The sequence below is a fragment of the Rutidosis leptorrhynchoides genome, chromosome 8, assembly GCF_046630445.1.
Source record: "Rutidosis leptorrhynchoides isolate AG116_Rl617_1_P2 chromosome 8, CSIRO_AGI_Rlap_v1, whole genome shotgun sequence".
Classification (NCBI taxonomy): Eukaryota; Viridiplantae; Streptophyta; class Magnoliopsida; order Asterales; family Asteraceae; genus Rutidosis; species Rutidosis leptorrhynchoides.
In genome coordinates, this window is record NC_092340.1 from 255,595,619 (window position 1) to 255,665,000 (window position 69,382).

At 34.4% G+C, this 69,382-nt stretch overlaps 2 protein-coding genes across 2 annotated transcripts; one reads left to right on the forward strand and one right to left on the reverse strand.

The window, feature by feature from the left end:
* The first annotated feature begins 35,885 nt into the window (after window positions 1–35,885).
* Window positions 35,886–40,887, forward strand: LOC139861361 (probable serine/threonine-protein kinase WNK11). The gene is made up of 8 exons (XM_071849737.1): window positions 35,886–36,159; window positions 38,118–38,155; window positions 38,236–38,463; window positions 38,543–38,763; window positions 39,323–39,480; window positions 39,747–40,032; window positions 40,115–40,326; window positions 40,551–40,887. The coding sequence occupies exons 1-8, from the start codon at window positions 36,058–36,060 to the stop codon at window positions 40,797–40,799; spliced, it is 1,494 nt and encodes a 497-aa protein (XP_071705838.1). The 5' UTR covers window positions 35,886–36,057; the 3' UTR covers window positions 40,800–40,887.
* A 2,904-nt stretch (window positions 40,888–43,791) lies between these two features.
* On the reverse strand, window positions 43,792–44,419 carry LOC139864128 (uncharacterized). The gene is made up of 2 exons (XM_071852714.1): window positions 44,363–44,419; window positions 43,792–44,130 (listed from the first exon to the last, which is right to left on the reverse strand). The coding sequence occupies exons 1-2, from the start codon at window positions 44,417–44,419 to the stop codon at window positions 43,792–43,794; spliced, it is 396 nt and encodes a 131-aa protein (XP_071708815.1).
* Between the last annotated feature and the right edge of the window lie 24,963 nt (window positions 44,420–69,382).

Here is a 69,382-nt window from a genome sequence, read left to right on the forward strand (position 1 = left end):
TATTAGTACTTGTATCATTCTATAATTATTAGTATTATCATTAGATATTACTACTATTATTATAATTTTTATTAAAACTACTATTATTACTATTTTTTTTACCAAGTAATAATACAACTATTAACTTTTGTAAACAGAAGATATATATATATATATATATATATATATATATATATATATATATATATATATATATATATATATATATAGGTATACTAATATTACATAATCTTATGTTTTAACTAATATAATACTACGTTTATCGATATAAAGCTAATTAAATTATATATCGAATAAATATTATACTATATTAGATAATAATAAAATTATATATAAATATTAATATTAATACATAACTAAATATATATAAAATTGTTCAATTACAAGTATAGGTTTTAATATATATATATATGAATGATATAGGTTCGTGAATCCAAGGCCAACCCTGCATTGTTCAATATAGTCATATGTATTTTTACTACAAAGTACATTAGGTGAGTTTCATTTGCCTTTTTACCCTTTATATTTTTGGACTGAGAATACATGCACAATTTTTATAAATGTTTTATGAAATAGACACAAGTAATTGAAACTACATTATATGGTTGAATTATCGAAATCGAATATGCCCCTTTTTATTAAGTCTGGTAATCTAAGAATTAGGGAACAGACACCCTAATTGACACGAATCCTAAAGATAGATCTATCGGGCCCAACAAGCCCCATCCAAAGTACCGGATGCTTTAGTACTTTGAAATTTATATCATGTCCGAAGGAGGATCCCGGAATGATGGGGATATTCTTATATGCATATTGTGAATGTCGGTTACCAGGTGTTCAATCCATATGAATGATTTTTGTCTCTATGCATGGGACGTATGTTTATGAGAAATGGAAATATGAAATCTTGTGGTCTATTAAAATGATGGAAATGATTATTTATGTTAAACTAATGAACTCACCAACCTTTTGGTTGACACTTTAAAGTATGTTTATTCTCAGGTACGAAAGAAATCTTTCGTTGTGCATTTGAGCTTTGAGCATTTTAAAGATATTACTTGGAGTCATTCATGACATATTTCAAAAGATGTTGCATTCGAGTCGTTGAGTTCATCAAGTTTATTATTAAGTCAATTATATTTGGATATATTATGAAATGGTATACATGCCTATCAACTGTCGATGAAATGAAAGTCTGTCTTTTAAAAACGAATGCAATGTTTGTAAAATGTATCATATAGAGGTCAATTACCTCGCGATGTAACCACCTATTGTGAATCATTTATAATCGATATAGACTTCGTCCGGATGAATTAGGATGGGTCGCTTCATGTGTTGTCACAGTAAATTGGAGTTTTTGTAACATGAACACCACAGTTCTTCAGCTGGCTTTGCATCCATAGTACTTGAGCAGTACAACTACCAGCAGAAACATATTCTGCCTCAGCAGTAGATGTGGACATAGTATTTTGCTTTTTGTTCGTCCAGCTGGCTAGCCTACCACCCAGTAACTGGCAACCACCAGTAGTACTTTTCCTGTCTATTTTACACCCTGCAAAGTCAGCATCTGAATACCCAATTAGCTCAAAATCTTGGTCTTTGGGATACCAAAGACCACGTTTAGCAGTACCTTTCAGATATCTAAATATCCTTTTTACTGCTAGCAAGTGTGACTCTTTAGGATCATCTTGATATCTGGCATAGAGACATGTGGCAAACATAATATCTGGTCTGCTGGCTGTAAGATAAAGTAAGGATCCAGTCATACCTCTATATTCAGTGATATTGACTGGTTCACCATTGGGATCAGCATCTATTTTAATAGATGCTGCCATTGGGGTCCCTATATCTTTTAAACAAGTCAGACCAAATTTCTTTAACATATCTTTGATATATTTATCTTGACTTATAAAAATTCCATCATCAAGTTGTTTAATTTTCAATCCTAAAAAGTATTGCAAATCTCTTTGTAAGCTCATTTCATATGTCTTTGACATAAGTTTTGAAAAATCTTGACAATATTTCTCATTTTTAGATCCATAAATAATATCATCCACATATATCTGTTCTAGTAAGAGATCACCATATATCTCTTTTGAGAATAGAGTGGTATCAATTGTTCCAACTTTAAAACCTATACTAGTGAGATACACATGAAGTGTCTCATACCATGCTCTTGGTGCCTGTTTTAGGCCATATAGAGCTTCGTCTAACTTATAGACATGGTCTGGATATTTACATCTTACAAAACCAGGAGGCTGTTTGACAGAGACTTCTTCTTGCAGCTTTCCATTTAGAAACACAGACTTAACATCCATCTGGAATACCCTAAAGTTCATCTTAGCAGCATATACCAAGAACAATCTAATAGCTTCCATCCTAGCCACTGGTGCATATGTCTCTCCATAATCCAATCCTTCTTCCTTTTTGAAGCCCTGAGCTACCAATCTAGCTTTGTTTCTGATTACAATCCCATTTTCATCCATCTTATTCTTGAAAACCTACTTGGTACCAATGATCTTTTTAGTTTCATCATCAGGTTGAGGTACCAAAGTCCAAACCTTATTCTTATCAAACTGGGAGATCTCTTCTTGCATAGATCCTGCCCAGCTAGGATCTTTTATTGCTTCTTCAGGACATGTAGGTTCAATGGTAGATACAAAATTTACATGCATACAGAAATTGCTGGTTGCATGTCTTCTTGTTTTAACACCACTTGCCAGATTACCAATAACTTGTTCAATTGGATGTTCCTTTGTCCATCTTGTGTTATGAACATGTGAGCTTGTTGTGGAACACATAGCATCTTGATCATCAGCTGGCTCAGAGGAATGAGTAGCAGTGGGAGACAGCTATTCATTATGAGTGTAACCAGTACCAACTTGAGATCCTTCAGAGCCAGTAGACCTATGCTCAAGTTGTAACACTTCTGTAGAGCCAGTAGGTCCACCTGGTTTAGATACAAATGGAACAAAGTGTTCCATCTCATCATCAGAGAATCCAGCAACATGGATTGGTGAAGGATTTGCTGCTGGTTCTTCTTCATCATCAAGAGCTTGCTGAGTTGGCTCTTCAAATAGTAACTCCTTATCTTCTTGACCAGAAGATGAAGTAGGGGCAGTTTCATCAAATGTAACATTAATGGATTCTTCAAAACAGCGCCTTCTTTTATTGAAAACCCTATATGCCTTTGACATGTTGGAATATCCTAAAAATATACCTTTATCAGCCTTAGCATCAAACTTGCCTAGCTGATCCCTGTTGTTTAGAATGAAACAGGGAGTGCCAAAAATATGAAAAAATGAAATTGAGGGTCTTCTGCCTTTGAGAACTTCATAAGCAGTTTTCTGATGTCTTTTCACTATTAAAGATCTATTCTGGGTAAAACATGCAGTGTTCACAGCTTTTGCCCAATATGAATTTTTCAGCCCAGACTCAGCCAACATAGATCTTGCTGCTTCAATTAGAGTTATGTTTCTTCTTTCTGCAACACCATTCTGTTGAGGTGTTCTCACAGCAAAAAAGTTCTGTGAAATACCTTTGTTAGCACAAAATTCTTCCAAAGTAGCATTTCTGAATTCTGTACCATGATCACTTCTAAGTTGCTTCACCAGTTGCCCATTCAGTAGTTCCATTCTTTTGATAAAATTGATGATTTCATCAGCAGCTTCACTCTTTTGCTTCAAAAAGAATACCCAAGTGTATCTAGAATATTCATCAACAATCACCTGTGTATACTTCTTCCCACTACAGCTGGCTATATTAACAGGACCAAAGAGATCCATATGAAGTAGGTGAAATGATTTCTCAACAGATGAAATCTGCTTTGACTTGAAGGAGGCATGGTGATGCTTCCCTTTTTCATAACCAGGACACAATCTGTCCTTCACATAAGACATTGTGGGTAGCCCAGATACCAAACTTTTACTAGATAACTTATGAATATCTTTGAAGTTGAGATGTGAGAGTCTCTTGTGCTATAACTACTTAAGGTTGTCTGCTGCCTTTGAATAAAAACAAGCATCAATTGTTGTGACTGCTGTGTTCATGTCAATTTGATACATGTTCTCATGTCTTTTTGCTATCAGCAGTGGCTTCCCTGTCTTATCAAAAATAGTGCTAATCTTCCTTCTAAACTGGACTATCTTACTTTTGCTTGTCAGTTGGCTTATGCTGAGTAGATTATGTTTAAGCCCAATGACATATGCTACATTTGAAAATGTAACATTCCCATTTGTTAAAGTACCAAAACCCTTTGTGTAACCCAACGAATTATCTCCATATGATACAACTGGACCATCCTTTTCTTGATAGTCCATCAGCAGGGACTTACATCCAGTCATATGTCTCGAACAACCACTATCGAGATACCAGATTTGCTTGTTTTGAATGCCCTGCACAGTAGCTAAGAGATTAGTTCTTTTTGGGAACCCATCCAAGGATAGGTTCTGGAAGGGTCATCTTTGATGATCTATTCCTATCTGCTGGTTTGCTTGAAGAGGCAGCAGCAGATGGGGTTAGGGTTAGAGTACACCAGTTGGCTAAGTGAAACTTGCTGCCACACTTGTAGCATTTTCTCACATTTGGTATTGGTGACTGGTCATACACTGAGTAAATGGGTGCAGTAAGATCGGGTCTACTTTCAGATATGGCAGCTATGAGCTGGTCAAGCTTGACAATCATTATCTCAGTGATAGATGACTCAGCACATGATTCCATAATTTGGTTCACTTTAGCTTTTCCCTTAAGAGCAGCTTTCTTTTTGGAACCAGTACCATAATCATGGTATACTGCTTTGCCTTTGTTGTTCGACGAGTTAGTGTGGGAAGTTACTGACCCGTCAGCTGATGCCAGATGATTCGTGTGAATCTTGATTGCTGCCTTTAACTTGCCAGTATTGCGTTTTGCTGGCTTATCAGCAGCTACTGGTTGACCAGTACAATTTTCATCAGCTGGCTCAGCATTGGTGGAATTTGAACATGAAGGGGAATCAATTATTTTTGACTTTCTTTGGTTGTTTTCAGTGATTTCCCTTTTAATCCGTCATTCCTTTGGAATCATGTAGTAAATGCTTAAGGGATCACTATTTTCATCAATTGAAGTACTGGTTTCCTTGGCTTTTACTTCATCCTCCAAGATTTCTTTCATAGACGGTGGTGGGGTCTCTGAAGGTCTGACAAACTTATTTGTTAAGACCTTTTTACCCTTAACTATCTTGGCAAAAGTATTTGGCAAGACAGCTTCAGGATCAGTTTCGAGAATAGGGTCCATGTAAGTAACTTCTGCAATAGCAGTAGCAGCAGCATAGTCACCAGCAAAGAATGCTTCAACTTGGGTAGGCACTTGCTCATTCACACATTTTGCTGTGCGTTGAGCAGATGTACACCAGGAAGCAACAATCTTTTTGAGATCGTTTAGCTGGTTCTTGACCTCTGCTGCCTCAACATGAAGAGACTTTAAAGCAAAATTTTGTTTTTCAAGTTTTGAAATTTCATCCTTCAAGATCTTAATTTCATCAGTTTTGCTTTTAAGTTTATCATTTAAAGATTTGTTATCATTTTTCAAAACTTCTTCACGTTTACTGCCTCTACATAAATCAACTCTTAGGTAGTCAAACATTTCAGCTTTTTCATCATCAGTATAAGTTCGGAAATTATCAACCTTATATAGCATTTCAGATTTCCATTAAGGTGAATCCTTTTTCCGATCAGCTTCCCTCATGTCAGCCACAAACGTACTACCATTATCATCCTCATCAGACTCCTTGACCCCCCTGGCCATCAAACACAACTTTTTACCAGAAGCATAACAAGCATCATCATCATCAGTATCACTGTCAGAAGATGAAGAAGAGCTGATTTCATCCCAATCATGATGCTCAGCAACTAGAACCTTTTCTGGCTTCTTTGCCTTCTTATCAGCCTTTGCACTTTAGTTCATCTGAGCCTTCATAGCTTTGTACTTGTTCTTGTACTTATCAGCTTTTGAGAAGGAGTTAGCATGTGATGTTGAAGGTTTCCTGGACATGCATTTAGCAGTAAAATGTCCAACCTTCCCATAATTGTAACACTCAGATTTAGGACCCTTGACTGATTTGCTGCTATACCTAGCACTTGGTTTCTTACTCTCTTTATATGACTTGCTGGTTCTATTACGATTAAACCTTTTGAACTGCCTAGCCAGCAAAGCCATACCTTCAGCAAAACCTTCCACATCATCTTCATCATCACTGCTTTCTTCAGACCCAATACCACTATCCACATCATCTTCAGCTGACTCTTCTTCTGCTGTCAACTTTTGAACCAGTAAAGCATTTTGAGCTTTCTTTTTAGCAGCAGCCATAAGCGCAGTATCATTTGTTTTAGAAGATTTTGAAGTGGTGGGGGTAGACTTAAAATTTTCTTTCAAGTTTAGCTTCTGCCTTCTCATGGTTCCAAAGTGTACCATAGAGGGAAGACATGTTAAAGTTCTTTAAAGTCTGGGTGGTTCTTAGAGGGTCAGTCACTGGTTTCCATTTGGCAGACAATGAGTCAATGAATTTGTTTACTTGTTCAAAATTAGTATATGTGATTTTCAAAGTAAGCAGGTCAGCAACTAAGGAGTTAAACCTAATGAAGGTTTGCTTAAGGGTCTCATTCTTATAGGCAAAGAATATTTCATACTCTCTTTTCAAAGAAACAATCTTGTTCTGCCTAACCTCATCCATGCCTTCATAAGTAACATCTAGATAGTCTAACATAAGCTTAGCATTCAGGTTTCCCTTAATCAGTTTGAACAGGGGATTAGGTAAAGTTATAGCTAACAGAGTTCCGATATTAGGGTCAAGTCCAACACGACGTTTGTCCTCAGTATCCTATTCAGATGCAGGGAGAACAACCTCTCTGCCTGGGACAGCAGGAGCATTTGCAGTAGCTGGAATACTTGCAATGGTTTCAGTTGGGACATATGGAGCATCTGTTGCAATACCATGAATGAGTGGATCAATAGACTCAAGATGAAGCATGAACATTACCTTCCAAGTTTCATACTCCTCTTCATCAAACTTGGGTGGTCTATTGGATGAGCCATTTTCAAGGTAAGCTGTATTTGAATATGCAGCCATATGAGAATTCAGATCCAAGATATTAAATTATCAAGACTGAAGCTCTGATACCAGTTGTTTGTCCCTTGATTAACAACAGGAGTATTGTAGAGTGGGGTGAATACAATTTCTTTTAATTAGCTAACCAATTAAACACAGTTTAGTATTCAAGCATGTAGTTTAAATAGAGTCAAAGGTAATTTTTCAACTGTTATTCTTTATTGATTAAATCACAAAGAATTACAACTATCCTTGGCGGAATGATAGTTGGTTGATACAGATTTACCTAAGTATAGCTATGAGGATAAACTTAAAGCTATTGCACGTTTTGGACTCTAAATAACAAAACCCACACCACTAGTTGTTACAATAGTGGATACAACAATTTAAAGTATTCCTATTAACCGTGTAATGGTTCTATTGTCCACTGGTACATAGAATGTCTGTACTTGTAGGGACAACTGCATCAGAGAGCGTGCTATCCTCTTTCCTCTTTGGTAGCTATTTGTAGGAACACCCCAATTTGGTTTGGCACTACTATTCCTTTAAACAAATAGAATGTTGTGTTACCTAGGCATTAACAAAGTATAGCACATGTATGCACATGCGTTAAACTTCTGCATTCTCACGTGGACTTGTAAGGTCACTTTCCACCGTCGACGCGTGTCCTTTCCTCTTCAACTTTGTCTTTGACTTCTGTTGAATAGTACAATTGATGTAGACCACTCAGGAAACCACCATGCTTTTAATGGAGCATGGTTGTCTTGTGTTGTATGCTGCTTACCAGGTTTACTAGTTCTTCTTATGCTAAGTCACTTGATATTCTTGAATTGCTGGGTACTCATCTTGTGCTGATTCGAAGAATACACTCTACCTTGTGCTGGTAGACTAGGCAGCATACTGAACACTTGACACAGCAATATTTGCTGTCTATACATAAACAAACTTGTGCTAGCTGCACATAACATTTTAGTGCAAATAAATTACAGTTTTGTCATAATTAAGGATTTTGGGGAGATTGTTGAGTCCTCAAAATAATTAAGGATTTAATTATGACAAAACTGTAATTTATTTGCACTAAAATGTTATGTGAAGCCAGCGCAAGTTTGTTTATGTATAGACAGCAAATATTGATGTGTCAAGTGTTCAGTATGCTGCCTAGTCTACCAGCACAAGGTAGATTGTATTCTTCGAATCAGCACAAGATGAGTACCCAGCAATTCAAGAATATCAAGTGACTCAGCATAAGAAGAACCAGTAAACCTGGTAAGCAGCATACATCACAAGACAGCCATGCTCCATTACAAGCATGGTGATTTCTTGAGTGGTCTACATCAATTGTACTATTCAACAGAAGTCAAAGACAAAGTTGAACAGGAAAGGACACGCGTCGGAGGCTGACAAGTGACCTTACAAGACTACGTGAGAATGCAGAAGTTTAACGCATGTGCAGACATGTGCTATACTTTGTCAATGCCTAGGGAATACAACATTCTATTTGTTTAAATGAATAGTTGTGCCAAACCAAATTGGGGTGTTTCTGCAAATAGCTACCAAAGAGGAAAGAGGAGAGCACTCTCTCTGATGCAGTTGTCCCCACAAGTACAGACATCCTATGTACCAGTGGTCAATAGAACCATTACACGGTTAATAGGACTACTATAAATTGTTGTATCCACTATTGTAACAACTAGTGGTGTGGGTTTTGTTATTTAGAGTCCAAAACGTGTAATAGCTTTAAGTTTATCCTCATAGCTATATTTAGGTAAATCTGTATCAACCAACTATCATTCCGTCAAGGATAGTTGTAATTCTTTGTGATTTAATCACTAAAGAATAACAGTTGAAAAATTACCTTTGATTCTATTTAAACTACATGCTTGAATACTAAACTGTGTTTAATTGGTTAGTTAATTAAAAGAAATTGTATTCAACCCCCCCCCCCCCCCCCTTACAATACTCCTGTTATTAATCAAGGGACCAACACTAGTAATGACTACAACAACATATACAATATTATCGACTTATAGTCATCTTACATCATTTTAAAGAAATTTACGCTTTTCATCAGGGGAAGATGCTTCACGTGTAGGGCCAATCAAAATTTTAATGTATGAATTAATATATGGTGGGTCCATCCAACTCATCATTTAGATTTAGTTTTATGGTGGGTTCAGTCTTTTTTAAGAGGTATGTTATGGTTGATAGTTGTTAGTCTTTTTCATTCTTTTTAGGAAATGTTGAGGTGACGATGATGTAACAGTCGTTTTTTTAAGAAGAATGTTATGGCTGGGAGTGGTCAAAAGACGAGATGGAGTTATTTCTTGAAAAAGACACAAAAAGATACATGAATTCCTATGATGTCTTTTGATCTCCGGTCTTATATAGTTTGAGAAAAATATATCGTTCTCAAAAAAGTTTGTGAGAACTTAGTATCCGAAAAATTTGTTAGAACCTAGTATCCAAAAAAATTTGATCAAGTGAACGGAAAAAATTTGATCGAGTGAACGGAGTATTTATCAGAGTGACCAGCTTTAATAAAATGATAATTGATGTTGACATGTCTAGTGTGTACTTTGATTGTGCTTGTGACTCAAGCTTGTTTCTTCCCTGCTACAAAACCATTTGGGCCCGACAAAGAGTCTACGCGTTGCACGATGTCCTCGTTACTAGAGTGACTGTGGTTAGATCAATTTTTTCTGTAACGACCCGGCTTTTTCGACTTAATTTTGTGCTTGTTACTTTCTGCGAAACTGCGTATTTGTGCGTACTGAGCTATATTATAGTTTGGGATCTTATTTCATGATTTATTACTTTTGTTAATACCTTACAACGTGCCATTAAGTACGTAGTTACTTAACTTGATCCTCGAGTGCTTTTACGATCGTTGGTGTCACTTGACATTTGAAACGAGCTATGCACTTGGTACACGTTTAACTTTTGTCATAATTGGGATATTATGACTACGTAATACTAATTGTTATTTTATAATAACAATTACTTGGGTTTTTGGATGCTTAATTACGCTTAGTAATTTACTAGAACACACTAGTTAGTCTTGTTGGACTTTCTACCTTGCTGGACCTTAGCCCACCCTACTCTACCTAGTGGACTATTTAATTAGCCCAATTATTAGTGGATTATGACCCAATTATATGTAAGACAAATGCCCATTTATAAGATCCAACATACTAGCATTTTTGTTTACCATCATCACTAATGTTGCATGGGATCCCAACATAAGCACCAACTTTAGACAACTATTAACTAAAAAGTAAAAGTTTGTCCCCCTTGTCCCCCCCTAAACCCCACGGGCACCACCACCATGCCACCTCATCACCTCCTATAAATACCATGCTAATTCCTCACATTTCACACTTGATCTCATTCACAAATTACACACACTTACTCTCTTATTTTCTCTCTAGTCTTTCTCACTCTAAAAATTGTAAGTTTTAAGTTTTATTTCTCTTCTTCTCCTTCTTTCATACACGACATCATCATCATCATACTTGGATCAAGCTTTTTAGCTTTTTGATCTTGTTATATTTTGTATATTCAAATTTGGGTTTGAATCCTTCAAGAACATAGAAGATTCAAGCTTTCTAGCTTTGAATCTTCACTTATTTTGTTAGATCTAAATCTTTTAGCTTATAATCTCTTTATTTTGTTGTAAAGATCAAAATTTGTGTTTGTGATCTTCATGTAACTTGAAGATCTAGCTTCATGCTTCAAGCATCTTCAAGAACATTCAAGATTCAAGCTTTCTAGCTTTGAATCTTCATTACTTTTGTTAGATCTAAGCTTTCTAGCTTATGGTCTCTTTATTTTGTTATAAAGATCAAAACTTGTGTTTATGGTCTTCATAAAACTTGAAGATCTAGCTTTATGCTTTCAAGATCTTCAAGAACATAAAAGATTCAAGCTTTCTAGCTTTGTAATCTCATAACTTTTGTGAAAAGGATCCAAGCTCTCTAGCTTAGGGTTCCATTACTTTGTTTGATCAAAGTTATGTCTTGTTTGTTTGATTGAATGAAAGTTTGTAGTTTTTGTTGTAGATAGAATTTGTGTTTGTGTTAAGACTAAGAATAATGATGTAACCTTGGTTCATCATCCTTCTAAAACTCTTAAGTGAGTTGAATTCTTACTTAGTCTTGACATTTTGTGTGCTGATGGTTGAATCTTGGTCAAAGTGATGCTAACACATCAATGAGTTGTACACTTGAAGCTACAAGCATCAAGGATGACAACCGTGATGAGCATCAAGCACCAAGAATCCCACCGGAGCACTTGTTTACAGTTTTTAGGGGTCTGATCAGACTCTTTAGGCTTCTGGAAAATTGATTTTCAGATAGTTCGTTTCGAGTAGATGACTTTTCGTTTAAGACTCACCTAAATCCGATATACGGTTTAGGATTTATAGCCTTTCGAAAATCACTACGCCTTTGTAACGTCGTGCAGAAAAAATTCTGACCTACTCGCACTTAAACCATCACCACGGTCAAACGAAGATGAGTTAGGTTCTTAAAATGGGTTAGAAGTTAGAGGACTCACATACGGAGCCTTGGCCACTGACTACACATCTTTTCGATTTGTATAGAGGTCGTAACAGCTGTCTAAACTCAGCCTATTGTTTCGATCTCTATTCTGGTTAAACTTACTTTAGCTATGATGAATGATGATGATGATGATGATGATGATGAAACTTAGACTTAATTTAAGCACTTTTAAACTTTTGGGGACAACATACTGACTTAGTGACCTTTGACTTAGGTTGACGACCTTTCGGACCGACTTACTGCTTGCATACTTTTCATACCGACTTTTACTGCTTATACACTGTGAGTTATAGCTTCCCTTTTTTACTTTACTATTTTTGGGACTGAGAATACATGCACTTTTTATGTTTTACATACTAAACACGAGTACTTAAACCTTACATATGTGTGTGATATCGGCTAAAAATACACGTTTTTACCCCCGATATTGAGTCCCAAAAACGTAAAGTTCAAAGCTTTGTCGGCAAAATAATCGCTTTTTCGATTAAATTTGTAGGTAAAGTAATTACAAAGACGATGCAAAAAGAATCAAGCGAAACGGAGCTAAAACGAAGATTCTAGAGCGAAAACGGTGAAAGACAAGAAATCAAGTTACGATCCAGGGAATCAAGGCTGACCAGCACACCATACGGGCTGCCATACGGGCTGCCATATGGCCTGCCTACCAAGTGCCCTCACCAAATGGCCTGCCATCAATACGGCCTACCAAATACGCCCTGCCATACGCCCTGCCAGACGTATTTTGGCAATTTCCAAGTCTATTTAATGGGTCTTTGTCATTCATTCCAACACACACCTCTCTTCACTCTCTCACTACAATACACTTTCTCCCACTAGAGCTTTCAAGGCCTTCTCACCTCCGAGCGGGAAATTAAGTACCCGGAGGCAAACGCCAAAGATTGTAATAGGAGCGGGCTAGAGGTTGTCAGCACTTGTAATGGTCCAGATCTCGTCTGTAAACAATGAATGCTTTCCTTAATTTAATAAAGTTATTATCTTGAGTTGCTTTCATCTTGCATGATTATCTATCTGTTACAATTGTTTATCATGTGTTGAATATTTTATCTGAAACTTGTCATATTGTTATGCTGAAACCTTGACGGTTTAGAAGTTTAATTTACGGATCACCCTTTCTGCTTATTCACGTGGCTATAACCTAGTATTAGGACCTGATCAACCCTAGGATACAAGGTAAGTAGTTATGTGTGCTTAATGTCACCATAGGGATATAGTACCTACGTATGAATAACCAATTATTCATCATAGAAGAGCTGCCCATTTAGATTGTGATTAGAGTTAGCAATAGAGAGTTCAGTGAACAATAGCTTACTCAGAAGCATGATTCGCGTCAGAAGCAATGTTCTTGAGATATTGTAAGATGATCCGGGGTTGAATAAGTGATCGCAAAGGAGAGACTTCTATCCCAATTAGCAGTACCTTAGAATATCTAAGATTGCACATCTGTTAATGTTAAGGCATAGCATAGTGATTTAGTGGTAGGATATTGCTTTAGTTAGACAACTAGGATTAAGAAAAGCTGATACGTTCCTTTATTGGGTAAACCACTTTGTTCATGTACCTAGGATTTCATCCATAAGGTCGTTCAAACCTTTCAGGTTAATGTTGGGAGTAGAGATACCTGTCTTAGCCAGAATCTTCAAAGCCTAAACTCTTAGTGACAAATCAGTTAGGTTCACAGCCCAGTTGATTGAGGTTTAGTGTTTATCCTAGGAAGTTAAACTCTCGCGATAATTCCCCTTCGAAATTCTATTCTTCACGCCTATCTTTACTTTTATTGTCTAATTACTATTTTGTCAAGTTAATCTATCACCTCTTATCACTAGGGTTAACTATATAGGCACTTTTGTCCCACATTACCGAGCAAACATATAAAAATACGTACCTGAGTTATATTTACCACTTACTCGTTAAAAGGAAGACAAGTAGGTGAGTTATAGCTTGGAACCCTAGCTAAATATAAATAATAAAACAACCACTACTCGCCCTCGTGGTAGCTGATTCTGACGTGCCGCGGCCTAACGACACCGCGAAAATAAAACCGTCCGTTTTGGCCATATCACGGGAGTAAGTAGAGTTTTTGGCGCCGCTGCCGGGGACCTTATTTTCTGTTTGTTAAGGTAATCGTTGGTTCTATCAAGATATCTGAGATTCTTGAGTGGTGTCTAAGAAAGACAATTATACACGGACTTGGTTATTGGATTTTCCGAACAGTCTCCAATTATATTGGAACCAAAAGGATCCTGCCTCTCCGTTGTCTGCCTGGCCACTTGTTTCAAAGATAAATTGACAAGAATCACAAATGCTTAACAAGCAGAGAGTTTGTCGGTATAGGATTTAAAGTCGCCATTATAGTAAACTCGTTTCAAAATTATAAAATATTAATTATGGTTTTAATTTCTGTAGTTTCCAGTTCAAACTTAACCGACTACGAAGAAAGTGCGAATGGCAGTTGCTCTCCCACAACTTCGGAAACCGGCGTAGTTTTTCTTTATAAACCTAAAACAAATCTAAACCCTGATGAGTCTCATCAAACTTAGTTCTTGATTCTTGTAGTCCAAGAAGCCGGATAATTTCATCTGACTTAGAAATTTCATTGCTTTTGGATAAGTTTTACTCAAATGAACCAGGATTCGACCCTCTTCACGATCCAAAAGGGAGGGTCAGTCTTAATGAACTCCTGATTATGGAAGATGAGATACGGGAAGAATATCCAACTATTTTCAACTATCCAGACTTGTTCGAATTTAACCCTAAGGAGATACGAAACCCTGATAAAACAAAAGCTCTGTTTATTGGAAATCTGTTAAATCCTAGTAGAAGGTTAGACGTCTATAGAGAATTCATTAGGCACCTCTATTCCTCAGACTTCCCATTTTCAACATTTCAAATCAATCTGTTAAAAGAGCTGCGTTCTCAGACTCGTTTTCTTCACAAGCTGTTAAAAGAATGTGGGGATGACCTTTTCGTCAAGTATCGGGATGCAGAAATTAATTTCAAATTCAATTTAGAGTCATTCGTCAGTTTTCTCCCTCACTTCACTAATAAGGAAATTTCTCCAATTCACATAAACCGTTACTTCTCGGCAATGATCTCTGAATTAGAATTTTGGATTGAAAGCAAGAAACCTAACCTTATTTCAACCTACGGAAACCAAGATTTCTTCTACTTTGATCCAGCCTCATTTCTCATCAAAAGATTAATTGAAGCTTTTCCAAATTCTACCGAGGAAAGAATACATTAGAATTTCTTCGCAAAAAGAAAGGAAGCATATTCGGAACTCGTGCAAATCCTCACTATGTCAAAATTCCCATTTACAAACCCGCAAAGGAAGATCATTTGAGAAATATCTTCAAACTTTAAATTTACTATCGGTGATCCTGACTGCGCGGAAGATCTTTTATTTCAAGACACAGTGGCAAAACTTCTTTTTGAACTTAATTATAGAGATACTGGGCCAAGGGATGGAATTTCAAACACTAAGAGAGTTAAAAGGGCTTTGGTTAAACTTATGGACGATATCGGGGATTTACAGAAGCGCGAGTGCAAGATGTTAAGAGATTTCGAAATATTTTCAATACACTCCGCTGATTTGCTCTGGATGGTCAAAGAAGCTTTAAACTTGTCTTTCTTTCCGCATCATTTTTGGAATTTAGTTGTAGAACCTGTGTAATTTGTGTTTTTAATAAAAATAAAATATTTTAATTTTTAGTTGTCTTTTTTTATTTTAGTTAGCAATATATCTTGGAAAAAATAAAGTATAAAATAACCGGATTTAAATCTGAGGTATTATTTTATTTATCTTTTCTTAAAGCCCTTTAAATTTTAAAATCATAAAAATTTAAAAATTGTGCAAGTCGGATTGGGAAAATAAGCCCGCGAGCTGCACGGGCCTTTTCTTTTCCTTTTTCCTTCTCTTTTCTTTCTTCTTTCTCTCTTCTTTTTGATTTTCTTCTTCCCCTTCCCTGTTCTTGCGATCGACGAGGCACACACACACATACCACACTCAATTTTCAACCAAAATCGACGAATCAAAGCCTGAAACTTGTTCTCTCTAGCCTCCTAAACTCGATTCCATCATCAATTTCGCACAAAAGGTACTCTTTCTTAATGAAAATTCGAATTTTCTCATAGGGTCAAATTTTTGACTTTTTAGAAAAACCTTGTTTTTGACACAATTTTGGATTCCTTTATGCTTAGATAGATAATGTGATTACTTTGTGTTAGTTTTTAGGCTTGATTGAGATATTTTGGATAGTTTTTGGCTCTCGACTCACTAGTTGAGATTTTAGGGTAAAATTTGGTGAAATCTTTGGAAACTTGATGTTTTGCTAGCTTAGTGATTCATTAGGAATGCTTACAAACTGATTTTGGAACAAAGTAGGCTTGTTTGCTTAAATTTGATATTTTGGTCAAACTACACGTAATTAGGACTTCGGTTTTTCCTATAGTTAAAACGTTTTTAAAACTTAGGATTGCTTTAAAACTAGTTCAAATGACAAAATCATTGATTTGCTCGTGAAAATGTAGCTTAATCCTTGATTTTCCTTATTTTGTACGTTTTGAACAAATTTATTATTTTTCGGTCAAACGGCTCTAATCTTTGACTTTAACATGTTATAGCTCAAGTTCGATGATTAAAAATATTTAAGGTAATTAAAAATGGTTGTTAGGATCATTTTATGCTTAAAAATCATCACATTTGTTTCAAAATTGCTTATTACGACTAAATGGCTATAATTATTATTTATTGCATTATTTATTGTAATCACGGGTATACTTTGAATTTTGCTCAAAAGTAAGTTTATAGTTCGTTTAAATGTTGTTTGTGGTAATTTTGGCTATATTTGACTATAACAGGAAATTGGAAAATCCCATTTTTAAAGCACTCATTTCGAATTTTTTTCGAAAAATATAGGCATTTTTGGATTCTAAATCTAAATTTTTGGAACATAACCTATTTTACTTGATTTTCGCAGATGGCCAATCGCTTACCAAATGATTACGAGTTGCCCCATTATCTTCGCGGGCAAGAAAATCTGGATGATAATGAGCCATTTATGAGAGTTTAGATTAACCGAAATAAAGCGGGCAACAAATACATCAATTGGACGATATTGGAACAATGTGGTTGGGCCGATGAGCTCAAAAGAATCTTGACCTTCCAAGCCGAGGGTAGAATGCACCGGGCATGGAAACAGTTGTTTGAGTTAAACGAAACAACATACAACGAGCCATATGCAGAGTTTATGGCTACCTGGAATTTTGATTCTGATGTTGATCCGGAAGATTATAATGATCAGGAGTGTATCCATTTTCGACAGCAAAACCACATGTATCACCTGACTCTCGCACAGTTCGCGAGACACTTGGAGTTGTATAAATGATCGCAGCTCACCCGGCCAATATTCAGGAATGGATCTACCACCTTGAATCACATGGATCATCAAGCTTTCTGGCAAGAGCACACCACTGATAACGGGCCATGGCAATCGGGTAAAAAGGCATCCAAATTCGCCAACCCCGTACTCCGAATCCTCTACCACCTAATCACCAAAACCCTCCATCCTAAAGCCAGATTTGGCGGTGTTGTTACGATCAGAGACATGCGCCTGATGCACGCCATGATGAATAACCAAAATATGCAGGTGGCACATCTCCTAGCTCAGGCTCTCACCAGTGAGAAGAATTCAGCAAGCACAGTTGTTCCGGTTTTAGGGGGCGTTGTTACTAGGTTGCTTCGTAACATGCGTGTTTTGAGAAGTGTTGAACGGTTTAACTATAGGACTGGGGCCGTGTCAGAGGAAATAGGGTATAAACTGCTAAGCAGCTGGGATTACATTTGTGTTGAGGGTGAGCAGTTAATCATTCAGGCAAACCCAGATATACCCGTTTCTGAAGATCGGACGATACCAGGGGTGAGAGTTCAGGGATTCAGACCTGATACGAGGACACGGGACGGTAGGAGACGACGAGGTTCTCAGGAACCTATGGATGAGGATGATCCCACAGCACATGGACGGCCCACTGACACTGACCATCACTCATCAGTTGGCGAGGGTGATCGTCCACGATATCCACCATACCAATACCAGTACCACATGGGGGATATACCAGGACAGGAGAGTTGGTTTTTCCAGCACGCGATCCTTGAGAATTTGGATCACTTTGCGCATTATGCGGGGAGGCAATTCCACATCCCACCATACCCACATGAGTACCCGGTAATGACAGCCCACCGTGATCCTAGGGAAGCAGGCCCGAGCCACCAGTTTTCAGGACCTCCACCTTCACCTACACATCACTACACGCAGCGTACAATTATTACATCTACGCCACCACCACCACCTCCACAGACCACAGGGGCTAGGGTTTTGTTGAAGAATTGTTCAGTACTTACCACGGTAACACATCTACTGAGGCTCAGGAGTCGGTATGGGATCTGGCGTTGCACCGACAGACGACTGCAGGGATTGCACAGGGTATCGATAGTATGGACGTTACCCAGCAGTGGGGTAGAGGTAGAGATTTACAGGAGGGTATGGGTTAGCAGACAGGGTCGATGGTTTTCACGAGCACATCATCACTTAGAGGGTTAATCGCGAGATCTGATGAGATAGAATTTAGAATATCCTCGGGCATGAACACAGAGGAGTTAGCAGACCAGTTTGCCACGGACGAGGAGATGACCAGCGAGGGTCAGTCCAGATTGAGGAACCCAGCCAGGCCCCGCACCAGCGTAATCTATTCTCCTCCATATCCACCACCTCAGCCGTAACCATGTTTACTTTTGGAAACATTCGTAACATTATTACTGATGCTACATTATTTTATATTTCTGTACGCCCGGTTTCGGGCATAACTACTATATGTTTTAGTATGTATGGTTGCTTTTAGAATAAATATTGCATGAATAAACGTCACAAAACAAACGACGATCGAGACCGTACGAGATGGAAGCAAATGGAAGTAAGGACGCCTTGAACGAGGATGACGCCAGCACAAGAATTGAAGAATCCATAGTTAACGCGCCATCCAACTGCACGTCTTGAAACCATAGGGGAGTACTACGTCTTCATCACCTTTTCAATAGAATATACGCAAACTACTATACCACTTTAAAAACTAAGTGTGGGATTGGCAACCCCACCAACATAAACTTTTTATAACAAAACGCCTCTTTTAAAATTAAAGTGTGGGATACTCCGTATCCTTAACATTGAGGACAATGTTATTTTAAAGTGTGGGATAGCAAATGTTGCACATGGCGATTCTTGTAAAATCCTCAAGTTTTTCAAAAATTTAAAACTTTCCGAATTATAAAACACTAAGGATGATAAAATTCTATAAAAGATCAAAAAGTTTTTGCTACAAAATAGACAAAAAGAGTAAAACAAGGTTGAAAACTTTTTGCGAAAATCAAAATCAATTTTCCAATAGAGCATTACATAACAAAAGGCGCAATTCGACCTGCTATAATTGTTGTGAGGCACCCCCAAATAAGGCTTTATAAGCACTCATTTTTAGTGCTTCACTATATTTCCGTTGAGCGCGCCGATGTTAACATCTCGAAATCAGAACTTGCTCCTGATCTACATTTCGGAATCACACATTTTGACGAGGATGACTAAGTTAAAACCTTAGCTATTCGTGAAGACAAAAATAACCTCCGCTACACACCTTCGTTTCCATTTTTCGCTCCGCAAAACCATTTCACCTTCTCTTATTTACTCTATCCGCTTCACAATAAATAAATCCCGACTAAATCATTCTTTTTCGGGAAAACCTCCAAAGTCGCACTAGAAAAATGCGAGCATCCAATCCAATTATCGAAAGAAGATCGCCAAAAGGAGACCTCGAAGAGAAAAGCAAAAGATGCTTTCAAAAAAAAAACTAGAGAAAAGTCTCTATGAATAAAGGTTCTGAGAAAGGGAGCAGAACCAGTAAAGATTCGAGAAAAGAAACTCCTGGCAGTCAAGAAGGATGCTCACCAAGAAATTCCTGACAAAAAGCTAAAGGGATCGCCAAAATCAATCTTTCAAAAAAGTAACTCCTGTCTATCAAAACCCTTCGCACTCTAGAAACTTCCAAACCCCCATCTCTTCACAATTCAAGCTGAGTCGATAACCGAAAATTCTCGTAAATAAGTAATGGAGATTTGAGTCTTGATCAAGCCTATGACGAAGAATGTAAGCATGACTGGCTAAGAGTGACTTCATTTCTTAGAACTTTAGGACACCCTAAACACTTTAGTGAAATGAGTGACCCGAGTGAGATAGCCTCAGTTATGTAACCTCCTCTCATGCTTGCGGAAAGAGATTCGAGAATAGCAAAAAGAATAAAAGCTAAGTTTTCGCTCTTCCGTCTTGTGGAACAAAAACAACTTGATCACTACGGATTAAAGTCCTCACTGTTTTAAGTTCAGAAGTTTGCTTGAGGGCAAGCAAAGTCTAAGTGTGGGATATTTGATATCGGCTAAAAAGTCACGTTTTTACCCTCGATATTGAGTCACAAAAACGTAAATTTCAAAGCTTTGTCGGCAAAATAATCGCTTTTTTGGTTAAACTTGTAAGTAAAGTAATTACAAAGATGATGCAAAAAGAATCAAGAGAAACGGAGCTAAAACAAAGATTATAGAGCGAAAACGGTGAAAGATAAGAAATCAAGTTACGATCCAGGGAATCAAGGCTGACCAACACACCATACGGCCTGCCATACGGGCTGCCATACGGCCTGCCTGTATGGATACGGCCTGCTAAATACGCCCTACCAAGTGCCCTCACCAAATGGCCTGCCATCAATACGGCCTGCCAAATACGCCCTGCCATACGCCCTGCCATGCGGCCTGCCAGGTGTATTTTGGCAATTTTTTAGTCTATTTAATGGGTCTTTGTCATTCATTCCAACACACACCTCTCTTCACTCTCTCACTACAATACACTTTCTCCCACTAGAGCTTTCAAGGCCTTCTCACCTCCGAGCGGGAAATTAAGTACCCGGAGGCGAACGCCGAAGATTGTAATAGGAGCGGGCTAGAGGTTGTCAGCACTTGTAATGGTCCAGATCGCGTCTATAAATGGTGAACGCTTTCCTTAATTTAATAAAGTTATTATCTTGAGTTGCTTTCATCTTGCATGATTATCTATCTGTTACAATTGTTTATCATGTGTTGAATATTTTATCTGAAACTTGTCATATTGTTATGCTGAAACCTTGACGGTTTAGAAGTTTAATTTATGGATCACCCTTTTCGCTTATTCACGTGGCTATAACCTAGTATTGGGACCTGATCAACCCTAGGATACAAGGTAAGTAGTTATGTGTGCTTAACGTCACCATAGGGATATAGTACCTACGTATGAATAACCAAGTATTCATCATAGAAGAGCTACCCATTTAGATTGTGATTAGAGTTAGCAATAGAGAGTTCAGTGAACACTAGCTTACTCAGAAGCATGATTCGCGTCAGAAGCAATGTTCTTGAGATATTGTAAGATGATCCGGGGTTGAATAAGTGATCGCAAAGGAGAGACTTCTATCCCAATTAGAAGTACCTTAGAATATCTAAGATTGCACATCTGTTAATGTTAAGGCATAGCATGGTCATTTAGTGGTAGGATATTGCTTTAGTTAGAGAACTAGGATTAAAAAAAGCTGAGACGTTCCTTTATTGGGTTAACCACTTTGTTCATGTACCTAGGATTTCATCCATAAGGTTGTTCAAACCTTTCAGGTTAACGTTGGGAGTAGGGATACCTGTCTTAGCCAGAATCTTCAAAGCCTAAACTCTTAGTGACAAATCAATTAGGTTCACAGCCCAGTTGATTGAGGTTTAGTGTTTATCCTAGGAAGTTAAACTCTCGCGATAATTCCCCTTCAGAATTCTATTCTTTACACCTATCTTTACTTTTATTGTCTAATTACTATTTTATCTAGTTAATCTATCACCTCTTGTCACTAGGGTTAACTATATAGGCACTTTTGTCCCACATTACCGAGCAAACATACAAAAATACGTACCTGAGTTATATTTACCACTTACTCGTTAAAAGGAAGACAAGTAGGTGAGTTATAGCTTGGAACCACAGCTAAATATAAATAATAAAACAACCACTACTCGCCCTCGTAGTAGCTGATTCTGACGTGTCGCGGCCTAACGACACCGCAAAAATAAAATCGTCCGTTTCGGCCATATCAGTGTGGGTGATATAACGGCACAAAGATTCCCCTTAGCACGGTAACGTTTAATCATTGGTTTTTGAACCGGTGAACGCGAATATTAGATATGGATCCATAGGGTTTGACATCCCCACTCGGGTTAGTCGCGCTAGCATTTAACGGGTGTTTAATACTTCGAGGACATACGCACTCGCCAAGTGTACTTTTAGGGGGTATTATTATTACGTTAAGTTAGTTACCGGGTGCCCACGGATAAGTATATACTTTATCATACTGATTTGAATTACTAATTTAAACTGCTAGTTGAAGCACTGAAATCTCTTGGTCTACATTACATTACTTATTACAAACAAACTATAGCTCACCAACATTCGTGTTGACATTTTAAGCATGTATTTCTCAGGTGCTTAGACGTTGTTGCTTCCGCTGTTAGACTTGCTGTTATAGTCTTGGTGTTATAGACTTGCTGTTACAGACTCGCTGTGCTAGACTTCCGCTGCATTACTTAGAGATGTCTCAATCATGGAACTTTTACTTTGCATTCACAACTTATGTTACATTTGAACAATGGCTTTGTAATGACCTTTGTGTCACGTACTTATGTTAATGCTTTCTATTCATAGAAGCACGTTATCTTTGTAAAACATTTGACGTTGGTAAACACGTCACCTTTTCATGAATGCAAAACTTGTTTTAAAACAACATGTAGTATTATACCGTGTAATGGACCTGTTGTTGATGATCCGTATACGATGGTTTTGTACGGGGTGTCACATTTGGTTTCAGAGCATTGGTTGTAGGGAATTAGGTTGCATTAGTGAGTCTTGACCGAGTCGAGTAGGATTCTCTAATAGGACTAATCTACAACTTGCTCGTTCACTTGTTTCTGCGGAACCTGCTGCATGCTACTGTTTACTTTTACTGTTATACGAACTTGCTGCATGCTACCGCTTCCTTTTACTGCTATGTGAACTTTCTGTATGATATGGCTTATTCTCACTACTGCATGCTACCATCTGCTTTTGATTGCATGTTACTTCTGCTTAATACTGTTATTATTGCCATGCTATGTACTGCTGCAGACAATCTAGGCTGCTGTAGTTATTATGCCTGATTACGTTCTTTCTACATGTCTGCTATTCGCTGTACCGACTTGGAAAACTTATCTTTCCTAGTTCAGATGTTTTTCTGAACCCTTTTCCCACTCGTCTAACCCTGAAGATTAGTATTGTAATCCACCTGTTACTACCATTCCACTGTTCCAGAGATCGAAACATTACTTCACGCAATCTAGGAGGAGTACCCCTTGGATTACACGCCTACTAAAGTTGATCCTCGGAGGAGGAGATATGTGAGGACTTGTCGGAGTAACCGCACCCCGAGCTCACTCTAATTAGCCACGTACAACATATGAACATTAGAAGGTTGTTCAGTTCTCGTAAGTTGACTCGTATCCCGTACGCTTTCATGACCGTCACTTATCTCTTTCATTCTTCACCACTACTCGACGATCTAACGACACTTCTGGACTTAGGTCCCTAACACTCTTAGGCATTGGAGAAGTTGGGAAGGCATCTCCTTTCACAAGGTTAGAGTTCCTTCTACTCATGCTCAGCCATACCCATAGATTTGGGAGTCGCCTCAAGACATATCGTATTACTACTTGCTACACGTACAACCCGACACGAGACCCAGATTGAATTTCTAAAAAGGAACCTGACGATGTTACCTGAACCCGAACATTTTGAAGAAATTTCGGGGCATTTAGGCATTGATGCATGACCTACGGAACCTGCGCACCTACACTGAGAAACCGTGACATTAATTATGTAGATTTTGTCTTGAGATAGAATAGATAAAGTACCGTTAGATGAAATTGAGTAGAACTGGAAGTGATCACGTTACATTGACCATATGGAGTGATATTGGAATGAACGTACGATTTAGTACAATATAATGACACCAGGCCAGCATAATTATATTGAAGTGAATCATGCAGAAGTCCCAATGTTACTATATAAGGAATATGAAGTGATTCAAAGAAAATTTTGGTAGGAACCACTTGATTATACGCATTATGGTCTGTTAGAGGTAGGGAAAGAATAACCACTTAGCCCATATACTATACAAGAAGGGCCTTGATTGATAACTCGAAAATTTGTTATAGATATAGACACCTTGGACACTTAAGGAAAAAGTTCTCAAATAGGAAAAACTTTGGACTTACTTGCGGTAGAGCAATCATTATCTCAACTCTGGAGACTCGCATGGATCCTGATTTTAGTTAGGGTACGTTTCGTCACAACGTTTTATTGTCTCGGAATTGTTTAATACTAGAGAGATAGAAACCTTATATCTAAGAACCTTAGTGTTATGGCTAATAAGCCATTAACAACCATGAGAGTTAAGTATTCTATAGGACAAGCTAATGGTAAGCTGGCAGAAATAGAGGAATAATTTAAGGTAGTACCTTAAAATTAACAGGTGGGTCATTTGGAGATGACATCATGCCAACAAAACTTGGAAGTTTAAGGTAGTAGTGGAAAGGATTAGTTACCTACGCATAAGCAGATGTTATTTGAGAAGATAAATAGAGTTTTTCACGGTAGTATAATAAGATTTGGTTGGGATGGACCTTACGATTAACCTAACACCCATCAATTTGGGAAGCTTGATGTATAAGTTGGAATGGACTTTAGGATTAACCTAATACTCATCAAGTTAGGAAGCTTTATTGAAATAGTTGGAACGGACTGGCTTTCAAGGATGAAAGCGAAAGTTATTTATAGTAAGAAGATTATTCGTACACCTCGCGAGAATGGTGAGCCATTAATAGTTTACGGGGAGAGGAGTAGCCCGAAATCCCACAATGGAAATGGGAAGGAATAACAATAGATTTCATCACGAAGCTACCGAAAACGGTAGGCAGTTATGACACTACCTGGGTTATTGGTGACCGTCTCACCAAAACTGCTCACTTTCTAACCATGAAAGAAACCGATACAACGGACAGCCTTGCATAACGATACATAAAGGAAAATGTATCCCGTCACTTCAGCGATTCAAATTCTATCTTAAGGACTACCCAAGAATCTTATTTGATATTCATTCTTACGCGACTCTGAATCCTAACTTATTTCGAGAGATTTCTTATTTGATGATAATCACACCATCACCCTTCTTACTTCGATATTAGTCATACCAGTTCGAAATTTTCCAAAATCAATGAGTGGTTAATTCCCATCCTCATACTCTCCCATTCGTATCTCACTTATAAGCAACAACTTCACACTTAAGCATTTTTGGTCGAAGGACTTATGCCCTACTAATAGACATCAACCACATTTAAATTTAATAGTTTTTATTACCTCAAATATCACCCGAAATTTTCAAAATCTTTTACTCAATCCTTATCAATCTTTTTCCAACTTGTAACCTCTGAAATATGAAAATTTTGTTTGCCAAAATTTTACACACACTATTTTACTGTGCGATCCTCTCAAAGTTTTATAAAAATAAACTTATTTTATTGCCATTCGTACAAATTTTAGAAATCATATATGTAAATAATTACTTATTTTTGACTAGTACATATGAAATTTTACTTTCACTTTTACAAATCAATTCTTTTATTCAAAAGGTATTTTACTTAGAATAGTCTATATTTACTAAGAACTTCGTTTCTTTTCTTACATTGTCACCTTAAACGATTTCTATAAAATTTTCGTTGCTTGTTATATAAATTTTTTCGTGTTATTCGTATCCAAGTCATCATGAAGACTTTACAACCATCGAAATTGAGAGATTCATGTGTGTGTGTGTGTGTGTGTGTGTGTATGTGATAAAGGCACTTACTGCCACGTCATGCAGAGCCTTTGGGCATCCACTAACACTTAAACCGTTCAAAATTATTGTGTTACCCCAAAGATCTTACTTGTCACACATGTCGGAGTGATGCTCTTTCTTACATAACTCGAAGTCTTGACTTATTCCAAGAGATTCTCATCTAGTGATATTATCACCATCAGTATTTCGACTTTAGTATTAGCCATAACCTGTTTGGCATTTTGCAAAGTCAAGAAGCGATTAACGTTTCATCCTCATGCTCTATCCTTCATACCTCACTTTTTAGCAACGGCTTCGCACGTGAACATTTTTAGCCCAAAGACTTATGTCCTGATAATTATCAAAACTACATTTAATTCATTAGTTTTCATTACCTTGTAACATGTCACTCGATGATTCAAATATTTTTCACTCGATCTTTTTCAAACCTCTGAAATACGAAAAACTATGTTTATCCAAATTTTTACACGTTGTTTATTTGTGTGGTCCTCACAAGATTTATGGATAAATGAAATTAATAAAAATTTTCTGTCACTTATGCGATTTATAAAATCATATATGTATGTATATAATTAAGTTAATAAAATTTACCTTTACTTATTTTGGTTAGTACATACTAAGTTATACCTTCAAATTAATTAAAAATCGCTCATTTATTGAGTTGTTTAACTTAAGTCAAATAGTTTTGTGCAAAATGGTACACATTGTACATACTTCTAAATTTACTAAAAACTTCGTTTCGCTTATGCTGTCACGTCAAACGTTTAAAGGTTTTTCAAAACTTCCTTGGTTGATTTATTAAAGGTTTTCGTATTAGACTACACCATGTATGGATCACACTATTTCTCGTCCTCTGTTTAGGGATGAAGCTTACGATTAAGATCTTTGTTAAAAATTCTAGAGCCACTTTGGATGGCAGTTTTATAAAATTTGTTAGGAAGTCTTTGTGCTCATAAGATGTTCCTTTTAAGGTTAGACATGACAAAAACGCGGGCCGATAAATCAGTTTTCTGAGGTACACTCAGTGGTCACCCTATTGTAGGAAAGGTACTAGGAAGGTTTCTACTCTCAATATTTCACGATTAATCGTAACACCCTCGTAAACATCATTTCTATGATCCAGTACGTTGAGGTACAAGAAATCACTTTTGAGATTCTTTGGGGAGTAAACCATTCTTTATGACCTAGGGTTCACGTAGCTTCTCATCCGCGCATCCCCTTAAGTATAAGGAATAATTCAGAACAACCCGCTCGAAGAGTCCACTTTCGTTCAAAGATCACACCTTTCGTGAGATTTTCTTTCGGAAATGTAATATAAAATACCTTAAGAATCTATGAATCTTGTTATCCTCTTAGAAGGGACTGCTTAAAACGTCTATAACACTGATGTGGTTACTCTATATATTTCTTCTTTCGTTGGTTGCAACTATATGTTGTTCTAGTCGATGTTACCCCTAACTTCAACATGTAACTGAAAGGATATAGTTACATTATGGAACTGTGATTTCATTCCATCCAAGGATAAGTTCACACGCAGTATGTTGTGATCATCATGTTTTCCATCCTATCTGTCAGCTTTGTATTGCGACATAAGCGCTCAATGTTTTAGATGAGTTTAGTAACATTCATGATGTATTTCATGCATTCAGCTTACTGAAGATGCATGTAAGGCTAAAAACATCATCTTTCCTTTTGTGGGTATATATTCGGATGACATATTCATGTTAGCAAGAAAAAAAATCAATTTGTTGATCTCTTAGGCAAGAGAATTAATTAATAGCATAATACCTATTCTTATTTCTATACGCCCAAGTACCTTTCAAGGTAAATAACTCACTTCTGAGCCCACGAGTCTCTCAGAACTTTGATACGCTCCTTCTTATTCAAATACGGCACCATTGTTGGTCACTCCTCAAAATTTCGGGACGAAATTTTCTTTAACAGGTGGGTAATGTAACGACCCAACTTTTTCGACTTACTTTTGTGCTTGTTACTTTCTGCGAAACTGCGTATTTGTACGTACTGAGCTATATTATAGTCTGGGATCTTATTTCATGATTTATTACTTTTGTTAATACCTTACAACGTGCCATTAAGTACGCAGTTACTTAACTTGATCCCCGAGTGCTTTTACGACCGTTGGTATCACTTGACGTTTGAAACGAGCTATGCACTTGGTACACGTTTAACTTTTGTCATAATTGGGATATTATAACTACGTAATACTAATTGTTATTTTATAATAACAATTACTTGGGTTTTTGGATGCTTAATTACGCTTAGTAATTTACTAGAACACACTAGTTAGTCTTGTTGGACGTTCTACCTTGTTGGACCTTAGCTCATCCTACTCTAGCTAGTGGACTATTTAATTAGCCCAATTATTAGTGGATTATGACCCAATTATATGTAAGACAAATGCCCATTTATAAGAGCCAACATACTAGCATTTTTGTTTACCATCATCACTAATGTTGCATGGGATCCCAACATAAGCACCAACTTTAGACAACCATTAACCAAAAAGCAAAAGTTTGTCCCCTTTGTCCCCCCCAAAACCCCACGGCCACCACCACCATGCTACCCCATCACCTCCTATAAATACCATGCTAATTCCTCACATTTCACACTTGATCTCATTCACAAATTACACACACTTACTCTCTTATTTTCTCTCTAGTCTTTCTTACTCTAAAAATTGTAAGTTTTAAGTTTTATTTCTCTTCTTCTCCTTCTTTCATACACGACATCATCATCATCATACTTGGATCAAGCTTTTTAGCTTTTTGATCTTGTTTTATCATGTAGATTCAAACTTGGGTTTGAATCCTTCAAGAACATGGAAGATTCAAGCTTTCTAGCTTTGAATCTTCACTTATTTTGTTAGATATTAATCTTTTAGCTTATAATCTCTTTATTTTGTTGTAAAGATCAAAACTTGTGTTTATGGTCTTCATGTAACTTGAAGATCTAGCTTCATGCTTCAAGGATCTTCAAGAACATTCAAGATTCAAGCTTTCTAGCTTTGAATCTTCATTACTTTTGTTAGATCTAAGCTTTCTAGCTTATGGTCTCTTTATTTTGTTATAAAGATCAAAACTTGTGTTTATGGTCTTCATAAAACTTGAAGATCTAGCTTTATGCTTTCAAGATCTTCAAGAACATAAAAGATTCAAGCTTTCTACCTTTGTAATCTCATAACTTTTGTGAAAAGGATCCAAGCTCTCTAGCTTAGGATTCCATTACTTTGTTTGATCAAAATTATGTCTTGTTTGTTTGATTGAATGAAAGTTTGTAGCTTTTGTTGTAGATAGAATTTGTGTTTGTGTTAAGACTAAGAATAATGATGTAAACTTGGTTCATCATCCTTCTAAAACTCTTAAGTGAGTTGAATTCTTACTTAGTCTTGACATTTTGTGTGTTGATGGTTGAATCTTGGTCAAAGTGATGCTAACACATTAATGAGTTGTACACTTGAAGCTACAAACATCAAGGATGAGAACTGTGATGAGCATTAAGCCACCAAGAATCCCACCGGAGCACTTGTTTACTATTTTTTGGGGTCTGATCAGACTCTTTAGGCTTCTGGAAAATTGATTTTCAGATAGTTCGTTTCGAGTAGATGACTTTTCGTTTAAGACTCACCTAAATCCGATGTACGGTTTAGGATTTATAGCATTTCGAAAATCACTACGCCTTTGTAACGTCGAGCTGAAACATTCTGACCCACTCGCACTTAAACAGTCGCCACAGACAAACGAAGACGGGTTAGGTTCTGAAAATTGGTCAGGAGTTAGAGGACTCACATGCGGAGCCTTGTCCACTAAATACGCATCTATTCGATTTGTATAGAAGTCGTAACAGCTGTCCAAAGTCAGCCTATTGTTTCGATCTCTATTCTTGTTAAACTTACTTTAGCTATGATGAATGATGATGATGATGATGATGATGATGATGATTATGATGATAACACTTAGACTTAATTTATGCACTTTTAAACTTTTGGGGATAACATACTGACTTAGTGACCTTTGACTTAGGTTGGCGACCTTTCGGACCGACTTACTGCTTGCATACTTTTCATACAGACTTTTACTGCTTATACACTGTGAGTTATAGCTTCCATTTTTACTTTACTATTTTTGGGACTGAGAATACATGCGCTTTTTATGTTTTACACTAGACACGAGTACTTAAAATTTACATATGTGTGGGTGATATAACGGCACAAAGATTCTCCTTAGCACGGTAACGTTTAATCATTGGTTTTTGAACCGGTGAACGCGAATATTAGATATGGATCCATAGGGTTTGACATCCTCACTCGTGCTACTCGTGCTACTCGCGCTAGCATTTAACAGGTGTTTAATACTTCGAGGACATACGCACTCACCAAGTGTACTTTTAGGGGGTATTATTATTATGTTAAGTTAGTTACCGGGTGCCCACGGATAAGCATATACTTTATCATACTGATTTGAATTACTGATTTAAACTGCTGGTTGAAGCACTGAAATCTCGTTGTCTGCATTACATTACTGATTACAAACAAATTATAGCTCACCAACATTCGTGTTGACTTTTTAAGCATGTATTTCTCAGGTGCTTAGACGTTGTTGCTTCCGCTGTTAGACTTGCTGTTATAGTCTTGGTGTTATAGACTTGCTGTTACAGACTCGCTGTGTTAGACTTCCGCTACATTACTTAGAGATGTCTCAATCATGGAACTTTTACTTTGCATTCACAACTTATGTTACATTTGAACAATGGCTTTGTAATGATCTTTGTGTCACGTACTTATGTTAATGCTTTCTATTCATAGAAGCACGTTATCTTTGTAAAACATTTGATGTTGGTAAAGATGTCACCTTTTCATGAATGCAAAACTTGTTTTAAAACATCATGTAGTATTGTACCGTGTAATGGACCTGTTGTTGATGATCCGTACACGATGGTTTTGTACGGGGCGTCACATTTTCGTTGTACACTTATGTTCCGTTCTCATCATCGACGGAGAGGAGTGTTCCGTTGTATTCGGTGATCGATGCGATTAATTTTGGCGCATAGTTTTCATGATCTAGGCATTTCATGAACTACTCTCGACCGAGGCGAAGCCAGAATTTACATATAAGGGTGGTTTATATGAGACTTAGAAAGTTGGGCCATTTAATTTACATATTTTGGACATAATATTATAATTAAGATTTGAACTTTTAGGGAGACTTACAATTATTTGGACATAATAATACAATTGAAACTTAGGTTTTGATTGGGCATTGGGGGAGGGTGAGCACCCCTCAGTTCCCCTTGTCTCCGCCCCTGACTCACGAAGTCCATGTTGCTGCCGAGCTGGAGTCATGTGCGACTACACCGATGTGAAAATTTAAGAGTTCTGCAATTATTGATGAACCATTCTCAAATTATGTGATGTGGTTTGTCGATGCCATTACTAGAGACTACATGTATCATTTCAAAATAAATTAGTTTCTTTAGTTACACGAAGTGGGTTAGCTTTTCGAACCATATTGGCGGTATCTAACTGGTTACCATATTCATCCTATGACATTATAAAAATTGGTTAGGAATAGTGACGTCATTTCGCGACGAGGTTACATGAACAAAAATTAGTTAAGGTTACCAATAGTATTGCGGTTGAGGCCTTGCATCCTCAAGATTCAAACATTATATATTAAAATGGCCGTGAAAATGATCGAAAACGATCATGGAATTATTAGATTAGACCGCTTACATCTAGTTAAAAGTCCTCATCTTTTTCAACAACAACAACAACAACAAAAAAACTCAATCCCACATATGTAGGGTATAGGGAGGTAAGATGTTGACAATCATTCCCCTATCCTAGAGTAAAGAGAAGTCATTTCTCTACCAAAAGTGAAACACTCCAAGAGTGGAGAAAGTCCTCTCTCTCAATGTTCTATAAATAGAGAGATTGCTTCCGAATGGACCTCCGACCAATAAGTAGGTGAAAAAAAAGAAAAAAAAAGTGTGAGACGCCATGAAAATGGTAGAATCAAATTTTCAACGGTTTTAAAACTACCTAAAGATCAATTTAGGCTCTAAGCGGGTAGTGAAGTCGCCAATAAATCGACGTTTGCTGTTGACCCGATTAACAGAGCCAAAATCTTTTTCGATAACATGAACATGAAAAACTTCTCTTTCATCCGTTTTATGATTTAATGATTCGTTAAAATGTATGTTATGTATTTAGCTTATTCTGCTACTTTTTCTTTTTCGTTAATGTATATTTAAAAATGATAAAAGGTAGAAGGTATTTGCTGTTCGGGCTGTTCGTAAAGGCAAGTAATCCGACCTCATACTCTGATGTACGTAGTACAACAAGATTACCAAAGTCATGCATCCTCAAGGTTTAAACATTATATATTAGAGTGGTCATGAAAAATGAAAATGGTCGAAAAATGATCATAGAATTATTCGACTAGACCGCTTACACTTAGTTAAAAGTACTCATCATCTTTTTGATAGCATGAACATGAAAAAGTTGATTCTTTCATCAGTTTTATGATTTAATGATTCGTTAAAATGTATGTTATATATTTAACTTTTCCTGCCACTTTTACTTTTTTGTTAATGTATATTTAAAAATGATAAATGGTAGAAGGTTGTTCATGTTCGAGCGAGTAACCCAACCTTATACTATGACGTACGCAGTCCAACAAGATTAATGTTATGACAACTTGTCTAGCGCACCCACACCAGCGGAAGCGAGGATATAATTTGTTTGAGACAAACTTGCGTGAAATAATAGAAAGCAAATAAAGTAACTGATAACACGACGATTTAAGGTGGTTCGGCAAACCCTGCCTACGTCCACCCCAAGAGTCTCCTTTATTCTTATAATATAAAAGAACCCGGTACAAGAAAAAGTACACTATGAGTTAAACCCAAACCCAAGCCCCTTAGATTTTAGCATAAATCTAAGTTTCTCGTACACTCTTTTACACTACTTACAAGAATAAAACTCTCGACCTCACAAATAAACATACTCCGTTGATATTATCGATCAACTGTGTTTTCTCTCATTTGTGATACTTGATCCTCCCTTGGATCACTTAATCCCACTCTTGGATAATCTTCTCATCCTACATTCTCATGTATTTATAATGTATCTTCATTGTGTGAATACTCCCATGTGAAAGCAACCAACAACTACGACTTGACTTTGTATGTGAAAACTAAATATTCAACATAGCATGCCATCCACTTTTTCCACACTTCCCATTTTAGTTTCATACACCAAAAGTCTACAATTATTTTGCCATGCCTTAAATGTGAGTCAAATATTGGACACCGTCCAACAATCTCCACCTTGACTAACATTTATCTTTTTCGTCACCTAAAATACTATCAACTAGTACTTTCACCATTGGTCTCCTTGTCCCCGCTGCACACACCTTGAATCACCTCGGCCCTGAACCCCGATTCAAATAAAACCGGCCAATAACCATGTGCAGCTAACCCCTTTCAACTTACCTAGTTGACACCGAAGAGGAGTCTCGAATCACCTCTTTCACCACAGTAGGATTTTCCTTCTCACCATCGTCTACCTTGGTCAAACATGTCCCAACATGTTCCTAACCTGTTTCCCGCGTGCACACTTTCAAAACCTTCGAGACACGAGTACATTTTGTACTCGTCACCAGACGATATAAACCCTCATACTTCTCTCGCTTCATCAGGACCTTCACGCCACGTGTGATTTTCATAACTCCACCTACGGCCAAATAGCCGTATCCTTGAGAATCCAACACGCATAAGAAAATTAGATTCTTGCACATCCTTGGTGCGTACGCCACACCACCAAAAGCGTAAGCAGCTCCGTGAAACAATTTTATTTTCACCATGCAAACACCCTCAACATCACATGTTGAACCATCACCTAAAGTCAGCACCCCGCTTTCTTCAACATTAGTTTATCAAAATAAGCTTCCTTGGAACACATATGCATCGTACAACCAGAATCTAAAATCCATTCATCTTGAGCAGAAGTAGAACTTTTGGAGATTGTGAGAACATCTCCCACCGGCACAATAACTGCTACCGCAGCCGATGAACCCCCAGATTTACCTTCACCATTCCTTCAGAGTGGACAATACTTTCTGTAGTGACCCAACTCATGACATTTGAAGCACTGGATACCCTTCACGCCGTCACCTGATCTAGACCTACTGTTATCACTAGATCTCTTCTCGGCAAATCTTCCCCTTCCATGACCAACCGTAGCAAACCCATGCTCAAAACGGTCATCGGATCTTCGTTTCTTATCCTGCGAACTAGGAAGAGAGGCAAGAAGAATAAGAGTCTTATCTTCTTCCTCCTTTAAACCTAAACTTATTCAAGTTGATTAACCAGACCATTAAACACATCCATGTGTTCAATAATATACTAATCGTCATCCGCCATCTCAAATGGCTCCACCTTAAATTGCATACCGCCGTTTCTCGCCATCTCCAAACAAAAAAACTATCCGAAACACCTGGATGCTCTGATACCACTTGTTATGACAACTTGTCTAGCGCACCCACACCAGCGGAAGCGAGGATATAATTTGTTTGAGACAAACTTGCGTGAAATAATAGAAAGCAAATAAAGTAACTGATAACACGACGATTTAACGTGGTTCGGCAAACCCTGCCTACGTCCATCCCAAGAGTCTCCTTTATTCTTATAATATAAAAGAACCCGGTACAAGAAAAAGTACACTATGAGTTAAACTCAAACCCAAGCCCCTTAGATTTTAGCATAAATCTAAGTTTCCCGTACACTCTTTTACACTACTTACAAGAATAAAACTCTCGACCTCACAAATAAACACACTCCGTTGATATTATCGATCAACTGTGTTTTCTCTCATTTGTGATACTTGATCCTCCCTTGGATCACTTGATCCCACTCTTGAATAATCTTCTCATCCTACATTCTCATGTATTTATAATGTATCTTCATTGTGTGAATACTCCCATGTGAAAGCAACCAACAACTACGACTTGACTTTGTATGTGAAAACTAAATATTCAACATAGCATGCCATCCACTTTTTCCACACTTCCCATTTTAGTTTCATACACCAAAAGTCTACAATTATTTTGCCATGCCTTAAATGTGAGTCAAATATTGGACACCGTCCAACAATTAAGGTTACCAATAGTATTGTAGTTGAGGTCTTGCATCCTCGAGGTTCAAACATTTATATATTAAAGTAGTCGTGAATATGGTTGAAAAATGATGATGGAATTATTCAATTAGACCGCTTACACCTAGTTAAAACTCTTACAAGGAATTCAGATTCCAACTACTACTAGGCTATTTTGTAACATTGAGTTGTAGCTCAACTGGTAGTGACTTGCATCTCTTAGCGAGAGGTCAGGAGTTCGACTCCGCTGGGCTGCAACATTGCACTCAATGTTATCCCTGACCTGAAGTATCCACACAGGTCTCCTTTCACTTAGTGTGGGGGCAACGAGGAGGGGGGTTTACTGGCCATGCCCTCCGATTGGTCCAGGTTTCCTCTAAGACAATAGTTGGGGGAGGGTTATGTAACTATGGGATATGAACGCGTGGGTGGTTAGGGGTGATCCCAAACTTATGTGAAAAAAAAACTAGGCTATTTTGTTGTATATTTCTTGGAGTATATTTTATTGTATATATTGTATGTATAGATTCTGTGATTTCGATGATAACAACGTTGTACCATACAGGTGTTCGTTAAATCCTGTCTTCCTGCAACCCACCTCTACTTTCATTCCATTTTCACAAAAATTTCTCCTTTTATCTTGACTAATCTGACCTCTAACGTTTAAACTTTTTTGGGGCTCATTTTGACTAAAGTTTTACCCCATTTTCCTTGCTCAAACTCACCATTTCTTCATCCAAAATCTCCTTTTCTAATCAATAATTAAATAACCCAATTGCTTGTTCCTAATAAAACAAACAATATCATTTTGGATTTCAAACTACTTCATATATATCTATTTAATTATAATATAAGAAAAAGAGAAAATCAAACAAGGATATGGTGATTCTACAAGGAATAGGGGGAGTTTTTCTAGCACTAGTTTAAAACAAGTTTCATATTAAACTTTTTTTTTTTTTTTTTTTTTTCTCTTGCTTATTATCATTAACAAATCTTGGTAACGTTGGTGCTAATGTCGAATGCCGATCTCGAGGATCCCTACGCGATCGGCATTCGATACTAATTTAACTGCTTCTTAGGACTTTTCTGATATAGTCCTCTTGTTGTTTCTTTCAAATTACAATTCTTCATTGTTTCCTTCTTTTTGTTTCCATTTTGTGTCCGCTTTGTCTTTTGGTTTGGTCGTTTAAATTCCTGTGAAAATGAATGCTTCAGAATACGATAAAGGTTTGAATGGAGAAGGAGATGTTGCTAGCAACGAAGTCGATTATGTCGAAAAAGACCCAAGTGGTCGATTCATCAGGGTAATTATTTCACCATCTTCTCATAAACTATGCATTTTAATGTTTGGTTTTTGTGAATTTATGTTCTGTATCATTATGTTTACATCTAGTAAAATATTATTGTGTGTTACCATTGTGCATGTTATAAAAGTGATCATGTAATTAATTTAGGGACAATATATATAATTTTTTTTAATAGTTGGCATATTAATCTTGATGATTATGTGAGTTAAGAAGCATATATGTTTCAAATGCACATATTTGAAATGGTGAGAATCTATCAAACATTCAAATTGTTGTAATTCAAGAGGTGTTTGATATCAACTTCAGAGCAAAAAAACACATCCATTCATTGTGAAGATACCTTAAGAAGTCATTTTCAAAACCAAAAATATATAGCATCCCCTAAGTGGCGAATCTAGGATGAAAGCTCAAAGAAGTCCAGAATTTTTTTTCCAAAGCTAATTATAATTGAAGGGTACCTTAATGGTTGTTAACCTCTAGACAACTATAAATCTTACCAATATTCATGTCCTATAGTTAAATATAGTGGTGTATACACCAAACTAGTGATGTCACGGACCCTTTAGCTCAAGGCGTATGTTCGCCCCTAATTCCCCTTATGATAAGATGTCCTATAGTTATATGGCTACTACATTGGTAAGCGAATTGCATTCCCTGTTGTTCAAAATTATGTCTTGAATGTTGGGAAGAAATATGGTTTAGAGAAGATAATGATGAACTCGAAGGGCTTCTTCTTTTTCAAGTTTTCATCTGAGGAAAGTATGTTGAGGGTGTTACAGGAAGGGCCGTGGATGATAAGAACTATTCCGATTATTTTGAATAAATGGTCCCCGAATATATCTTTGACTAAAGAAGATTTAACGAAGGTGCCTGTTTGGGTTCGTCTATATGATGTTCCTCTTGTGGGATTTACTAATGATGGCCTAAGTGTGATTGCATCAAAAATCGGAAGGCTTATGATGTTAGATGCCTACACAAGTACCATGTGCAAAGAGTCTTGGGGTCGCCCTAATTTTGCTCGAGCGATGATAGAAGTGTCTGCGGAAACCGATTTGAAAGAATCCTTAAAAGGGGCTACTCCTAGTATTGATGGTGATGGGGTAACCATGGATGAAGTTCGAATTGAATATGATTGGAAACCGCCTCGATGTTCGTGTTGCAAGGTATTTGGGCATATGGATCTTCATTGCCCGAAGGTGGTGTGTGTAGAGGCTGTAAAAGATAAGCAATCGGACAAGAACTCAAAGAAAGATGCAGATGGTTTCAAAGTTGTCTTAAAGAACAAAGGAAAAGGTGTTGCAGCTGTGAACCATAATAAGGGAAACAAGGGTGGTTTTGGTGTTGGTAAACCAAAACAAAAGGTAGTCTATCGTCCGAAGGCCACTTATGATGATAATAAAAGAGGTCCGAGAGATGGAACAAGTAAGGATAAACAAGTGAAGGTTAATAACTCGTTTGGAGCTCTTGTGGATGAGCCGAGCGATGTAGAATCTGATAAAGATGAAACTGCCACGTTTATGGTTGAGAAGCATGCTCATAAGGTTACGGCCCCATTTGGCATGAAATCGGGTTGGCTTTAATGAAAACATTAATGTCTCGTGTCCTTAATGGTGTGTCGTTGTTTTTTTCTGGTTTTGCTAGTCCTATGTTTGATGTTTAGGTTTAGTTAGGTGTTTGGTTGTTTGTGAGGCCGCAAGGCGTGCTTGTGGTCGTTGTTCTTATCTGTATTTTTTATTATTTTTCATAAATAATATTTACCGGGTGAAACTCTTTACCCAAAAAAAAAGATGTTAGTTATTTTGGTGGCATAAAGATTCATGTTTTTGTTTTTCTTTTTTCTCTCAAAATTCTATGTTTTTTCGGGGTATCACTATCTGCATCTTACACCTCCATACCCCCGAGATTGGGTAATGTTGTTGTCATATAATGATTCATGTTTTTTTTTACTTTCACAGTACCCTGAAATTCTTGGCAAAGGCGCATTCAAGAAAGTGTACGCTTCCATAACTTCCCCTTTTCAATAAACCTTTTCGTTTCAAATGACTTGTTAATTATTATTATTATTATTTTTAGTTACAAGGCATTTGACCAAATTGAAGGAATTGAAGTAGCATGGAACAGGGTTAGAATCGATGATGTCTTGCAGTCTGCAGATGATTTCAACAAGTTGTATTCAGAAGTTCATATTCTCAAATCATTGAAACACAATAACATCATCAAGTTGTTTGAATCTTGGATTGATGTTAAGAAGAAAACATTAAACATGATAACAGAACTCTTTACATCCGGAAACCTTCGACAGTGAGTCTCCTAATTTAAACTAAACGCGATATTCTTTTTTCCATATTGTATTCACTTGTATATATTCTATGTCATTTAGATACCGAAACAAGCATAAAACAGTCGATATTAGAGCTATCAAGAACTGGGCAAGACAGATTCTTCACGGTCTTGACTACCTTCACAATAAAAACCCTCCCGTAATTCATCGTGATATTAAATGTGACAACATATTTGTTAATGGAAACCATGGTGAAATCAAGATTGGTGACCTTGGATTAGCAACTGTATTGCAGCAGCCGACAGCTAAAAGTTTCATTGGTAAACCCAGCCCGACCCGTTTCATCCCCATACTAAATAGACTAGTTTCAACTCAAATGGGTTTTGACCCAATACCCATACCGAATGACGTGCCACCTACTCATTCTTTCTAGGTGTTCAATGGTTCTGTTTTCGCCTTTTCGGTTTCCTCAGTTTATTCGGTTGAGTTTGTTCGATTTTGAAAATTTTGCAGGCAAAACCGAAAACTCAAATCAAATTCAAAACCGAAACTGAACCGAAAACAGATTTTGAATTCGGTTAAAACTGACAAAAGCGAAAGATCATAATTGAACAAAAATAATCATAACAAATCGATTTTAAATTCGGCTTTTATTTAGAAAGATTTTTCGTCTCTTTGTTTTAAAATCTAGTTTTAAAATCCGGATTCAAATTTGAAAAACGTATTCAAATTTGAAAACTGAACCGAAAACCAAACTAAAATCCGGTTTAATTTTTATTTTATTTTTCATTTTCATTCGGTTTGGTTTTTGGGGTAATTGATTCGAAACCGTACATTGAATGTCCCTAGCTAATTCTTTCCCTTGAATATGCAATGTAGGAACCCCTGAATTCATGGCACCCGAACTTTACGAGGAGGAATATAACGAACTAGCGGATATATATTCTTTCGGGATGTGCATCTTGGAAATGGTAACTTTTGAGTACCCTTATAGCGAGTGCAAGAATGCAGCTCAAATCTACAAGAAAGTTTCCGCTGTGAGTTATCTTCTCTTGGTTAAATTGATTGATGTACTCCATCCGCCCCAATTTCATAGTCCACCTTCCATAAATAGATACGGATAATGAAGAAAATTTCTTTTATGACTTTACTTTATGCATATATAAAACAAAAATGTAGGTAAAAAGTAGAGGTAAAACTGTAAAGTAAACAAAAAACGTGTGGTTTTTGTCCATGGACTATTAAAGTGGGATGGAGGGAGTAATAAAGATTGTTAAACTCTTATAGGCGACTTATTTAACAGGGAATTAAGCCCGCGTCTCTTGAAAAAGTTACCGATCCAGAAATTAAAGAGTTCATTGAGAAATGTCTGGTTCCTGCAAGCCAAAGAATGTCTGCTAGAGAGCTTCTAGAAGATCCCTTTCTGAAGCCGAAACATCTTCAACAACCAACCCAATATCCATTCGCAACACCTAATTCTCGCGTTATCGAACTTTGTAGGATGCATCATGAACACGAGTTTAGACTGAGAGGCACCAAATTTGACAAATACTCTGTCACTTTGGACATGCAAATCGCTGACTCGAACGGTGAGTAATTTCAACTTTTGCATTATTATCTTTTTTTTGTATATGAATAATATGTAGTCCTTAAGCTTATTACCAGTTGCAGGTCGGGTAAGGAACATTGATTTCCAGTTTTATTTGAAAACAGACACTGCGTTATCAGTCGCATGTGAGATGGTTGAACAACTTGAGTTAGCTAAGCATGATGTACCTTTTATTGCTGAGTTTATCAATGAATCAATTAGAAGAATTTTACCTGGTTGGAGACCATCGAATACAAACATTTGTGCTAAACAAGACGCCTCGACAAACATACCTGTATGTTTTCTTTCATACTACCGACATCCCATATTTATTGCCTACGTACAAAAAAACACGCAGTTTAAGAAAAAAACTGCTTACATTGTTCCTTCAATATAATTCTAACTTCACAATCTATAGATTTTGATTGGTTGAATTGAGGATTCGACAATCAATTTGGCACATCTTAAAATGCAAATGTGGATGCTAATTTGTAACTTGATTTTGATATTAAAAAACAGGCGTTGGGATACACATGCTTTGTTAACTCGGGCTATGAACAAGGGCCGAGTCTTGGATATCTGAAAGAACTTTCAAAAGTGAGAGGAATATCAAGAAATGGTTCGTTTCTTTCGTTACGTGAAAGTGATGAGGTTAAGGTGAGGGTAGAATTAGAAGCAATAGAGGCAGGGTATAGACAATGTTGCAAGGAGATGAAAAGGGCGAAGAAGAAGGAAGTTGAAGTGATTAGAAAGAGATGTATAATGTAAGAAGAAAATGAATATGTTGTATTAAGAGTAAGAGGAATTATGTTTGGTGCCAATGCAATGCAGTGCAATGTTGGCCCCTTCTTATAAAATTGATCACATTACTAATAACGTATTAATCTATATGATCATATACAAAGAGATAAATATCAATAGCAAGTAAATGTGATTTATATATGATTAACCATATAATAATATGTGTGATAACACTATTATATGAATACTTTAATGATGTACAATGAGAAAACTATATATATATATATATATATATATATATATATATATATATATATATATATATATATATATATATTCTCATATTTAAGTTTTGTGAGAACAGTTCTGAACCAATCATTTATTATTATATTAATTTATAAAATACTTAATTTAAACTTAATATAATAAGAAGGAAGGGTACATATGGAAATTAAGTCCCCACTAAATTCGGTCAACACCATTGGATTGTAACCGCTCAAACTTCAATTCAATTAGTTACATGCCATCTATTACTGTGCATCCTCATCCTCATTGTGGAATTAGCCATACCCACCAACTAAAGAAATCATGATACATCCACTTCGATTTTATTTTTGTAGGAATAAATTTGGATTGTTTATTAAGTGATGAAAGAATTGAGTTTAGTATTTATTGAATTTAATCTATCTATTATAAATGAAAGTTACCATCTTATAACATATCTTCGACATTTCATCTCTACTGTGGTACAAAAATTAAACTTCTCCTCCATATTAATATCCTTATGATTAACAACAAATACTTGAAAAAGTCTGCATATCCAGCCGTGCATCCAGATTCACTGCCAATTTTACCGGTGCATCAAAAGTCATCGTCAAACTTACCGGGTCATCCACGCTAAACGACAAAGTCACAAGTGCATTCAAATTCACCGTGAAACTCACCGGCGCATCTAAACTTCCCGCAAAACTCACCGGTGCATCCATGACCATTGCCAATTCGTTGTTGCATCAAACCTTGATGACGATGAATTTGTCTTATATATATATATATATATATATATATATATTGGAATACTATGATTTGTTAGTACTACTTTTTGGAGGCTTATATTGAAAAGAATTTTCTTTTTTTTTTTTTGTTGTATCTGAGTATCTCTAATTAGGTTTGTAGTTCTTATTAAGAAAATAAATCCAAGTTCTCTTTAAATTTATGGATCCTTTTTATACGTTGATGCAATGATGCATCTTTTTTCATTTTATTATGTATATATAATATATGCATCATCTTCTTTATCTCTGCTTTAAAATAAAAGGTGAACGTGGCTTTATATATCACTGACAACATTTAATTTAAGTATATGGGGAAGCAATATACCAGTAAAAGTTACGGTTTGTTTAATATTGTTGCCGTTGGAGAGAGGTTAAAAAAAACAAAATGCCTAATTTATCGATCAAATAAGTATATCCCTTTAATACCCCTGTTCTCACGAAAGTTAAATGGTGAGAACGTTCTTAGGGGAACATCACCCTATATATATATATATATATATATATTTTAAACGGCAATATATATATTATAAACGCAAAAGTTGCAAAGTTCTCACAAGATGGTGACTAAATGATGCCGAAATAGAATCATATGCCACCCTATACTTACATCTCAATTACAACGCGAAATAATAAGAAAGATTAATGATTACAAAACTAAGAGATTAGGATTTTGCAACCAATCTAGCTACTCGATATTTTTTGATTTATTTCTTTTCGCTATCCATTCATAACTCTTCACTTGTATGTCATTGAGAGCAACCGGCGAAGACCAACACACTCCTTTAAAAACCTTTAGATTTCTATTTTTTCAAATGAGATAAACGCTAGTCCACACCATAGCTTGCCATATCTTTTCACCCACACTCGAACAAGGCAAATAAGAGCTCCCACATAGAATGTTGTCGATATTATGCTGTGTCGAATCCATGCCCCACCATTTAAATACTATATCCCAAATTTCTCGAACCAACTTACACGAGAACAAAGCATGGCTAACCGTTTCAACCGCATTATCGCACAAAGGGCAAAGGACGGAATTAAGGTCAACACCCCGTTTGTCTAATTCAAACAAGACGGGAAGTCTCCCCCTCCTTGCCCGCATATTAAAACACCCACTTTAATTGGAACCAAGTCATTTCTAGTGTTATTAAATTAGAAGCATTCAGAGGAAAACACTTAGCCATGATTTGCTTTGTAAGAGATTTAGTTGTGAATTTACCGGACCCGCATAAGTTCCAAGTCCAAGAGTCCTCTTTTTCAGGCGCCATCTTAAAAGTCGAAATCAATCTTTCCAAATCCTCTAGCTCCCCTTTCGTCCTCCCTGTGACAACCCGCAACCAAAACCAATTCGGTGAGCACCGATGACCATCCCATTTAACTCTATCCGCAACCGCCACGTTCACATTTGTCTCTAACAGCACTAATCTTTTGTATATATCTTTTAGAGCATTTTCCTTGATCCACGCATCCTCCCAAAAAATTGTACCTCTTCCATTACCGATTAGCTTTGTAAAAGATTTAGAGAAGTCAACACCTAAGCCATCAGTCTCGAACCCTGTTTTGACAATTTTACTTCAAGTAGTGTTAGAGTACGCAGGAGAGTTAAACCCACCCAATTTTAAAGCCCCCGAAACCCCATAAATACTTTTGATAACAGTAACCCACGAGGAAATGGGTTCGGTAAGAAACCTCCACCACCACTTGCCGATTAATGCAAGATTTTTGCATTTGAGAGTGCCGAAGTTAAGACCGCCATCCGCCCGAGGACGGATGACATCTTCCCATTTAACCCACGAGATTTTTGACTCGTCACCCGCCCCACCCCAAAAAAAATTTCTCCTCACACACTCAAGTTTATTAAGCACGCTAGTCGGAGCACGGAAGAGTGAAATGTAATACAATGGCAAACTATTGAGAACCGAATTAACGAGTGTTAAACGTCCACCGAATGACATCGCACGAGCTTTTCAATCCGATAATCGTTTCTCGAACTTATCAACTACCGGTATCCAACTTCTGAATTTATTCATATTAGCACCAATAGGCAAACCAAGATAAGTAAACAGGAAGGAGCCAACTTTACAACCAAAAAGATTCGCCATAGATTCCACCTCAATTTTATCGACGCCCACACCAAAAAGATTACTTTTGTTGTAATTGACATTAAGACCGGAACACAATTCAAAGCACTTAAGGAGTTTCATGAGGTTTTCAATGTTATCCAAACTCCAAGTACCAAAAAAAACCGTATCGTCCGCGTATTGAAGATGGGAAATTGGAATTTTTTCATTTCCAATTCCACCCCACTATAAATATTCTTTGCAACCGCCGATTTTATAAGCCAATTAAGTCCCTCCGCCGCAATAATGAAAAGAAAAGGTGAAAGAGGGTCGCCTTGTCTTACACCCCTCCCGAGCTTAAATTCTTTTATCGGAGAACCATTAACGAGGACCGAAATAGAAGCCGTCTTCAAGACGGATTGGAAAATGGGCCAAATTCAAACCGGATTGGAAAATGGGCCAATTTCTACCCCACTACCTCTACACTACCCATCTTGCAACTGTTATTAACATCTTGAAGCCCATCATTAGCCATCACCTGTGACGACCCGAAAATTTCCAACCAAATTTAAACTTAATCTTTATATAATTCTGACTTGATAAGCAATGAATTTTAATAAATCTTGAACCTCCGGAAAGAGTTTTACACAAGCTCTTGGTCACCCTTTTATTTCGACGATTCACGAACGTCATAACTTGATTTAATTGTGTCACTGACATTATATGTTACTATTTAAATGACGTAATTAACTTATGTTAAAATGTATTTACATATAATGTATTACGAGTGTAAATACATCCTTACAAGTATTGAATACACATTATAATATACCAATACATATAAAGGATAGCTATACTCGTATTTCCGTTCAATTTCCTCAAGAATTCTACTACCATTTATACGGTATTTTTACCCGTATTATACACAGCTTCTAGAAGTATTTACTATTGGTATATACCAATAGAAATCTGCAATTATTTGTGTAATATGTCATCCATGACCTAATCAATTTAATATGTCATGCATGACTTAATACAATTTAACTTATCTTAGATATTTTCACTAAAAGCCAAAATTATAAGCTTATAAATAAGGACCATTTTAACTCATTTTTACTCCACATTTTCTTAAACTAAACACACACACTTGAATGCTCTCATATCATACTTTAATCTCAGCAACTTTCCTCTTCATAATCAAGGTAAAATACTTCTCAAAATCCTTGTTCAATTCCTTGTATAGTTGCTATCTTATTATACTTATAAAACTTGTAAAAACTAGAACTTGTTTTGGTGAACACCAAGCTTGTTTGAAAAACTAATCTAATCTTTCTAACATAACTCTAATAACACTTATTTATATGTATTATGATGTTATATTAAGTTAATATAAGAACTTATAACTTGTACATATAAAGAACACCTTGAAACTTAACATATATCCTTTAATCTCCATTCGGTAAAAAGCGGGCTGTTTTGGGTTGGGAATTAAAAACTTATCTTAGACTTTGAGTTCGAGGCTAAGACTTTGGAAATATGTTAATATATGTAAATAAGACTTCCAGTATTGTTTTCATGATTTTAGACAAAGTGAAAGTATTTTATCAAAAATCATATATTGGGTGGATGCCGGGATTTTTCCAAATCTGTCCACCGACACAAAAAGAGGTTAAAGCTCTAAAAATTACTACTTGAGATGAACTTTTAGAATTGGTTTTGTAAAATCTACTTCTTAAGGAATCCATATCAATTTGATTCACTTTAAACGGAGTTGTAATGAATATTTGGCGAGCAAAACAAAATCTGCTAAAATTAACGTTGTATGGACGAAATTTATATTATAAAAACTATATTAACCATATCCTTGTTAACTTTTACTATATCCTATATATATATATATATATATATATATATATATATATATATATATATATATATATATATATATATCTATATATATATATATATATATATATATATATATATTTAGACATGTTATCAGTAGTATAACAAAATATTATAATCTTGGTTAATTCTGTGATTGTATATATGTATAATAATATTCTTGGTACGTCCTAACACAATAATTATACAATACATTTTGATAAATCCTAAGACAATACGTACACAATACGTCTTAGTTAATTCTAAGACAATACGTCTCTAGGTTGATGCAAAGATAATACGTATACAATATGTCGTGGGGTAATTCTAAGATTATATATATACCGATTATTGGACTGTTGGACATTTCGAACTATTTTGGGCTACTAACAAAGGACTACTAACATAAAAATGTTAAAAATTAATATATAAGTATTCTATAAACTTGTTTTATTTTATTCACATGTCGTATTATTATCTGAATCATTATTATTGTTATAGGTTCGTGAATCCAAGGACGACGGCCATATTTTTAATAAGCTGAAAATTTATTATTAATATACTTTTACTACCGTGAGTATATAGTCCCATTTTTAAACTCTAAAAATATCTTGGGATTAGAATACATGCATTTTATGTTTTACGCCATGGACACAAGTACTTAAAATATATTCTACGTTGAGTTGTACCACATTGCATATCTTCGCTAATAGCTTGGTAACTAATATTTACATGTTGTAAGAACATGTAAGCGTGAATCCTATTGATAGATCTATCGGGTTTGACAACCCCAACTGGGCTAGTCGCTCTAGTATCGTAAACGGTTGCATAGTACTTCATTTTTACTACACTTGGTACAGTGTAGGGAGATTTCATAATCAAGGGAATATGCCACATTAATGGTTAAGTATGGTTACCGAAGCGCTCAACAACTTATAGAATACTTTTATACACTTGCGAGTGTAAATATATTTATAACTATGAAATCATGTGGTCTATATTTATATCGATGCTAAACCTATATATCTCACCAACCTTTGTGTTGACTGTTTAAGCATGTTTATTCTCAGGTCCTTAAGAAAGTCTTCCGCTGTTGCATTATCTGAGCAAGCTGTGCATGGAGTCTCATGTTTTCGTTTAAATGAAGTGTTGCATTCAATAAAACCTTCGTCATGTATTATATTCAACTTTTATGTCACGTGTGTAGTATTTGGAAACCGATGTATTATGGGGATTATTTCTTAAATAATCGCCCACTTGTTTAAAACATGCATTATGTATAATAATGGTGTGCTTTTTATGAAACGAATGCAATAATTTCTAAAACGTATCATATAGAGGTCAAATACCTCGCTATGAGACCAATGAATAATTTCTGGAGAAGTGTTGGGAATTGAAGCATGAGTTAGTATAATATAATGACACCCGGCCAACGTGGTTATATTATAGTAAGTCATGCTGAATTTCTAATGGAACGTGATGATTCACAGACCTTACCCTCATCATATGCCATGTTACACGACTCTTTCATTTTACTTAACCTCTGAACATATCAAGAAAATATATTCTTGATAGTCCTATCTTTTCATGATTCTGGTAATTTAACAAGTCAGATCGTGCTATTACCATTTCTTTCTTAGAACGTTAGCCATGATCATTCGAAATTCAAAGATTTAATCTACAAATCCGAGACGTCTTAATCGCTTTACTTAGAGACAGAAAGATAAACAAAAACATGAAGTTTCAGAATATAAATAAGAACGATAACAACAAAGAAATTACAAACCGTGTATATCAATGCTTATAGCAATATAAAGATACGGGAGAATGATAAATACAATAATTCCTAGAGTATAGTAGAAGTAAAAATGTTCTTCTGGTGGAAGATTGAAAAGAAAAATGACTGTATATATGGTCAATATAATAGCGAAGATCAATATAGGATTGAGCATATTAACAATCTTTTGGAAGTATGAATTGAGGAAGAAAGTATAGGAGTGGTGAAAATAATGAAACGAAAGGGGTTAATTTATAGTGAAAATATCAGACATAGTAATCGAGGCAGATTACGAATTTAATTAAAGAAAATCTTAATTTCCTTAATTACAGGAGAATCAAATCTTATACAGATTATGAAGATTTCTTTAAATCCCTTGAATTCCGAAAAACGACTATAACTATTTCAAAAGTTATGGCAAACAGATATTTCCTCATTTCAATCTTTTACGATAGCTTCGTTTATACTCTTCCTATAATCGAATCATTTTATCTATATTATTCAAAAGTGATAAAACTCTATTTTTCAACTCATATTCATCATTACAATATTCTTGTTGTAAACAATGACGATCTCTATCAAATTTCATGACTGTATTTTCACGAACTCCTCTCTGTTTTGTCTACCCTAGTGTTGTGGCATAAAACGCTCAAGGTTTTATATGACCTCAATACTATTTATAACACATTTCATGTATCCAATTTACTGAAATGACTTGTAAAACATCATCAGTCCTTTCTGGGAAAACCTAATCAATGACACTCGTGTTATTCCCTTGAATGACCTCCGCATTAATAATAAAATGCACTTCGTAGAAGATCCTGTAGAATTTATGGATCGTAAAATTTAAATGCTTGAAACAAAACAATATTCTATCTGTTGGAATTCACGCAAGGCCCCGAGTATACCTGGGAACGTGAAGACGAAATAAAACGAAAATATCCCAACCTGTTTACAAACAACGCCGACTGATGGCAACAACTAAATTTCGGGACGAAATTTCTTTTAACGGGTAGGTACTATGACAACCCGGAAATTTTCGACTAAATTTAAACTTAATCCTTATGTGATCCTGACACGATAATCAAAATCAGTTAAACTGAATCTCAAAATTTTTTAACTGTGTTCATAATTTTCATTGAACCTTGACTAATTTCGACGATTCACGAACAAATAGCTGTAAATAAAAATGTATATATTTAAATATACATATTAAATTTAATTATAAGTAAAAATATCATAATATCACTTTCATCATTATTATTAACATTAATAATAATGTTGACATCAGATTTAATAACCACAATTTGTTGTATTAATAATAATATTATTATTATGATTATTATCATTTTTCTTAATAGTAATATTATTTTGATATTTAGTAATATTATTATTATCTATTATTTATTATTATTGTTATTATTAATATTAATATTAATATCATTAACTTAGTTTATATTATTATCATTATTATTATTAAGTGTATTATCATTACTAATATTATTATCATTATTGTTAGTATTAGTAATATCATTATTATTATTATTATTATTTGCATTATTATTATTAATATAATTATTATTGTTATTATTTGTATTATTATTAATTATTAATATTAATTAAAAAAATACAGATAATAAAATTAGGTATTAGGTAATCTACTTTTTATTTTTTTATATATCATGTTACCTGCTTTTATTTTTTTTAATATTTTTCTCCCTCCCTGATTTGAATTCTGTCAATTTTTCTTGGTATAAAACTCGAACCATACCAATTGTTGAATGATACCAAACGAATTTACACTATCAAATATCAATTACAATTAACTTTAACAGCTTTTGCATTGTTGAATTTAAAAAAAAAAAATTGAAGAACACAGTCTGTGCTCTGTACGCGTAATTTTTTCTCAAAGCCCCGATTTCGAATCAATTTACAAAATCTAAAACTGCAGTATTGTTAGAAATCTTTTACTTAATCTATCTGCAAAATCCCAAGTTCCAATTTTTCCTATCGAGTTCCAATTTTGGAGTCAAAGATAATTTTCAAAAAGTCAAACGTTGTGTTCTTGATCAAATTCGAGTTTGTTTTGATGATTCAGATTAAATTGATGATTCATAAACTTTCTATGAACGATTTAGAATATATTTCATGTTATAATCATGGTCTATAACTGTGACAACCCGGAAATTTCTAACCAAATTTAAACTTAATCTTTATATGTTTCCAATATGATAAGCAAAGTCTGTAAAATTGATTCTCAAACTTTTTCAACTAATGTTATATATTCAGTTAACCTTTGACTATTGACCGACAATTCACGAACATCTATTTGTGTATATATATATATATATATATATATATATATATATATATATACACACACAATAAGTTGGGATATTAATTATTCATAAATAACTTGCAATGTGTATTTAAAAACTGATTTATGTATATTAAATAAAGATATATACATATATATAATTTCAAGTTATTTAGTAAACGATAGTAACATTTGTTTATTGATTTGATTGATATTTAGATAATTTAACTAAAATGTTTAAGATGAACAAGTAAAACACTAATTAACTACAGTAATTTCGAATTGCTACAGTACCCGAAAAGCTACAGTGTTTTCGAAAATCACTATTTGCTACAGTAAAATCATTTTACTATAGTGTTTTCGAAAATCACTATTTGCTACAGTAAAAACGACTTTGCTACAATAAAACACTATTTGCTACAGTAAAAAACACTATTTGCTACCGTGAAAAATATGTCGACAAACAAGAAAACAAAACATATTGGGTGCGTACCAGCTGGCCATGCGATCGCATGGCAAATGGGCATGAAACCCATGCGATCGCATGGGGTTGATTTTCAGGACAAGTCTATAAAGCTCGTCGATTTCAGGTTGCAGGCACACACACATATTCTTATCTCATTCTCTCTGTATTATTATTATTTATAATATTATTATTATTATTATTATTATTATTATTATTAATATTAAGATTAATAATATTAATCTTATTATTATTAGTATTAGTATTATTATTATCTGTAACAGACTCGTCCCACATCGGTGGGAGAGGAAAACAAAGCAGGGTGTGGATACCTCTTCTGGTATGACGCGTTTAAAACCGTGCGGGTAGGTGCGATCCGGGGAATGTGTCCTGTCGGTGATCGGCCTGTGGCCCAGAGCGGACAGTATCATACCAGTTGTGCTGCGCACTCTGACATGACGCGTTTTGAGGGTGTTTACCCGAGAAGCAAATCCGTGAGGTAGAAGTGTGATCCGGGGTTGTACTCGTGCGCGGGTAGCCCGTCGGTGATCGGCTTGTGTCCAAAGCGGACAATATCATACTACGGGCTGATGGTGATGTTACTTATGGTATCAGAGCTGGGGCCCGCATCGATGTGCACTGCGGGGACGCAGTGTCCTGAAGGGGGGTAGAGTTGTAACAGACTCGTCCCACATCGGTGGGAGAGGAAAACAAAGCAGGGTGTGGATACCTCTTCTGGTATGACGCGTTTAAAACCGTGCGGGTAGGTGCGATCCGGGGAATGTGTCCTGTCGGTGATCGGCCTGTGGCCCAGAGCGGACAGTATCATACCAGTTGTGCTGCGCACTCTGACATGACGCGTTTTGAGGGTGTTTACCCGAGAAGCAAATCCGTGAGGTAGAAGTGTGATCCGGGGTTGTACTCGTGCGCGGGTAGCCCGTCGGTGATCGGCTTGTGTCCAAAGCGGACAATATCATACTACGGGCTGATGGTGATGTTACTTTATCAGATATCGTTACCGTTATTATTAGTATTATACATAAAATACTACAACTAGGTCATGAGCGTATTATTTCAAAACGGGTTTTTTTCGAGCGGGATAGAACTAAGAAAATTATGGGTTATAGCTAAGGAGGTGATGGGTATGCTTCGGGGTATTGCTCGTGAGATCAAACTAATGTTTATCATCTCCGTTGCATCTACATACTTTCCTACAATATTGAATCACAATATTGATACGTGAGCATTCACATCTTATCTTTTATATATTAATAGTGTATCCATATCTAGTGCTCAAGTATATATGTTTATGCATGCTTGTATGCTTTAATTTGTCGTTAGATAGTTTATGATGAATCGCGAATTTGATACATATGTTACTGATATAAAGTATATGATATGCATGTTTTTGAAAAGCTGGCAAAAAATTATTAACTTTTCATTTAGAAATCGCATGATTTCGATGAACGGACTAAAAGATATGGTCAACTGAATTATGGTTAATGTTAATTGAAATTGTGTTTCAAACTTTACATTAATATTTAAACAACTTGTCTATGATATTGATAAATTGAATTTTTAAATATTACTAATCGAATAAATGAATTTCTATATAAAGCACGTCTCGTTTTGCTGAACAATTGTCAAGGTTTACTGTCTTATCATGTTTTAAAGCTTTATAAACACTATAATCAGATTTTACAAGTATTGGAAAACTATGTGAAATAATAAAATATTTTCTATTGCCATGATAATTCAAATATAATACAGCTCCTGAAATAAATAATATTTTGAGTTTGATAAACTATAAATTCATTCAATTATCAAGACTTATACTATGTTAATAAACATGTAGAGATTTAAAGATCATATTGGGTCAGGTTAACTTTTGAGATGACTTTTGTTAACTTTTGTATGTCGGTCTCGAGCATTAGGATTGTGATACACTATGACCCGACCTAGCTTGTTAGACATGTATTGACCAACATATGTTCTCTATGTTGAGATCTACGGTTATTTTACATTCCGAGTTTCGGTTACATTTCGGTGAATGAACTTATATGCTGCTAAGGTGAGTTTATAGATCCCTTTTTAAATGCTTTAAATATTTTTAGGCTGAGAATACATGCAATTTATTTTAAACGCAATGGATACAAGTACATACTAAATTCTACACCGAGTTTGAACCAAAAATCCCTTAGCTTTGATAACTAGTAACTGCCGGTTATAAGAACTGGTGGGCGCGAGTAGTTATATATGGATCCATAGGGCTTGACATCCCCGTCTGTTCCAGGTTTAGAAACCTTAGCCTGAACTATAAAACAGACGTATGCTATTTGAGTTTAGTACACGTTGGATTGTCTGTATTGTACATGTTGGTTGCATGTATGTTAAAACAGGGGTACTTATTATAACGTTAAAGTTTAGTTACCAGGGTGCTCAATCTTGTAGAATAATCTGATAAACGTTTCGGATGAAACAACTGAAATCTTGTGATCCACCTTTATATACAGATTATGCGCAATATTAAAACTATGAACTCACCAACCTTTGTGTTGACACTTTTAAGCATGTTTATTCTCAGGTTCCTAGAAGTCTTTCGCTGTTTGCTTACACGTTATACAATCTATGTGCATGGAGTCATACATGCTTTATTCGAGAAAACTTTGCATTCACAAAATCATCACCATGTATCTTATTTGACTGTATTGTCAACGGATGTATTGTTAGAAACTATTATATACGATGATTGTCTATACGTAGAAATCATCAGATGTCGAAAACCTTGGATTTATATATTCATTTATGGTGTACCTTTTCAAAAGAATGCAATGTTTACAAAATGTATCATATAGAGGTCAAAACCTCACTATGAAATCAATGAATGATGTATTCGTCCAAATAAATTTGGACGGGTCATCACAGTTGGTATCAGAGCTTGAGGTCATAGGGAATCAGAATTTGCATTAGTGTGTTTAACTGGTAATTGTTAGGATGCATTAATGAGTCTGGACTATGACCGTATCTGTTTTTACCGAGTTTTGCTTACCATTTATTGTCGGAAATTACTTGCTTATCATTCCTAAGTCTAGACATGTCTTACTGCATTTACTGCATAGATAGTGTATCGACAAAATTCATATCTTAGCGTATCTGTTACTTTAAACTTTTCCTGACATCTTCTGAAAATTTCTCCGTAATTTATGAGATTTTGGTATTATATATACATATGTAAATTATGTATTGAAGAATACCAAATCTAAGTCCTATAATCTATTTCACATCAAAAATCATTTCCCTGATTACATAAAATGGATCCTGTATCTATTTCAAATTCCTTAAACTCCGACAGCTATTCCGATATGGATATTCACCTGAACTCCGAAGACAGTGTAACCGGAATGGATTAACCAATTAGCCATCACCTATTCTGGATGAATTGGGGATGGGTTCGTAGCCTAATTAGTCATTGAAGACAAAAAGAAGGTGATCTCTTCCATCCACCACATTCCCCTCTTGGCGAAGAACCTGAAGCACTTACCAGCGAACCTATTCATAATACCATTTTCTCTCTCATGTCCAGAGTATCACGTCATGATTATATACTATCTCAAATTCTGGATCTTATTCATCCGCTCGTCCAAACCGCCAATCATCCTGGTGTAGTAGAAGAAGTCAACGAGCTTCGCACTCGGGTAGTGACTTTGGAGAATATGGTGCAAAGATTACAAGCACCAGCCGCATCACCGGCATCAACAATACCACCATCATCAATACCAACAGTATCATTACCACTACCAACAACAACAACCGCATCCCACACCTCAACATCACAATCTGTACCTCGAACATCAACGTCATACGCACCATAGATACTAAGGAATACCAACAACAACAAACGACGAAGTATTGATTCATAACTTCATGGAAGAAATATTCTGCAGAGAATATGTATTTTCTAAAAGTTTTAGAGATTACTTATTCTAGTTCTAATTGTAAACCAGATGAGTGAGCGAATAGAAATGATGAAATAAAACCCTGATCGGAATGGTGCACGATTTACAAGCTAGATCTATTGTACCAGCAGCATCAACAGTACCGTCAGCATCACCAGCACCATTAGTACCATCAGCATCGTCAGCATCAGCAGCATCTACAACATCACAAGCTCCGCCAGATCCATAATCACCGCAAACATCATCACTAATCAACAACGCGTATATCGTATCAACGAGTTATGAAGTATTAACTCATTCCCTCTGAAGAAATTATATGTATATTTTATATATATGAATTTTAAGATCAAAATAAATCTTTTCGTACTAAGCTATTACGTGTGAATCTTAACTACTCGATTAGTTCATGTTATTAATATGCTATGATGTACATCCTTCGTTAATGACTTTACAATCGTTAACTATAATCTTTGCTTCAACTTAATAGATTCAATTTCATAATAAATCGAGTGTATTATTCAAATACATATTTGATTTTACACTTTTATTTTCGATGTACTTGAAACTTTCCAGAAAACACCATTCGTACCTTGCGAAGTTAGCAAGAGTTCCATAAGCACCAATATGATTCACTGAGGAAATATCAATAAAACTGAATAACGAAGTATTGATTACATTAGTGAAATACTCCGCGAAAATTATGAAATCTTTAATGTTTTAGAGATTATTCATTTCTAATCTAGCCGAAAATCAAATGAGCTTAATATGATATTAACTCATTAAATCTGTATTACATCTAAAGAAAATATACATATATATATTTTCATAAAGACTATAATAAAATTCTCTGGTACAAAATATTACTTGTGAAACTTTTATCAGTATTTTTATTATTAATATTACCATTATACTAAATAAATATTATGTATATAAAAACGTATTTATAAGTAATTACATATAAGTATGTATCAACCGTATTAACAATTTTTATACAAATATTCATATATATGTATTTTTAATATATTACTAACCAATACATATTAATATAACTATATAAATATTTATCATTTTGAATACATATACACAAATTAAATATAATATATAATATAAGTTATAATATGTGAAATTATTCAATTACGATTACATGTTTTAATATATAAATAAAACTGATATAGGTTTGTGAATCCGAAGTCAACTCTGCACTTGTTCAGTGCCATCATACATATATTTACTACAAAATATCGTATCGTGAGTTCATTTTCTCCCTTTTTATCTATATTTTTGGACTGAGAATACATGCACTATTTTATAACTATTTTTAAAATAGACACAAGTACAAAACTTCGTTCTACGTGGGTTTGAATCAAAAATCCCCTAGCTTGGTAACTTTAAACATTGGTCTTTGTACCGATGGCGCGAATCCTAAAGATATATCTATCGGGTTTAACACCCTCACCCAGTATGTTGTACTAGTCAAGGATTTATATTGGCTTAGAATAATGGGTGTTTAGTACTTCAGGTTAATAAACATGCACTTGATTAGGTGTACCTATTATTATAACTCATGGGTAAAAACTTTGTTAAGGCTAGTTATCGGGTGCTCACAACATGGAATACTTTTATACACTGCGGTGTATGTATTTATTTATTTATTGAAACTGAAATCTTGTGGTCTATTATATATAAACTGAAATCACGATTTATGATAAACTTATGAACTCACCAACCTTTTGGTTGACACTTTTAGCATGTTTATTCTCAGGTATTACATAATGCTTCCGCTGTGCATTTGCTAATTGAAAGCAACATTACAACGAGTCATTTATGGATAATTTGAAAGACTCTGCATTCAAAATCATCACTGAGCATCATCTAGATGTCAATACCTCGCAATGAGACCAGATGTTGAAGTACCGCGTCAATGGCGATTTTGGCGGGGCGTCACATGAACTTCCTCCCATTTATTGGAATTTCGACTCCTTTGTTCCTTAAAATAATCTCATTAAATCTATCGGCTCGACATTGGTGAAATTGAGAATTCAGCCGGTCTGAACTAGTTCTAACTTCATTGAAATCACCACATATTTGATAACCATGCCATGCGTCCCTCAGGCCAATTTGCGAAATCCCACATACTTCTTTTTTGGATCTATTTGTTTAGAGGGTGATTATTGTCCAACACACCTTTTGCAGTTTCGATTGATGAGAAAACAAGTAAGAGGCTGAGACCTCCTAATCTTTTGATCTCTATAACGACCCGTCCTAATCCACCTGGATGAAGTCTTCAACAGATGGTCCCATTGCGAGGTTCTGACCTCTATATGCCATGAATGACTCCAAGTAATATCTCTAAAATGAGCAAATCCACAGCGGAAGGTTCCTTTCATACCTGAGAATAAACATGTTTAAAAGTGTCAACCAAAAGGTTGGTGAGTTCATAGGTTTATCATAAACAGTAAAATTCATCATTTTGATATACCACAAGATTTAAATACAGTACACATATCTCGTGTACAAAACCATTTTTCATAATGCTTAGCAGAGTAGGTTCGTATCTTTTTCTCCCCCGTAGGTTGCCTCACGATTTTTAAATAACCGTACACATATCTCGTGCACAAAAATAATACACATAACCTGTGTATAAAAATCATTCTCTCGAAACATAACATTCAATTTGATTTCATTGCTCAACATGGTAACCAACCTTAACATATAATGCGCATCAATAATATCCCCAAAACAGAACATCTCGTCTGTATAAATATATAAACTTCGAAGTACTAAACACCACGCCCACTAGCTCTTCCGTCTAGTGAACATTCTGGGTGGGGGTGCTAAACCCGATAGCTGCCTTTAGGATTCGCGTGAATTAGGGCCATACCCGTTTCTAATTCTTAGGTTACCAAGCAATAATAATCAGGGGAAAAATTCACATCAGTTGGTGGAAATCATCATGTCCACCTAATTCAATAATAATCCACAGAACTTCTGTCTGTATAATAATTCATTCGAGGAATGTTTTGCTTGTGTCTATCTCGTCAAACATTTATAAAAGCATTTCATGTATTCTCAGTTCAAAATATATTTCAAAAGCATTTAATAAAGCAGTTATAAAAACAGCGCATGTATTCTCAGTCCCAAAAATGTAAAGAGTAAAAGAGAGCAAATGAACTCACAATACGATATTTTGTAGTAAAAATATGCATACGACGGATCTGAACAATGCATGGTTGGCCTCGAATTCATGAACCTATATTAAGTATATATATATTAACACCTATAATCACGTAATTCCTCCTACATAATATTTATATATTAAGTGTTGTAGTTATAAAAATATATATATACTTTAGTTATATTTTATATCTTCAATTATATTTTATATATAGTTATTTTGTAAATATATATATTTTATATATGTAAATAATATATATATATATATATATATATATATATATATATATATATATATATATATATATATATATATATATATTATTTGTAGTTGGTATTATATCAAAAATCAGAAATTTGTTATATGTAATATTTATATAATAATGTTATTATGTTTGTAGTAATAATAATAATACTAATGATAATAATAGTGATAATAAAGATAATGTAAATAAAATTATATGTAAAAATTATGTTAATGAAAATAATAATAATGATAGTAATAATGATAATAATAATAATGATAGTTATAATTTTAATTAAAATATTAATTTTAATGTTAATGATAATAATAACATTAATAATAATAATAATAATAATAATAATAATAATAATAATAATAATAATAATAATAATAATAATAATAATAATAATAATAATAATAATAATAATAATAATAATAATAATAATAATAATAATAATAATAATAATAATAATAAGTAAACTACCTCAGAGATGTAGTCCCTAAAAGGAATGCCCAAGTCCGGGTTTGAACCCGCGGCCTCCTGCTAACCCGATAACATCACTAAACCATTCCGCCATTACGATTTTTCTGATTTAAGCCCAACCAAAATAATTATAACCCGTATTTTCTTATCATCTCGGCCCAACAGACTTTTAATAGTTCTTGGCCCAACAGGCTTAATCAAGTTCACGGCCCAAAAAGAAGTTTAATGGATTTTGATTATACACAAAACAGAAGACGGTAATCTTGCAATTCCAACTTTATTATTTTATTTTATTTTATTTATTATTTTTTTATACAATCGGTCCACTAGCAAGAAGTTCATTCTCATTAAACAAACCCAATGCAAAAATCCAATAATAAAAATAATTACGGCCCAAGATCCTTGAATGTATAACTCGTGGATTTTAAACAGATGCATGTTAAAGTCTTTGTGGGGTTCGACGTTTTGAAAGAAACAACAACATCATACATCATTCATTCGGTTCTTTATCATCATCAAAATATACTTTTAAATCAAGTGGGGGTTGAATGGTTAGTACATGTCGGCCATCAATGAAAACATTCAAAAGCATTAGCCACTATAAGATAATGATAAGGGTGTGGTGCTTTCGTGAAGAAAAAAATATAAAACAAACAGAACATAACTGAACATGGCAGATGTGGTTTGATTATGGCGATGTGGTGATTACAAGATGGAGATTGGTGGTGGTTAGAGTGAAAGTGATGATGTGGAGTTCGTGAGGAAGAAGCCAAGAAAGAAAATGGTGATCGAATTTAGAAAACAATTAAGAGGGAGAGAAGAGAGATATTGATGATTGAAAGGAAGATCGTGGTGATGGAAGCCGACGATTTGGGTGGTGGTTCGATTGGTTGGTCAGGTGGTGGGTTTTTGGTGGCAGGAAACAACAAAAAAAATGATGTAACAGTGGCGGTGGTGGCTGCAAAATGGCAGCAGCAGGTGCAGTTTATTCGAAGGTGATTGAGGGTGGTTTTTGGATGATTCAAGAATGCAGTGAAGGTGGTTAATGGTGTTCATCAAGAAGCAGAAAATTAATATAAGATGATGGTGGTTTGGTTTGAGCTGAAATAGAAAAAGAGCTGTAGCAGTTTGTTGGTTTCCTGTTAAATAATTCAAATCCTACAGCAACATTAACAGTTTAAAGGGTGGTCGTTAATTGATAACAGATACAATGAATATCCCATATTCATAATTCAAGATCCTAGGAACATAATAGTTGAGTGGAACGATATACTTTACGTTTATAGAAAGGTGTTCAGAATAAGTATATAAAGGTCTCGATCTCCTCAATCAACTATTTAGCAAGTGGGTTTATGTTTGGTTCGGTGGAACAGAGAACGGAATCCAAAACAATAATGCAAGTGATGATAGTTTTATGATTTGATAAAGACGATAGGGTTTTATTGGGTTTCCAAAATAGAAACAAAGGAGATAGATGGAAAGTGATTGATTGTGGTGGTGTGGTTGCAATCGTAAAGGAAAAGAAAGGAACAAGGAATGTGGTGATAGCGGTTGTGATGGTGATGATGGTTGTTATGTTCGAACGAAAAAGAGGAAAATAAATAAATGAGTTTCGGTTATTTCTTGGTGATGAGGGCGGTGAAGAGGAAGAAGAAGAGGGTATGAGGAGTGGTTTGATAACATTGAATGTATCATATGTATATGTATATGCAAATAAGATAGGGATTAGATAGATAGTGATAGATATAGATATGTAACAGAAAGCAAAAACAATGTGAATTAATATTAATATATTACTTAATTATGAATCATAAATTGAAAAAGGAACGTGTGGAGAAATTTGGATAATTAAAGCAGTGCAATTGATTGAGAGTTGTTTGGTAGTGATGAATGGGTCGACATAAATATTCGTAGAAGGAAACGAACAAAGAGGAAGAAGAAAAAATAAATGATAAAGCTGATGTGATTCATAACAGATTATATGCTTTAACTATATTCCATATCAATAAAGACAATTGAAGGACCCATGTAAATATTCATGTCCGTGTCATTATGTCACGACCCGGAAAAATTCGACTAATTTTAAATCAAACTCTTGATACGATGTAATATTTTATGAAAAGCCTGTTAGGTTGAGTCTCAAAAATTTTGAACTGATTTATATTTTCAATTGACCCTCGACTATTTTCGACGATTCAAGAACCACTATCTGTAAATAAATATTATTAGCTAATATATATTATTAGCTAATATATATGATAAGCATCTCTCATTTACAATTTTTATTTTTTTTTATTTTCTTATTCTGTTATCACCATATATTAAATATTATAAAATAAGCGTCTGTAGCAAAATGATAAAGGATGGATGCTCTATTTGTTACCTATTAATTCATTTTTGTGCATTCATATTTAGTATTATATTGTTATTAATTATTATTATTAAATTAGTTATTAGTTATATAAAGATACATATAGATAGATGCTATACTGGACAAACTATTTTTCCCCAATTACTGCCAATCTTGTTTTCACTTTCAGGAGTGTTTGATCAACCACCACATTATCTATCTACTTTACCTAAATATAATATATGCACAAATGAGAATCACACACATACAATTCAAACAAATGGATTTCACTGATTGTAAACTGTGGTTTCTTTTGACTTCTTTAACAAATCATTATCACCCATACGTAAGTGTATATAAATATATACATGCACAATATGTTGATGGAAATTAATACTAACCCAAACCACAAGACCCATCACCATTCTTAATTTTGGTTACTCCTTCGAGAAACCTAAACCGCCCTTGATCACAACCATCGATTACCACCATCTACCTCACCCTCTCTTGTTTCTTTTCCTAATCGAACAAGCACACAACCATCACCATTATTTCAAGACATTTACAGCCGGTAACAGAATTGTGTTTCCATTTTTCTGTTTTGATTCAATATCAATGAAACCTCATCTATATCCTTCTTCTCTATTCCTCCTCCTTTCTTCCTTACAAGATACCTTACACCACCACGAACAAACACCACCTTTCTCTCTCTCTCTCTCTCTTGTTACAACCATACCCGTCACCACTCCAGAACCGAAACCCAATTGACTCATCATCTCGCCTCTCGTTCTATCTCTCTCTCCCTCCTAATTGTGATCGAGAACCACCTCACTAACATCTTCAACCATCTCAACTACCTTCTTTTTGTTTCATTCTCCGGTCACCAAGAACAACGAAACACCTCTTTCCTCCCTATCTCTCTCGTTTTAATTATGGTTCGAACAAATGAACCCACTTCCACTTTCTTTATATTTGAAACTCACCTTATTGTTTTCTAATCAAGACCATCACCATTTTTACTATTTCAAAATCTGTTTCCAACACTATACCACCATCCTTGATCACCATCAACAACAATCACTGGAGCACCACTATAATCACCACCCATCACCATGGCTGCTACGTGTACAGCTACAACCGAACAACCCTACACGTCTCTCTCACTTCTCTCTCTCTGCTATTCTTAACCGAGAATCACCCAACAAGAATCAATGACCACTGTCACCATTGCTACTATGCCTTCTGTTTTCATTCATTTTGAACACTACACCACGTTTAACTACTATAAATCGACACCTAGATCACCTTTAACAAATCGCTATTTCTGTTTTTTTTTTAATCTATAAAAGGAAGAAGATGGCCGACATATATAGTTGCTGTAGGGACGTTCCTTTTGTAGTAATAAAGAAAGAAATTAAGTAGTTGGTGAGAACTTCACAATATATCCCCCACTTAGTTTACGTTATATCATAATAACAATGAATTTTGGTGGATATAAAAGTAATACTTTAGGTTCATGAGCTGTAAAGATGCTGAAGTAAAGGAACATTAAACGCGTGATAATGTTGAATAAAGATGTAGTGGTTACCTGATTCGTGACCCACAATCTCAATTAACATTATATTATAACCCACTTGTTTGGTAATACATATATACTGATTGAATTGTTTTATGAAAATACAAGTGGGCCGTGAGCCAACTTTCTTGGTGGGCTTCTTAGTGATGAGTTGAAACTACTATCATATATGCTGCTCTATTATGTAGATGATGACTAGAATAAGGTGATAAATCGTGAATTATGGTTAATATGATGTGAATACGAACGGGTATAGGGATAATATTGAGGATGAGCCATAAAAATGATAATGGTATGATGATAATTATATCATGAATATGATAATGATGAGCGTGAGGTTATAAAGATGATAATGGATGATGATCGATAGACATAGGGGAGGATCGAAGCACACAGCTGTAAATTACTATTGATTACTTGGTTTATGCCCTTTTATTCCTAACCTCAACCCACCACAAAGGATCACTAGTATTCTGGATTTTTTTAATGGACTGGTGGTGAATCCACTTATCAACATAAATGGGTCATCTTCTTGGACTCCCTAAACACTAATGGACTTACTTAAAGATTAATGGTATAACTTCTTTATTTTTATTTTTATAATTATTATTATTATTATTATTATTATTATTATTATTATTATTATTATTATTATTATTATTATTATTATTATTATTATTATTATTATTATTATTAAAACTATCATTATCAATATTATCATTACTAGTAATTATTTTTATCAATTTTATTAAAATTATTTTTTTTAATTAAACATTAATATTTTTATTATTATTATTATTATTATTATTATTATTATTATTATTATTATTATTATTATTATTATTATTATTATTATTAGTATTATTTAAGTTATCATCTTATTTTCATTAAAACTACCTTTATTACTATAACTATTTTAAGTATTATCATTATTATTATTATCATAAAATAATACAACTTTTTATTATTACTAATATTATTTTATCAATTAAACAATTAGTTACATAAAATAATATTTAATACATATAACATATAATTTATTAAAATAACAAGTATATCATTAACGATATATAAGTTATTCGATTATAATTACATGTGTTAATATATATACAAATTATATAGGTTCGTGAATCCGAGGCCAACCATATACTTGTTAAATGTCGTCCTATGTATTTTTACTACAAAATACAGTATGGTGAGTTTCATTTGCTCCCTTTTTAATTGCTTTTGCAATATATATTTTTGGGCTGAGAATACATGCGCTGCTTTTATAAATGTTTACGAGATAGACACAAGTACTTAAAATATATTCTATGTTGAGTTGTACCACCCTGCATATCTTCCCTAATAGCTTGGTAACTACTACTTACATGTGGTATTGTAAACGCGAATCCTGTTGATAGATCTATCGGGCCTGACAACCCCAACCGGACTGGACGACCAGTATTCAACGGTTGCACAGTACTTCGTTTTGTTACTACACTTGGTACAGTGTAGGGAGATTTCATAATAAAGGGAATATGCGACGTTGATTAAATGTTAAGTATGATTATCAAGTGCTCAACCACTTAGAATGCTTTACATACACTTGCAAGTGTATTATGTTTATGAAAATGAAATCTTGTGGTCTATTAACATATTGACATGATTGTTATGATAAACCTATGAACTCACCAACCTTTTGGTTGACACTTTAAAGCATGTTTATTCTCGGGTATGAATTAAGTCTTCCGCTGTGCATTTGCTCAATTTAAGGACATTACTTGAAGTCGATCATCGCAATGGGACCAAATGTTGATGACTTTGTCCAGGTGGATAAGGACGGGTTGTTTAACATTATATGAGAAACGATACCTAAATGTGTTGGAAATTGGAACACACCCTTTGTGATGACCCGAAAATTTTTGACCAAATTTAAACTTTAATCTTATATGGTTTCGACACGATAAGCAAAGTCTATTAAACCGAGTCTCAAAATCTTTGAACTATTTACATGGATACACTTAAACCTATGACCATCCTCGACGATTCACGAACCGTTGTGTGTAAATAAAAAATGTAAATATATATATATATATATATATATATATATATATATATATATATATATATATATATATATATAAGTGTATATATATAATATTTTGAATTGAAAAAATATAATTTAAATCATTTGAGTTAAAAATGCAAAATAATAAAACAGAATCATTAGGTAATTATTAAAAGTGAATCTATATATAAATATATATGACTTCTAATATATTGTATATATATTTTAGAAATAATAAATAATCAATAAAAGTTATTATATGATATACTAGATGAATAATAAATATTAAATTAGTAATAATACAAATATGTAATACAAGTATCACTATAGTGGTTATAATAATATTGTTATTACTTTTAATATTAATGTCAATACTAGTATCATTGATATTATTTTAAATATATAAAATCTATAAATATGAGTTTGATATATATAAATTGTTATAGTATTGATATTATTATTATTATCATTAATAATATTAGTATTATCATAATTAGTATTATTATTACTATCATTTTCATATTAAAACTATTATTATTAATAATATTAGTATTATTATTGGTATCATTGATAAAATTATTATTTTTAAATATTATTATTACTTCTATTATTATTATTATTATTATTATTATTATTATTATTATTATTATTATTATTATTATTATTATTATTATAAACTCTATTATTATTAATAATCACTTTATTTAAAAATTATGACTACCATTATTTTATCATTAGTATTCTTTATATTTGTTATTACTAAAAATCGTTATTTAGATTATAGTTATCATTATAATACAAATTATTATTTTCATATTATTATCATTACTTTATAATAATTATTATTATTTGATATCTTATTATTAATATAATTATTATTATTAATATTATTGTTATTTATATATTTATCATAAATATAAAATCAGAAAAAGGATCCAATCAGTATTACGTTCCCATCATGCTGTATATAAATTTTGTCCATGTCCTTTAACTGGTTACAACACGAATCAAACCAAGGAAGAAGAACAAATTTAGTTTCACGTCCCTATCTAAAATTTGTATTTTCTGTTTTGTTTATTCACTGAACGAATATCCTGTCAGCATTATTCTATATATAATCGATTAAATTCAAGTTGTAATTCAGTCATCCCACTTCCTCTTCACTATCAATATCAATTACCAACAATAATTAACTTCAATTGGTTAAATCAAAACATAAATTTTATAGAAACATAGCCGGTACCTCTGTTCGTGGTATCTTTTTACCAACAGCTCAAATTCGAACGAAACCTCAAATTGTATAAATAGAGTTTTGTTAGGAATCCTATAAGAAATCTTTCTACAAAGTTTGAGATTTCAATTTCTAATATCAAGTAAGAATTTTGAGGTCAAACTTATTTTTGTAAAAAGTCAACAATTGTTCTTCGATCGAATTCAAGTTATTTGTTATATTTCAAGTTAAATTGAGGATTTCAGAAGTTTCTATAAAGAATTTAAGATGTCTTTCATGTTATAGTTATAATCTGAAACTATCAAAATCTAAAAATCATTGTGTGAGTTTTTATGTCCCATCGCGTATATGTATCTGTCTGTTTGTATACATATTTTTTTCCCTCCTCTGATTCATCCAACTCACACACAATCAAATTGTTTGGGTTTCTATTTTATCACTTAAAATCAACAATTAGTTCATGGTTAGGATTTATGTTGGCCGATTATAAATTTGAAGAAGGAGAAAGGAGGAACATTAATAAAAATGATATAATTGTAATTAGAGTGGGTTATATAACAGATAAACTGATATGGTTCGATGGTTATGGGGTGTTGAGGGTATCCAGGAGGTATCGGGTTCGAGCCCGGTCCATGGCAGTTATTTTTAGAAAAAGCTTTTCTAAGGGTATACATTCTTACTTTTAATTCTATTATTATTATTATGATTATTATTATTATTATTATTATTATTATTATTATTATTATTATTATTATTATTATTATTATTATTATTATTATTACTATTATTATTATTATTATTATTATTATTATTATTATTATTATTATTATTATTATTATTATTATTATTATTATGATTATTATTTTTGTTATTACCATGATTATTATTATTGTTATTATTATTATTGTTATTATAAGAAGTATAATAATAATTATTATTATTATCATAGTTAAAAGTACTATAACAATTATTATTATTATTATAAGTATTATTAATGTTATTATTATTAATTTATCATTTTAGTATTATTATCATTACTACGATTATGATTATTATTATTATTATTATTATTATTATTATTATTATTATTATTATTATTATTATTATTATTATTATTATGAATATAATAAAAATTTATTATTATTTTCATAAACATTAGTATTAGTATCATTATATAAACATTAGAGTTATTATTATTATTATTATTATTATTAACATATGTAAATGGTATCATTATTATTAATATGATTACAATTATTAGTATTGTTATTATTAAAAATTTCTATTATTATTATTATCATTTTTTTTACTAAATTTATTAATTTGATATCACTAAAACTAATTGATTATTATGTAATTACAAAAATCATTATTATAATTATCATTAACAATAAAATTAATATTACTTTAATATTATTATAACTATTATTATTAATATAAAAATGATATATTTAATACATATAACATAATAAAAATTAATATTTATATATACAAAATTAATAAATGAAACATATATATACTATTAAAATAAAAATGATATAACTAATAAATTTATATATACACGTGGTCGATTACAATTATATGTATTATTGAATATACAAATGATATAGGTTCGTGAATCCAAGGCCAACCCTGCATTGTTCAGTATCGTCGTATGAATATTTTTACTACAAAATATTTTATAGTGAGTTTCATTTGCTCCCATTTTAAATGCTTTTGCAATATATATTTTGGAACTGAGAATACATGCGCTGTTTTATAAATGTTTGACAAAATAGACACAAGTAATCGAAACTACATTATATGGTTGGATTATCGAAATCGAATATCGCCCCTTCAAGTCTGGTAACCTAAGAATTAGGGAAATGGCCCCTAATTGACGTGAATCCTAAAGATAGATCTATGGGCCTAACAAACCCCATTCTGGAATTTGGAATGCTTTAGTACTTCAATTTAAAAAGGTGATTGTGATTGCCGTTATATAGCATACTTGCGAGTATGCGGGAGATATTCTATATGCATCCTTATTAGTTCGGTTACCAGGTGTCCATCATATGAATGATTTTTATACACTTGCGAGTGTAATGATATTTTTGAAAAATGAAAATCTTGTGGTCTATTAAAATTATGGAAATGATTAATTACGATAAACTAATGAACTCACCAACCTTTTGGTTGACACTTTAAAGCATGTTTATTCTCAGGTATTAAGGAAATCTTCTACTGTGCATTTACTTTAAAGATGTTACTTGGAATCATTCATGGCATATTTCAAAAGACGTTGCATTCAAGTCGTTGAGTTCAATAGAGATTATTATTAAGTAACTGACATATTAGGTCATTTATAAGTTGGATATTATGAAATGGTATACATGCATGTCAACTTTTGATGTAATGAAAGGTTGTCTTTTAAAAAATGAATGCAATGTTTGTAAAATGTATCATATAGAGGTCAAATACCTCGTGATGTAATCATATGTTATTGTATTCGTCCTTATGGATTAGGACGGGTCGCTTCATGTGGTATCAGAGCGGTGGTCTTAGCGAACCAGGTCTTGCATTAGTGTGTCTAACTGATAGTTGTTTAGATGCATTACTGGGTCTGGACTTCGACCGTGTCTGCATGTCAAAAGTTTTGCTTATCAGTTCGTGTCGAAAATTATTTGCTTATCATCCTTAAAGTCTAGACACATCTTACTGCACTTATTGCATCGATAGTGTATAGACAAAATTCATATCTTAGCGTATCTGTTACTATAGACTTTGCCTGACAGCTCCCGTAGATTCCTCAGTAACTTATGGGATTTTAGTATTATATATGCATATGTAAATTATGTATTGTAGGATACTAATCTACATTTTATAATCTAATTCATATGGAAAATCCTCCATTTGATCGTACGAGATGGATCCCTCAACTAGTTCGAATTCCTCGAATTCCGGCAGCTATTCCGATATGGATTTCTACCTGAGCTTCGAAAGCAGCGTAACCGGAATGGATAAACCAATTAGCCATCATCTATTCTTGATGAATTGGGGATGAGTTCGTAGTCGACTTAATCAATGGAGACAAGAAGAAGGAGATTCCTTCCACCAACCGAATTCACCTCTTGGCAAAAAACCTAAAGCACTTACCGGCGAACCCATTCGAAACACCATTTTCACACTCATTTCTAGAGTATCTCACCACGATTATATTCTATCTAAAATTCTAAACCTTATTCATTCACTCGTTCTGACCGACAATCATCCCGGAATAATATACGAAGTCAACGAACTTCGCGCTCGAATAATCAATTTGGAGAATACGGTGCAAAATTTACCAGCTTCAGCAACATCATTGGCACCAACAGTACCATCAACAATCCACGCCTCCATGTCTCATTATGTACCTCGAGCATAATTATCATTCTACGAATTGTTCTACATCATTTATCTTCGTTCTACATGACGATTGTATAATTTCTAATGTTTTAGAGATTATGTACTCTAGCTCAAACCGAAAATCAAATGAGATTAATATCATATTAACTCATTAAATCCATGATTACATTTGAAGAAAATATATATGTATATATGTTTTCATAAAGATTGTAGTTAAAAATTCTTTTGTACAAACTTTTAATGGTGAAAATATTTTAATGGGTAGGTAATACCCTAGAAATATTTAGATTTCACATTAAGTAGTTACACTGTATGTTCTTCCAATTTGATTCGACAGACATTTACTATCCTACTTACATCCACCGATATACGAATCCGTTCACCACAGAATAACCATTTTCATTCAATTTCATATTTGGATTTTGACTTATCAGAATCCAACAAGTGGCATAATGAAGAGAACATTGGACAAAATAAAATTTGTTAGAAACAAACAAATTAACTATGAGAAATTTTGTTAAGAATCCACGCTTACAAAATCCTAGCTAACTGTTCCTAGCTAACTGCTAATTCCTTATTACATTTTAATTATCGCAATTTATTTTATC

Excerpts from the sequence above, each read along its gene's own strand:
- LOC139861361 (XM_071849737.1), top strand. The coding sequence starts at position 36,058 with ATGAATGCTTCAGAATACGATAAAGGTTTGAATGGAGAAGGAGATGTT. Across the intron at positions 36,160-38,117 it reads CAAGTGGTCGATTCATCAGG|TACCCTGAAATTCTTGGCAA; the intron begins GTAATTATTTCA and ends TTACTTTCACAG. Across the intron at positions 40,033-40,114 it reads GCAAATCGCTGACTCGAACG|GTCGGGTAAGGAACATTGAT; the intron begins GTGAGTAATTTC and ends TACCAGTTGCAG.
- LOC139864128 (XM_071852714.1), bottom strand. The coding sequence starts at position 44,419 with ATGGCTAATGATGGGCTTCAAGATGTTAATAACAGTTGCAAGATGGGT. Across the intron at positions 44,131-44,362 it reads GCAAGATGGGTAGTGTAGAG|TGGGGTGGAATTGGAAATGA; the intron begins GTAGTGGGGTAG and ends GAATATTTATAG.